This window comes from Narcine bancroftii, chromosome 4, assembly GCF_036971445.1.
Source record: "Narcine bancroftii isolate sNarBan1 chromosome 4, sNarBan1.hap1, whole genome shotgun sequence".
In the NCBI taxonomy this organism is placed as follows: Eukaryota; Metazoa; Chordata; class Chondrichthyes; order Torpediniformes; family Narcinidae; genus Narcine; species Narcine bancroftii.
In genome coordinates, this window is record NC_091472.1 from 4560329 (window position 1) to 4632417 (window position 72089).

Below are 72089 nucleotides of genomic sequence, written 5' to 3' on the forward strand. Positions count from 1 at the left end.
CGGAGCAGCGATTTGTCTCCACCTCACACTCTCCTGGGTCCACACCGACAACAGCCCTGCAGTTCCAGCAAATCAAGCAACACTGCCACTTTTTTCCCCAGAGTCTCGCTGCCCTCGAGCTGAAGAAACTTCAAGTCAAGTTTATTGTCATCTGATTGTACAAGTACAACCAGAGGAAACTGCTTTCTCCGGTCCTCAGTGCAAAACATGCAGACGCACAACCAGACATAACACATGTACAGACGAACAATACATATGCAAGATAAGTGTAGAGCTCATCGAAAGAACCAAAGACTTGTTGATCCAAACCAAGGCTTTTATTAGCAAAAGACAGGAGCTCTTCACAGGTGGCCGACCAGTCCGGAATGATCCGACCTGGCTAGGGACCCAACCCTTTAAGGCCCAGACAATAGGTGTGGCTTAGCTCTCAGCCAATCGCTGTAAGCACAGTCTAGATACTGTAACTATATACACTATGTACATTGGTGATAGATCTGTACGATCACAATAAGTATCTTGTCTATCCAAATAAATAAATATTGCTTTGTACATAGAAGAGTCTCAGATTGTTAAGTGCAAGCAGTTCCTCTGGTCGTTCAGCAACTTCACACATTTATGTTCCAAAGGGACATCCTTTTATTCTGAGGCTGCACCCTCTGGTCCCAGACTCTCCCACTAGTGGAAACATCCTCTTCACATCCACTTCATCCAACCCTTCACATCACAAAGATATGATGGCAGTTAATTGACTGTTGTAAGTTTTCCCTTGGGGAATCATTTGCATGGGGGAGAGAATGAAAGAGCACGTGAGAAAGACAAGAGGCGTGCAACAGCGAAATGTGGAGGAGGAAAGGAGTGGTGGGATTGTTGGCAAGCGAATGAATGAATCATCTCCCTCCAAATCATGGAAAGCGAATCTAAAGTTACCAAGAGCACAGGAAGATTGGAGCAGGGAATGGCAGATGGAATTTAATGCAGACAAGTGTGAGGTGTTGCATTTTGGAAGGACAAACCAAGAAAGGACATGCACGCTGAACGGTAGGAAACCAAGGAGTGCAGTAGAGCAGAGGGATCTGGGAATACAGATGCACCATTCCATGAAAGTGGCATCACAGGTGGACAGGGTTGTAAAGAGAGCTTTTGGTATATTGGCCTTCATCAATCAAAGTATTGAGTACAGGAGTTGGTATGTTATCGTAAAGTTATGCAAGACCTTGGTGAGGCTAAATTTGGAGAATTGTGTGCAGTTTTGGTCACCGAACTAAAGGAAAGATATCAATAAGATAGAAAAAGTGCAGAGAAGATTTACTAGGATGTTGCCCGGACTTCAGGAATTGAGTTACAGGGAAAGGTTAAACAGGTTCGGACTTTATTCCCTGGAGCGTAGAAGGATGAGGGGAGATTTGATGAAGGTATTTAAAATTATGAGGTGGACAGACAGAGTAAATGTAGGTCAGCTTTTTCCACTGAGGATGAGGGGTGCTCACATGGAGGTGTACAAAATCATGTGGAATAGATCCAGTGGACGCAATCTTTTTCTCAGAGTTGCAGAATTCATAACTAGAGGACATAGAAGGTGGGCAGTGGAGGATGATTTAATATTTTTACACAAAGGTTGGGGGGTATATGGAATGGGCTGCTGGAGGAGAAGGTTGAGGCCGGAACTATTGGAACATTTAAGAGAAAAATTTGGAAGGGTCACATGGATAGAATGGGCTTAGAGAGAGTTGCAGGCAGATGGGTGGAGTGGGGGGGAGTAGGACATTTTGGTCGACATGGGCAAGTTGGGGCTGTATTTGCACTAATTGAAACCATGAATCTCTCCCTTTATACTTATTATCTCTTTTTTTTCTCATGTGCCAACAGAAATTATACCGATTGGTTTTTTTTGTTCATTTTTGAGCATTTGCAACTAGCAAGAATTTCCATGCACAGGTATTTGTATATTGTACATGTGTATGACAGCAAGTTCCCATCTCTCTCTCACATAACGATCTTCATTGCTGCCTGCAAACATCATTATCGTGGCCCATCCCTTCGCGAGTGAAGATGAACACGGTGCCTTGTGGCTCTTCTGCCCTCACAGAACTTTTTGTAGTTGTTGGCACATGGTGATGTGCCACTGTGAATTGCGGAACTCCGTGCAGTGCGATTTTTTTGCGAGGCCCTCCCAGTCAGTATGGTTGACATGGAATGATGGAATGACTGAATATCGCGCTTGTTATGTCTTTGTAGCGAAGACGCACGCGCACACACACACACACACACACACACACACACACACGCACACGCACACACACGCGCGCGCGTGCGCGCACACACACACACACACACACACACACACACACACACACACACACTATATTATAATATACATATCTGCATAAAACAGGATAATCCTTCACAATATCTATGAATTAAATAATTGATTTCATTGATGAAAGAAGGTAAAGTTAAAGCTCCCATTATGTCACATAAAGCTACATTTTTAGAATGTACCATACATGAAATTCTTTAGCTTTGTCTAATATGAGGGGATAGTCTTCAAAATACGGAAAGAAAACCTTCAAATTATTTCCAATGAGCGAAAGATTGTTAAAAAAAGATATCTCCCGGAAGGGCTGAAGATTTTTTTTGCAATTTCTCGCAATACTGATCTTTGACCTGAAACGTTAACCCTATTCCTCTGTCACAGACGCAGCAAGATTTTCATTTTTACTTCAGGATTCAAGACTGTTTTATTGCCTTACCTTGACGTTTTGTGCATTATTTTTATTTATTTATTGTAAGGTCATTTTATCGAAATGTTTGCACTGCAAAAACAACAAATTTCATGACTTGTTCACTACAATAAATTCTGATTCCGATTCTGTTGTTATGTAATAGTACAGAACATGGAATATTGCACAAAATAGCATTCTACCCAGCATTAGTGTTGCCCGGCGTCCCTTACAGTACGAGAGGAAGAGAAGCAAAAGGGAGTCCTTTCAGGGACATGAGTGTCTGTGGATTCGCCTCCAGCTCTCCTGCAACCTCTGCCGCCCCACAGACTCCTGATCGATCCATTGGCCACCCAGCTCCAGATCCGAATCTGCATTTTGCAGTGTGACAAACATAATTTCTAAATTTTTGACAGTGATTTTATAGAAATGTTAATATGTGAACGGACAATACTAATTTGGAGAGGAAGTCAATAATTTATCTCTGAGTAAGCAGGCTGGAGTCATTTGTACCTTCCAGAAATTGACTCACAGGCTTCTCTTCCTGGGTGATTCAAATGCTTGTTGAAGGCACTTGCTAAGACTTGGTAGTGACATTGCTTCTCCCACTCTCTCCACCAGAGAAAACACATGTACAGACAAACAAAACCCATGCAGGATAAGTATTGTAACTATAAAAATAAATAAATAAAGCTTGCTTGGTATATATGAGAGTCTCGGAGGGTCAGTGTGAGCTGTTCCTTTGATTGTTCAGCCTTCTCACTGCCTGTAGGAAGAAGCTGCTCCTCTTCACAATGGAAGAGAGGAAGATCCCCCTCACATCCCTGTAAATCACTTTGCCCTTCCCCAGAAACAATTTCTGGTAGCTTCCCTTTTTTTGAGAAGGTGAAAAGTTACCTGATGAGTGCATGGACCAATCCTTTCGTGGACTTCAAGAGGACCAGGAAAGGCCATTCGCCACCATACATCAACAACTCTGCAGTAGACAAGAGTGGAGAGCACCAAGTTCCTTAGGGTTCACTTAACTGGTGACCTATCACAGACCCTCAACATCTCCTCACTTGTCAAGAAGGTGCAACAGCGACTGCACTTCCTGAGAAGACTGAGCGGGCAAGGCTACCACCCACCATTGTGTCAACCTTTTATAAGAGCTCTATTGAGAGCGTCTTGGCCGGCTGCATCACTGTGTGGTATGATTGCTCAGAGAAATGGATCAAAGGTCAATGCACAGGACCATAAAGGTGGCAGAGAGGATCACTGGAGACTCCCTCCCCCACCACCATCAACATAATCTACAAGGATCGTCGTCTTGTAGGGCACGCCAAATCACCCCATACACAACATCTTTCAGCTGCTCCAATCGGAGAAGAGCCAGCCCCACCAGGCTGGGGAACAGCTTCTTCTCATGGGCAGTGAAAATGCTGAATGACCAAAGGATCTCCTCACAATGACCATCTTATATGCACCAAGCAAAATTTAATTATTTATTTTTGTAGCTATAATACTTGCCTGTATATGTATTATTTGCCTGTATGTGTGTCATGTCTAGTTGTGTGTCTACATGTTTTGCACCGAGGACCGGAGAACGCTGTTTCATTGGGTTGGACTTATCCAATCAGATGACAATGAACGTGGCTTGACTTTACTCCAGAGTTTCTCCTGTTCCTCCTCAGAGCAAAACACTCCGTCCAATTCATCATCCTGCTGAGTCTCCTCCGCACCCTCTCCAGTGCAACCACATTCTACCTATAGTGTGGTGACCAGAACCACATGCAGGACACTAACTGAAGCCTAACCGAAGTTTTATAAATTTGGAGCATAACCTCCCAGCTCTTCGGATAGTCAGTGACCTGTCCCTGACCCAGTGGAGAGTTTGCCACCTCACCCTGATGCAGTGAAAAGAGTTAACTCACCCTGAGCCAAGGGAAAGAGTCACCCTGACCCGGGGAGTCCCCTCAATCTGAGCCCAGCAGAAAGAATCACCATTCCCGGAAGTAGGGGAGAAAATTAGTCAATATCCCTGTACCCAGGGGTGTAGTCACTCATCCTGTATCTGGGGTGTAGTTACCCTTCATGTATCTGGGGATGCAGTTACCCCTACCGTTCCCAGGGTGTGCAGTTATCCTTCCTGTTTCCAAGGGTGTAATTACCCCTCATGTACCCAGGGATGCAGTTACCCCTACTGTTTCCAAGGGTGTAGTTAGCCCTCCTGTACCCAGGGGGTGTAGTTACCCCTCCTGTAACCAGAGGGTGTAGTTACCCCTAATGTACCTGGGGATGCAGTTACCCCTCATGTACCTGGGGATGCAGTTACTCCTCCTGTATTCAGGATGTAGTTTCCCCTCCAGTAGCGATGGTGGTAGTTACCCTCCTGTATCTGGGGGTGTAGTTATCCCTCCTGTACCTAGGAGGTGTAGTTACCCCTCCTGTACAAGGGATGTAGTTGCCCCTCCTGTACCTGGGGGTGTAGTTACTCCTCCTGTACAAGGGATGTAGTTACCCCTCCTGTACCGGGGGGGGGGGTGTAGTTAGCCCTCCTGTATCCAGGGGTGTAGTTGCCCCTCCTGTACCTGGGGGGGTGTAGTTACCCCTGTATCTAGGGGTGTAGTTGCCCCTCCTGTACCTGGGGGGTGTAGTTACCCCTGTATCCAGGGGTGTAGTTGCCCCTCCTGTACCGGGGGGGGTGTAGTTACCCCTGTATCTAGGGGTGTAGTTGCCCCTCCTGTACCTGGGGGGTGTAGTTACCCCTGTATCCAGGGGTGTAGTTGCCCCTCCTGCACCTGGGGGTGTAGTTACTGCTCCTGTACAAGGGATGTAGTTACCCCTCCTGTACTGGGGGGGGGTGTAGTTAGCCCTCCTGTATCCAGGGGTGTAGTTGCCCCTCCTGTACCTGGGGGGTGTAGATACCCCTGTATCCAAGGTGTAGTTACTCCTCCTGTACCCAGGATGTAGTTACCTTTCCTCTACCTGGGGGTTAATTAACTTTCCTGTACCCAGGGTGGATGGGTGGTGGGGATAATCAGTCCATGGTTCCAGATCTCCTGGGAACCATTGTTCCCATGGAGTGTTTTCCGAGCTGGGTGACTGCCTGTTCCAATAAAAACCCCATTATCCGGCACCCTGGGGGGTTGCTGGATGCCAGATAAGTGAATTTTCAAGTTCCCTTGGTGTTGCGTGGCCAGGCGTGTCCATTTTAAAGTCTCATATGTTTTACCTATTTATTTTCTACAATTGATTTGCTGGCTGTTTAGTCCTGGATCACGGGAGATTTTACTGTAATCTCCTCCTACTCCTGCTTACGACTTCGTGAGTAGTTTTTGCTGTGTCTATTACACATTGGGTACAGAAATGGCATTTTATTCATGTCTGTCATTCTCACATTACATGATGTGATCCCTTATCAGTTGTTCTAAACACAGCAATAATATTATAGCAATGAGTATACATTCCAGTTTGTCATGTTATAGCACAAAACATGTCATATTTCAGGAAATTCCCTCCTGCCTGGTGCCCCTTACATTACGAGAGAAAGAGAAGCAAAAGAGAGTCCCCTCAAAGACACTGAGTGTCCGTGGATTCGCCTTCTGCGATCCCGCAGCCTCTGTAGCTCCACATACTCCTGTTAGATCCGTCCACCACCTGAGCTCCAGATCCTAAACCTCCCTTTGGGAGCCTTTCTTGCCCTCAGCACCCTCTCAAATCCTGGCTCCCACATCTGGTTTCCACGAGCCAATCTCCGGTTTCCTCGAGCCTCTGCGGCTCCCCACCCCCCCCCCAAACGTACGTTGCCCGTGGCCTGTGTGGATCCCCCGGCTGCTGAACCCCCTCGCCACCCTGCTCTCCGGCCTGTAGGATTGTCTCCTGTGCTTCTCCTTCTCATCAGGGGAGTATTCTCCCCCCCCCCCCCCACCACCTCCCGTGTCCTGGGGCCCTGCACTGGTCCGCTGCCACCCCCCCCCCCCCACCAAGTCCATATCCCCTTGTTGCACAGGCACTGGCACCTTTGGCACAGAGACTATGGTTGCAGAATTTTACACCATCAGCTCCTTTAACAGGATGTTTAAAGCCTGTCCGGACCCTCCTGTATTAGGAGCAGGTGGTGGAACCCCTCAGCAAGGTACATCTACTTCACTGCTTATTATCCCCCACACTACGCAAATATATTTCTTAAACTCTCTGTCTGTTGTATAAGGCCAAATTTGGAGAATTGTGGGCAGTTTTGGTCACCCAACTACAGGAAAGATATCAATAAGATAGAAAGAGGGCAGAGAAGATTTACTAGGATGTTGCCCAGACTTCAGGAACTGAGTTACAGGGAAAGGTTAAACAGGTTAGGACTTTATTCCCTGGAGTGTGGAAGAATGAGGGGTGATTTGATAGAGGTATTTAAAATTACAAGGGAGATAGACAGAGAAAATGCAAGTTGGCTTGCTCCACTGAGTTTAGGTGAGATAAGAACAACTGGACACGGGTTAAAGGGGAGAAGTTTAAGGGAACATTCAAGGGAACCTCTTCGAGTGCAGGGAGGGTAGAACGAGTTGCCAGGTGAGGTGGTGAATGCAAGCTCAATTTTAACATTTCAAGAAGAACGTGGACAGGTACATGGATGGGAGAAGTAGGGAGGGCTACGGGCTAGGTGCAGGGCAGTGGGACAAGGCAGAATAATAGTTCATCACAGACTAGAAGGACTGAAGGGCCTGGTTTCTGTGCTGCCATGTTCTATGGATCCATGATTCAAAATACAGGCCCAACAGCACACAAGAATAATGGGACGTAGCCTCAGGAGAGTAGATTCAAAAGTGAGATGAGGAGGATCTAATGGAGAAGATCTGTGGAATTTTCTGCCCAAGTTGAGGATCCCTCATTAAATATATTTAAGACATAGCTCAATAGATTTCTAGCAGGGGAATTAAGGACTGTGGGGAAATTAGTGGAGCTGTGTGCTCACCACATCATGACATGGCCCCACCGACACTCCATCCACTGTCGGTTGATCAATGGGGCAGCTGTAAATTATCTAATGTTATTGAAAAGGTGGCACAGTTATGGCAGCAGTGACCCAGGTTCGAATCCCTTGCTGTCTCAAGGAACTGCGTGGATTTCTTCCGTGTGCTCTGGTTCTCTCCCCCCACCCTCCAAACAAGTGTGGGGTTGGTAGGTTAATTGGGTGTAATTGGACGGCACGGGCTTCATGGGGGGAGAGGCCCTCCTCCTGTCCTGCATCTTTAAAATTAAATTAAAATCAAAACTGTATGAAGGACATTGATGTGATCACTTGGATGCGTTTATTGCTGAACTCTGTGTGATGCGTCCCTGTTCCTCACTGTGAGTTGGTAACAAATATGGTAGGTTGGCAGGGAGCTAGGTGACTATGTGAATGACTACCACGTTTGGCAGAGATTCCCCTCGGCCAATATCCCAACCAAACCCGTTGAAAATAATCAGCTGCCCTTCATCATCACTTGTTGATTGATTTGTCTGGACCAATGGCCGTTCATTTCGTACGGAGCAGTGCAGGGAGAGTGTCACATTCTTTGAGGCGCCACCTTTTACTGGAGCCACTAAAGCAAGTCTTCGCTCTGTTGACTCGGGTAAAAGAGCCCACTCCAGGAGTGGATGAAGTGTAGGGCAATTTTCGTAGAGCTTTGCCCAATACTCTTCCATCAATCAAAAGGAACTCTTTCATTTTCCTGTTCATGAAACACAAAGGTCTGCAGATACTGTGATTGTGGTAAAAACACACCAAAATTCTGGAGGAATTCGGCTGGTCTTTCACCGTCCATAGGAGACAAAGATACGTTGCCGATATTTCGGGCCTGAGCAGAATGATCCAGAAGCAGGAAATGTCAGAAAGTCCAAGAATTCAGATGGTCTGGCTGGGGGAGGAATCCAGACCAATTAAAGGTGTTCATTGGATATGATCAAGGACGAGGTGAGAATTGATCACATCCATGCGAAAGGAGACAGGGAAGGGAGAGAGAGAGCTGGGGGGAAGGAGATGAGGGAAGAAGTGAGGAGGGGTGGAAGATATTAATGAAAGCCAGAGAAGTCGATATTAATGTCATCCAGTTGGAGGGCACCCAGTCAGAAGATGAGGTGTTGTTCCTTCAGTTTACGGGTGGTCTCAGTGCACGAGACCATGGACAAACATGTCATCAAGGGAGTGGGATGGGGAATTGAAATGGGCAGCCACTGGGAGATCCATGCTGTTGTGGCGGACAGAGCTGAGGTCCTCAACAAAGCGATCTCCCAGTCTCTCCGATGTAGAGGAGACCACAGCGGGAGCACCAGATGCAGTAGATGACCCCTTCAGATTCACAAACGTTGCTTCACTTGGAAGGAGTGTTTAAGGCCAAATGGTAGTGAGGGAGGAGGTGTGGGCACCTCATCTTCCGACTGGCCATCCTACAACCCAATGTCATCAATATCGTATTCTTGGCTTTTGTTTAAACCCTCCCGCCCCTCACTTCTCCCCACGTCACCTTCCTCCAGCTCGGTCTCCCCCTTCTCCATCTCCCTGAGCGCAGACGTGATCAATTCTCACCTCCTTATCACATCCAATGAACACCCTGTGTGGGTCTGGATTCCTCTCCCAGCCGACACCATCTGTATTCTGAGATTTCCTGCTTCGGGCTCATTCTGCCTGAAGAAGGGCTCAGGCCCGAAATGTCGGCCACTTACCTTAATCTCCTATGGATTTTGAAAGGACTGGCTGAGTTCCTCCAGCATTTTGGTGAGTTTTTACTTCATCGTTTTACTGTTTGTGTTAACTGGTTGGGGCAACTTAGTTGCTTGTGTGTTCACAGTTTATAAAATGTACATTATCTGCTGTTGGGGACGTTGATGTTGAATGGTGCTGTCAAGATTCATCTTTCACTTTCTCCTTGATTCAAATGTCCGGCTCGATTCACAATTCATGCCTTGCACATTCTCACCGGAACGGTGAAGTTTCCAGCTCTCTTCCCACCACAGAGCAGTTGATGTGGTGCTAGAGGTAATCAGTTGGCAAGGTCTCATGCTAATGTCTCTTTGGTCGGCTCCACCACAAAGTCATAAGCCGGGGGTGGGGTCTGCGAGGAGTGACAGTCATAGTGGCGGCCCTCTGACCAGTGTTGTTCCTGGGGACTCACAGTGCAGCTGAGGGTGGAGGAGGTGTCGGTGCGCAGCAGGGCGGACGAGGGCCGAATCCCGGTGAGCTCGTCCGCCAGTGGCCCTTGAGCGAAGGGGTGGAAGGTGGAAGCTCTGAAGCTTTGCTTCCTCCCGTAGGTGTCGGCGTGGTCCTGGGACCACTGGCGCTGGAAGGTCAGGGTGCTGGCCAGCGGCAGGTTGCTGTCTCCGTGCCGTTCATAGCTGTTGGTGCGGTAGAAGCTGGTCCGGGTCAGCACTGCGTCGTGAGGTGTTGTCCGGGTGCGCCGGGTCACGGTCTGGGAGATGGTGGCACTTGCTTGCTTTTTGCGTGAGTAGCAGGTCAGAATGATCCACATGAATATGCCGATTGCAATCCCAATCCCGACAGACACACAAAAGGACAGGATAATTCCCTCTGAGTGAATAAAAGAGAAATAAAACCACATCAATCTTTGAAATCAACTAAAATTCAGAAATGCTGGAGGAGCTCTAAAGGTCTTGCAACGCCCAGAGGAGATAAAAATATATTACTGACTTTTCAAGGTTAAGCCCATATTCAAAGTCTGAGCAAAAATCAGACAGATGCCTCAATAAAAAGGCTGGGGGAGATGGGAGGCTGGGGCAGGGGGAAGAGCAGACGCCAACAGAGGCAGCATGGTTTGTGTAATGGTCAGCGCAATGCTGTTGGAGTCCCAGCAATCAGGACTGGGGTTAGAATCCCGTGCTGTCCGTAAGGAGTTTATACATTCTCCCCGTGTCTGTGTGGGCTTTCCCTGGGGGCTCCAGTTTCCTCCCACCATTTGAAATTTACCAGGCATTGTAGGTTAATTGGATGTGATTGAGTGGCAAGGGGTCGTGGGCCAAAATGGCCATTTACCGCACTGCATGTCTAAATTTAAATTTAAAAATATATTTAAATTTAACAGACAAAAGGCCATAATTGGGCATCAATAGGATGACAGGGGGAAGGTGGGTGGCTCTGTGAATGAAGATCTGAGGAAAGGAGACAAAAAGGAAGGGGGAGAGAGAGCAAGAGGAATGGAGAAGTCATGACAGGGGAAGGGGGGAGGTTAATGGAAAGTAGAGAAGTCAATGTCATCTGGTTGGAGGAATTTGAGGTGTTATTCCTCCAATTTGTAGGTGGTCTCAGTCAGTGATGTGTCTGGAGGAACAAATGCCTCCATGCCCGTCTGGAATGTGTGTATTGTGGGTGGTCACATGTCTTCCCCACCTGAAGTCACATCACCTGCCAATCAAAGTTGGACTCCAGCCACTCCTGAGTCCACACCTTGCCATTGGCTAATTTAAATCATCTCGGGTCATTATTGGCTGGAAGCACAGATTAGCACCGTGTCTAACACCAATGCACAGCACATTCTTTCCCTCTGCCTTGTGGTCCAAGCCCCAGGCACCATTTCACGCCAGGTCACTACTGTGGACATCGGTGTACTGTGGACTACACTGAAGCTGGGCTGTAGCATTTTGATAGATCAATACGTGCAGAGGGCTGCACACCCATTGATTAGGTATGTGTAAGAGTCCCTGTTTGTAGTGTGTGTTGAGTGTATGTTCACTATTGTTGAAATCTAACCTAGGTCCAAGATGAATGTCTATATCGTTGTTTAAGTAAAGTCGTAATTCTCCCCTATTTGTCTCCCGTGTGTTGATTAAAGTTATGTGTGATGGTTACACTTGTATCCAGACCCATCTCTCCGGCAGGCAGTGCAGCTGTGCAAGAAACCATGGTCAGACATGTAGGGATGGGAATGAGACAGGGAATTGGAATGGGTGGCCACTGGGTGGTCTCCGCTATTCCAGCTGACAGAAAGGCATTCTCATCCTTCTCTTTATCTCAGGCGGCCTCACCCTTCGCAGTCTCCCTTCCCTTTCTCGATGACTTGGTCGGTGACTAATTTCCTGAATGAGCCCGATGAAGAGCTCCCTGCTGCATCCCATCCCATCCCCTTCCAGCTTGCCACGTCACGCACCACGTTTTTCCAACTCTGTTGCATCTGTGCTGGAAATGGCATCGCCCACAGTGCTTGCCTGAACCAGGAATACCCCTCCCATGGTGAACAAGATCTTCTGGTCTGCTCTGACCCCTTCCCCAACTTCCTTAGAGTCATATAGCACAGAAACAGAAGTAATACATGAAAATCTGAGGACACCGTGGTTGAAGTAAAAACACAAAGCTGGAGAAACTCAGCAGGTCAAACAGCGTCCTTAATGTAGCAAAGGTAAAAACATTTTGGACTTCAGCCCTTCATCAAGGTATGGAGAAATGTTGGCAGGTGTTCGAACAAAAGGGTAAAGGGGGAGGGGTGGTCACAAAAGTGATAGGTGGAGGGAGGGAGGGGATGGCAGGGAGGGAGTGGACAGGTAGGTGAAGAGAAGGAAGGGGTGGAGAGCTGACAGGGGAAAGGGAAGGGATGGGGGAAAAGGAGAGCAGGTTAGCAGAATCCGGAAAGGTTAATGCCATCCAGCTGGTGAGTCCCCAGAAACAGGCCATTCATCCCACCATATCCATGCTGATATTAATTACCCAAATGCACTAAAGCCATTTACCACCAATCGGTCCAAAAACTCTCTCTGCCGTGGGAATCAGATGCTCAGCCAAATAAGTGTTGTCTCCAGCAACCCCTTGGGGCAGTGTGTTCCAAGTTCCAAACAATATCTGGGCATAAAAAATTTTCTCTCAGATCCCCTCTAAATCCCTCCCTCTTCTTATCATAAACCCATCACCTCTAGTTTTTGACATGACTGTTTTCAAGGGAAAATGTACCCTTTTCATGCACCTCATTGAAGGAAGGATGTGCTGACGTTGGAGAAGCTTCAGAGGTTATTCACAAGGATGATTTTGGGAATGGAAGGGTTATCATATGAGGAGCATTTGAAGGCTCTTGGCCTGGACCTGGGGGAATTGTGGAGAATGGGATCTCATTTAAATATTTCAAATGTTGAAAGGCGTGGACAGAGTAGACGTAGAAAGGTTGTTTCCCACGGTGGGAGAGTCACGGACAAGAGGGCACAACTTCAGGATTGAAGGGCGCCCACTTAGAACTGAGATGCGGAGGAATTTCTTCCACCAGAAACAAGTGAATCTGTGGAATTTGTTGCCACGGGTGGTGGTGGTGGAGGCCGGGTCATTAGGTGTATTCAAGGTAAAGATTGATGGGATCTTGGTTAGCCAGGGCATCAAAGGTTACGTGGAGAAGGCCAGGAAAGCAGCGCTGAATAGGGAAATGGCAGGGAAGACACAATGGGGTGAATAGCCTATTTCTGCTCTCTTGGCTTATGGTCTTTTTATCTATCAGAAAGCAAACAGTGGGAATAAAGGGACAGTTTTCTGCCTGACTGCCAGCGACTCCTGGTGATCTGTAGGGGTTAGTTTGGTGTTCAGTCAGCTAATTTTCATGTGAAAGGTCAATCATTTAGACCAGCCATTCTCAACGGAGGAGGGGGGGAGGGAGGAGTTGTACACCCACTCCCCTGCCCCGGCCACTGAGGGCCACAGCACATCTAAGAGGGGGCACAGACTGAATTCCTAAAATATTTTTAATTTTTTTTGTAATCGGTCGAAGTGTGGAACAAACCGAAACTTGACTGCTTCACAGGGAAGGGGATTCGTAAACTTTGAGCAGTCGGAAGACTGGCTGATTGAGACGATGGAATTGATGGTTTCTTTTTTTTTAAATTTTTTAAATTTTTTATTTTTCACACTATAAACCACATTGATCAAGATACATACATTTTCCTTTTCAAATATATAGTGTCATTTTCTCCCCCCCTTCCCTCTTCCCATCTCACCCTCCCTACCTCCCCTCCCATTCATTTAAAGTTCAGAATCTAAGATACATTAGCTCCTTCAGATTAATGGCTGATGTCAGAGTGAGCTGAGAATTCAGAGCTCAGACTCTTGATCCGACCTCTCTGGGACAGCATATTCTAGGGAGGAAGTTTTGGAGACCGAAATAACTCCCAATACGTCATTTCGCAGAAAGTGGAAAGGAGCCAGTCCTGAGCTGAGTGAGAGTGTCAGAAGTTGTGACTGGTGTTTATTCTTCCTTCAACTCCTTCCTCATTTTTTTTTTTTTTTAATTTTTTATTTTTCACACCATAAATCACATTAGTCATGATATACACTATTTCTTTTTCACACATATACAGTGAATTTTTCTCCCCCCCCTCCTCCCAAGCCACCTCCCCACCCCCCCTCTCATCCATTTTAGGTATACAATCTAGGTTGCATTAAGCCAGTCAGACAATGTTGTCATTCAACAAAAATACACCAGAAATTCTACTGAGTCCATTCTTTTCTTTCCTTCTCCTTCCATCAACTTAGGTAATGTTTGTCCCCGGTAGGTTTTCGCTATTGTATTTAATGTAAGGCTCCTATACTTGCTCGAATATTTCAATATTATTTCTTAACCTATATGTTATTTTTTCTAATGGAATACATTTATTCATTTAAGTTTAGTAGTTTCTTCCTTTTAATTTGGTTATGTATTCCATTAATATTTAAAGTCATATAGTTCAGCGTAGCCCTTTTATATTTTGTTTATCTTCTCTTTCCGTTTTTCCATCATTACCTTTCCTCCTTTTCCATTTCTGTTTTCTTATTTTCAACTCTTTATAAGACAACATTCCTACAACATCCAACATTTTCCTTATTCTCCTATTTCTATCTTATTTATCCCCAATCTCCCCTTCCCCTCCTGAGTTGTCCTTTATCCCTTGTCGGACAACCATTTGGATTTGCGAATCCACTCGCAAGCATGAACTGATTTTGCAGTGGCCGCTATTCCCCCCCACCCCGCCCCCCCCAGAAAAGATTTCACTTTTCATATGTCACAAAGGTCACTCTTTTAATTCTCTCCTTATTCTCTCTATTCCATTACCTTCCCTTATTAATTCTTGTCTATACTATCTATATTTTCCTCTAAGTACAGATACATTCACGTATGCACATTGTCTCTATTCACTCTTATACCTCTTTACCCGCATACATATCAATCGTGATCATTTTTACTCTCATTACCCGTCTTCCTCCCTCAGTCTATTTTTGTATTTGTTCTGCAAATTTTCGTGCTTCTTCTGGATCCGAGAATAGTCTGTTTTGTTGTCCTGGAATGAATATTTTCAATACTGCTGGATGCTTTAGTATAAATTTATATCCTTTCTTCCATAAAATCGCTTTTGCTGTATTGAACTCTTTTCTCTTCTTTAGGAGTTCAAAACTTATATCTGGATAAATGAAGATTTTTTGCCCTTTATACTCCAGTGGTTTGTTGCCCTCTCTTACTTTTTCCATTGTCTTCTCCAGTACCTTTTCTCTTGTAGTATATCTTAGGAATTTTACTACAATAGATCTTGGTTTTTGTTGTGGTTGTGGTTTAGAGGCCAATACTCTATGTGCCCTTTCTATTTCCATTTCATGCTGTAGTTCTGGACATCCTAGGGTCTTAGGGATCCACTCTTTTATAAACTCCCTCATATTCTTGCCTTCTTCATCTTCCTTAAGGCCCACTATCTTTATGTTATTTCTTCTGTTATGGTTTTCCATTGTATCTATTATTTGAGCTAGTAGTTCTTGTGTCTCTTTAGTTTTTTTATTAGATTTCTCCAATTTCTTTTTTAAGTCTTCTACCTCCATTTCTGCTGCTACTGCCCGCTCTTCCATCTTGTCCATTTTCTTTCCCATTTCTGTTAAGGTCATCTCTATTTTATTCATTTTCTCTTCTGTGTTGTTTATTCTTTTTCTTAAATCCTTAAATTCCTGTGTTTGCCATTCTTTAAATGACTCCATGTATCCTTTAATAAGAGCAAGTATATCCTTTATCTTGCCTTTCTTTTCTTCTTCTATTTCACTGTATTCTTCCTCTTCTTCTTCCTCTGGGTTGGCCATCTGTTGTTTCTTTGTTGCCCTTTCCTCCTCTTCTTTCTTGTTTCCATTGTCTTCTGTGGTGTCTTCTTGCTGCAGGTGTTCTGCAGCTGTCGTTGCCGGCTGTGGAGATCGACTCCCCAGCTGGTCCCCCCTCCCGTCGGTGTGTTTTTTTTCATTCGCAACGCGCATGCGCGGTTGCGCACTTTTACTCGGCTCTGCGAGCCATTTTTGTAGTCCATTATTTACCGACCTGAGGGAGCGGGTTTCTCTCTCCGCAGCGGGCCTCTTCGGACAGGTAAGGCCTTCACCTTCTTCCTCCGTTGTCTTCTCTTCCTCTCTTCTTACCGTTGCTTTTGATTTTTCTTTTTTTGTCACCATCTTCTTTCCACCTTTATACTCACTTTTCTGTAACTGTTATTTCTGTGCCTTTGTGTTTTCCTTTGTTTTTCCCGACTTTTCTGGAGAGGGCTGGAGTTCACCGTCCGGCCACTACTCCATCACGTGACTCCTCAACTGGAATTGATGGTTTCGATGCCAAGTTTGTGGAGACTGGCGGAGATGGCGGGTAGTGTTGAGGAAGCATGGAGTATGCGGAGGGACTTGCTCAGGTTGGAAGAATGGGCAAGGAACTGGCAGATAGAGGCACAGGAAGGGAAGGACTTGTCATGCACTCTGGTTGAAGGAATAAAGAACCAGTCTATTTGCGAAACAGGGAGGAAATTCAAGAAGCAGAGGTGCGAAGGGACAGAGATCCAAGATCAGCCTTCCCTAAAGGTTATTTAAAAAAAAAATTGGGATATACAACAGGGCCCACGAGTCCATGCTGCCCCAATTTACACCCCATTAACCTACATTCCCCCCATACGTTTTGAATGGGGAAAGGGAACCAAAACCCCCGCCCCTCGTGGAAAACCGAAGCAGACACAGGGAGCAAGTACAAACTCCTTACAGACTGTGTGGGATTCGCACCCCAGTCCCCATTGCTGGTACTGCAGTAAAGGCGTCGCGCTAACCGCTGGTTGTCACTCAACCTGTTATCTAACAGATGGGGTGGCAAGCATTTCAAGTGGACTAGTAGATAATATCAAAAATGCCATGGTGAGGCTCTACAAGGCATTGGTCAGACCACATTTTGAGGATTCTGAGCAGTTAATAGGCCCCATATGTGGGTAAAGATGTGCTGGTATTGGAGAGGGTCCAGAGGAGGTTTAGGAGAATGAGCCCGGTGATGAGAGGGTTAATGTTTGAGGAGTGTTTGATGGTTCTGGCCTTGTTCTCGCTGGAGTTTAGGAGGATAAAGGGTGATCTCATTGAAACCTAGTTAGCGCCTCGGTGTTACAGCGCCAGGGATCAGGACTGGGGTTCGAATCCCGCGTTGTCTGCTAGGAGTTGGTCCATTCTTCCTTTGTCTGTGTGGGTTTCCCTGGGGCTCCGGTTTCCTCCCACCTTTCTAAATGGACTGGGGGTTGTAGATCAATTGAGTGCCTTTGGGCGGCACGGTTGTGAGCTGAAAGGGCCTGTAACTACGCTGGATGCCCACATTTAAATGTAAATATGAAATACTGTTAGGGCTGGCTGGAGTGGTGGGGGAGAAGATGTTTCTTCTTGAGTCCAGGACCAGAGGGCACAGCCTCTGAATGAAAGGACTCCCCATTAGATGAGAGAGAAGAAGAAATGTCTTCAGCCACAGGGTAGTGATTCTGTGGAATTTATTGCCAAAGACGACTGTGGAGGTTATCAGTAGGTGTATTTAGGCTAGAGATGGATAGGTTCTTGATTAGTTAGAACATAGAACATAACAGACCTTTGCTTCATAATGCTGTGCTGACCTACATAAACCTACTCAACGCATTAAATCTTCCAGACTTCACACCCATTACCATCTATTTCTCTTGCATCTAATAGCCTTTTAAATGTCCCTGTAGTACCAGCCTCCATCACTCCTGACAATGGATTCCGGTGCTTCCTTTGTGGTCTTCATTACATTGGAGAGACTGGGCGCAGACTGGGAGATCGCTTCGCTCAGCACTCTCATTCCGTCCACACCAGTAACAGTGGCCAACCATTTCAGTTCTGCATTCCACTCCCATACCCACATGCCTGTCCATGGCCTCACGTACTATCCCACCAGGGTGTTGGAGGAGCAACACCTGATTTTCAATCTGGGCTCTTTCTAGAAGACTGCATTAACATCAACTTCTCCGGTTTCTGCTGACCTGCCCTCCATTCTCCAACCCTCTGTCTTCTTTCCCTCAGCTCTCCATCCCCTTTCCTATCCATTCCCCCCTCCCTCCCTTCTCCACCTATTACCTACTGCCTTTCGGACCGTGCTCCTCCTCCTGCCCCTTCCCCTTTACCTTTTAGTTCAGGCACTTGCCAACATGCTTCCACATCTTGATGAAGGGCTCAAGCCCAAAGCGTCAATTATGCATGTTTATCTTTATCCGTCTATAAGCAGTTGGCATAGCGGGCAGCGCATCACTGATAAAGCACCAGCGATCGGGACTGGGGTTTGAATCCTGCGCTGTCTGACAGGAGTTTCTACGTTCTCCCTGTGGGTTTCCTCCGGGGTCTCCAGTTTTCTCCCACCATTCAAAACATACCAGGGGATGAAGGTAGCTTTGATGTCATTGGGTGTATGGGTCATAGGCCAAAATGGCCTGTAACTGCGCTGTATGTCTAAATCTAAATTTACATTTAAATATTAAAAAATTTAAAGGACACAGTTTGACCTGTTGAGTTCCTCCAGTTACTTCAACCATGGTGTCTGCAGACTTTTATGTTTTACTAAAGCATTCCAGCCACCCACAAATCTCTCTGTAAAAAAAAAACCTCCTTGATCTCTACCTTAAATTTTCCTCCCCCCACCCTTGCACAGATGCCTTCTGGTGTTTGCTAGTCTCACCTCAGGAAGAAGATGCAGGCTGTCCACCCTATCTATGCCCCTTATAATCTTATAGACCTGTAAGGGCATCAAAGGTTATGGGGAAAAGGAAGGAGAATGGGATTGAGAAGAAAAAGACATCAGCCATGATTCAATGATGGAAAAGACTCGAAGGGCTGAATGGCCTTCTGTTTTATGGCCCTCATGCTCCACTTCTCTAAAGACAACAAAACCACGTGGACTTTTTGTTTATACTTCTGCCTGATTGCCGTTTAACCAACAGATGCAGTGTGTTCATATAATATGGGGAGTAGGATACAGTAGCAGAAGGAGTTAATTCGGCCTATTGAGTTTGTTCCCTTCATTCCATCATGAGCTGATCCATTCTCCCACTCAGCACCTCTCCCCTGCTTTCTCCTCATAACCCTTGATACCCTGACTATTCAGATACCTACCAATCTCTGCCTTAAATACACTCAACGACATGGCCTCCGCACTACCTGAGGTAGTAAATTCCAGAGGTTGACCAGTCTCTGGCTAAAGAAATTGCTCCCCTTTTTAAATAGGTGCCGATCAATCCTGAAGTTGTCCTCTCTTATCTGAGCCTCTCCTACCATGGAAGCAACTTTGCCACATCTACTCTGTCCAGGTCCTTCAACATTCAAAATACTTCAATGAGATCCCTTTTCATTCTTCTGAACTCCAAGGAGTCCAGCCCAAGAGTCATCAAATGTTCCTCATACGCTACCCCTTCATCCCAGGAATCATTCCTGTGAATCTTTTCTGAATCCTCTCCAATGCCAGCACATCTTTTCTTAAATAAGGAGCCAAAACTGGACCCTTACTGCGAGTGCCTTATAAATCACATCCCTGCTCTGATATCCTATCCCTCTAGATATGAATGCCAACATTGCATTTGCCTTCTTCACCGCCAACTCAACCTGGAGGTCAACCTTTAATTCATCCTGCATGAGGAGTCCCAATTTCCTCTGCACCTCCGAATGTTCTCACCATCCAAATAATAGTCGGCCCTTTTATTCCGTCTATGAAAGTGCACGACCGTACACTTTCCAATGTTATATTTCATTTGCCACTTTTTGCCCATTCTCCTCATCTATCCAAATCTCTCTGCAGCCTCTCCATTTCCTCCTCACTACCTGCCCCTCCACCTCTCTTTGTATTATTTTGGCCTCAAAGCCTACACCAATCCCATTTTGTTCTCCTCACATTCCTGTTGACTCCACCAGGTTCTTCACCTATGTGGGGTGTGTGTGTGGGGGGGGGGGGGGGTGGTTATTGAATTTAATTCTATTATTCAAGAACTGATGAGAAATGCTGTTGGCTGGAGGTAATCCTTTCGGGTATCCTGCATAAAGACTCCTATGTCTCTGCACCTGTGAATTTTGAATCTTCTCCCCATCCAAATAATAGTCTGCCCTTTTATTCCTTCAACCAAAGTGCACATCTGTACACTTTCCAACATTGCCACTTTATTGCCCATTCTCCTCATCTATCAAAGTCTCTCAGTAGCCTTTCCATTTCCTTGTCTCTACCTGCCCCTTCATGATCTATTTATTACATCCAGGTAATCTATATTAGAAAAATGTAATACCTCATCCACAAGGTGAGATCAACCATTGAGTTACAAGACCATAAGACATAGGAGCAGAAATAGGCTATTCAGGCCATCGAGTCTGGCCCAGCATTTAATCATGAACAGATCCATTTTTCCCACCCAGCCCCATGCCCTGGCCGTCTTCCCAAAACCTTTGGGAATCAAGAACCTATCTACATCTGCCATAAATACAATACACTCAATAGCCTCCACAACCTCTATTCTAAATGTACGCCCTTCAATCCTGAAGTTGTGCCCTCTTGTCCTAGAGTCTTCCACAGTGGGAAACAACCTTTCTACATCTACTCTGTCCGTATCTTTCAAAATTCGATATGTTTCAATGACATTCCCCCCCCCCTCCCCATTCTCCTAAATTCCAATGAGTACAGGCCAAGAGCTGTCAAATGCTCCTCATATGATAACTGTTTCATTCTATGAATCATCCTTGTGAACCTCCTCTGAACCCCCTCCAACGTTAGCGCATCCGTTCATAAATGAGGGGCCCAAAACTGCTCGCAATTCTCCATGTGAGGTCTCACCAGTGTCTTATATCCTTGCTCTTATATTCTATTCCTCTTGAAATGAATGCCATTGATTTATGACCCATCCTCGATGATGCCATTGGATTCCTGGTCAATTTCAAAGATGATTGGATGAAGCAAGAATCCAACATCAAAGCAGTGATCTATGGAATCAGCTGTGGCTCTAATCAAGTTGTTTCATTGCCCCACTACATCTGCCTGGAAATGTGGCAAATTGCCCTAGCTATGACACTGTCATCAAATTTCCCGATGACACCACATTTGTCGGCAGAATCACAAAATGCAATGAGGAAGTGTACAAGAGGGGCATAGATCAGTTCCTTGAGTGGTGTCACACCAACAACCTTGCGTTCAATGTTAGAAAAACCAAGGAGATAATTGTGGACTTCAGGAGGAAGTCAGAAGAACATGACCCAGTCTTCATCGAGGGCTCAGTAGTGGAGAGGGCCGAGGACTTCAAATTCCTGGGCATCAACATCTCCGAGGATCTGTCCTGGGGCCTCCATGTGGATGCAATCATAAAGAAGGCTCTCCACCGGCTATACTTTGTGGGGTGTTTTAGGAGATTTGGTATGTCACCGAAAACTTCTACAGATGTACCGTGGAGATCAGTCTGGCTGGTTGCATCACTGTCTGGTACAGGACAAGTATAAACTCCAGAGGATTGTTAACTCGGTCTGTGACATCACAGGCACCAGACTTCACTCCATCGAGGACATCTACAAGAGGTGGTGTCTTAAGAAAGCAGCCTCTATCCTCAAGGACTTCCACTGCCCAGGCCCTGCCCTCTTCACTCTGCTGCCATCGGGGAAAAGGTACAGAAGCATAAAGACGAGCCCTCAGCGACACAAGGACAGCGTCTTCCCCACTGCCATCAGATTCCTGAATGATCAATGAACCAAAGACACTGCCTCACTTTTCGTGCATTTATTGTTATAAGGAGGTTTCTATGAATGTTTGCCCTGTGACGCTGTCGCAAAACAACGATGTTCGTGACTTGTTCATGACAATAAATTTTGATTCTGAAGTACAAAGCCGCTGAAGCCCCTCAGACTGGTATCTACGGTCCACCTTCATTGGTGACCCTCCTTCCATTGTAAGGTCAGGGGTTAAAATTTTAAAAATTGCTGGAGTAACTCCTCTGGTCAAACAGTATATAAAGATACATAAGGGGTGGTACAGTTAGTGCAGCGGTTAGCGCAACGCTATTACAGCGCCAGCGAAGGAGATCGGGAATTGTCTGTAAGGAATTTGAACGTTCTACTTGTGTCTGTGTTGGTTTCCCCAGCGGCTCCAGATTCCTCTCATCATTTCATAAGTACCGGGTGTTGTAAGTTAACTGGGTGTAATTGGGCAGCAATTTAAAATGTAATAACCAATGTTTCGGGCTTGAGTCCTTCATCAAAGTTGTTTGTCACGCCTTAATGAAGGGCTCAATCTCCAAACATTTAGCTTTGCCACATAAAGTGCGTAGTTTGACCAGTCGAGTTTCTCCAGCATTGTTTTTAGTTCATCCCCAATGTCTGCAGACTTTCCTGTTTTACTTCCATATAGTCAGGGGTTTACTGGTGATGGGTTAACGTTCAATTTAATTCACCTCCCCCCCCCTCAGAGAATGGAACCCACCATGACAGCAAGCAACAAGATCTGCAGAGCATTAAGACAGAGACATTAAGGCAAGTAACAGTTGCACCACAGAAGTGTCAGGGTCTAACTTCAATGCTACTTGACCTGCTGAGTTCCTCTGTCAGATTGTTTTGTACCTCAGAACACAGCATCTGCAGTCTTGTGTGTTTACAAAGGTCTGGCAGCTAACTCTACACTTGGCCTGGTCCATCCAGGTCGATGTGATGGCCAAGGAGAGAGCTCCAGTGGTTCTACTTCCTCAGAAGCCTGAGGAAATGTGACACGTCACCCGCATCCCTCAGCAAAGTCTACAGGTGCTCCAGCATCCAGTCAGGGTGCGTCACTGGGTGGGATGGGAACTGTCCGCCCAAGTCCGCAAGAAACTGCAGAGCCCCATCTTCACGTACACCCTAATCCCCTCCATCATCATCTAGTGCTGCCGTCGGAGAGCAGCAGCAATCATCGAGGACCCAGCACACGCTCTGTTCTCACTGCTACCATCAGGAAAGAAGTGTTGGTGCCACAAGACTCACACCACCAGGTTCAGGAACAACAGCTACCCCTCTACCGTCAGACTCCGCAATGACAAACTCAATCAGGGACTCGTTTAAGGATTCTGACTTGTGCAATTTGATTTCTTTTCCTTTGTATTGCACAGTCAGTTTGTTTACATTTGTTATCTGATTACACTTCTTTTAATTGTTTACATGTTCATGCTGTGTGCTGTTAATTTTTGCCAATTAGTGGTAATTCTGCCGCGACTGCAGGAAAAGGAATCTCAGGGTTGTATGTCGAAAATAAATCATAAATCCCTCTTCATGAACAGATGACCTCTGGAATTGGCCTGGGAAAAATATGGAGAAAGCAAGTTGTTCGTTTGCTGTTCCTGCAACTCTGAAGTAGCTCAACAGTATCCTGGACTAATTCAGTTCTGGATGTCACAGGAAGGATGTGGAAGCTCTGGAAAGGTTACAGGAGAGCCTGACCAGGATGTTTCCTGGACGTGGGGGAATCAGCTGTGCGGAGAGGTTGATCAAACATGCGATGGCACTGGACTCATATTGTAAAATCAATACTTTTTAATGGTTCACTGTGGTTGGTTGTAATTGCACCTTAATGTAATATATTTTTTAACTGCCGGTCGATGCTGATTGCATTTTCTTGGCTGGATTACTGGCTCAATGACAATAAAGTGAATCAGCTTCATCACCACCTTAAGAGGCTGAGGGGAGGCCCGATAGAAGTTTATAAAGCCACGAGAGCCAAGAATGGGTAGGACAGTCGGAGATAAATATGTCAAACACCCGACGCCATTATGAAAGAAGCACATTTTACCCAGAGTTTGGTGGATACTGGAACTTGGAAGCATCCAGAGAGTTGATTCAATAGGAATGTTTAAAAGGCTTCTATATGCAGCATGGAAATTTATTTAAGATTCTTTTCTTGTCCCGCAGTAAAACAGATGTAATACTTCGTGAAATAGTATTTGGTCCACTGTGAGGCAGACAAAGATTCGCCATCAGCAGAAATTTCCCTTAAAGTCAGAGAAAGAGAAGCAAAAGAGGCCCTCCCCCCCACCAAGGCACCGAACGTCCATGGATTTGCCTCCAGAGCTCTCACAGCCTCTGCAGCCGCACAGGTGCTTGTTTGATTCGCCAGCCACCCAAGCCCCAGGTCCAAACATCCGGCAGGGTCAGGAAGCCTGCAGAGCCCGAGAATCCCTCGGGAGACCCTTCTGCCCTCCGCACCCCGCTTCAGATACCAGGCACCCCTTCAGTCCGCTGCCTGTTGCGAGTCCCTTGCCCACAGTCACCCACAGCCTGAGTGGGTTTCTCACCAATGGCCCGCCACCTGTATGTTCTTTAGCCTCAGAGCCCCTCACTGGTCTTCCACCATGGTCCCCATCCTGCAGGGTCATCTCCTCTGCTTCTCCTTTTCAAACTGGTGGGTGGGGGTGGTTCTCTGGGGCCCTGTGCCAGTCTTCTGCTTCCGCAGAATCTACAATCCCTCAAGACAGTTCTCATCACAGGCGGCGCCATCTTGGACGCAGACCCCACGGTTGCAAGATTTTAAAATAAGGTACTGTTGGCTCCTTTAACAGGCCACTTAAAGCCTGTACAGAGTTGTTGGTAGTTGGACTGGGCAGTGGAACCTTGTGTAGGAACGCGGCGTCTCCACTCTCCCCGAGTCCGCACTAGCGGCAGTTCCACCATTTTAATAAGAAAGTGATATGGATCACGTGGAAGGTAGCAGAGCTTTAGTATAAGTTGGACATCATGTTCAGCAGATATATCGTGGGCTGAGTGGCCTGTTCCTGTGCTGTACTTTTCCCTTTCTATGTTCAATGCAGTTGATTGGCATCAACATCCATTCACTTGACTGCTGGCCCACAACATCTGCTGTGGACGCCATATATAAAATGCAGTTACCACTTAGCCTCAAGCAGGAGAATCCACACTCTACAGCCATGGAGAAGGAACATCTGAGCTCCACCTCATAGTATCATACCTCAATACAGCACAGAGCAGGCCGTTCGGCCCTTCTAGTCAGTGCCCAACTATTATACCACCTAGTTCCGCTGAGTTGCACCCCAAGCATAGCGCTCCACACCTCTCCAATCCATGCACCTGCCCAAATCCTTCATAAAAATAAAACAGCCCACATTCACCTCTTCAGCTGGCAGCTCATTCCACACTCCCACCACTCCCTTTGTGAAGAAGTTCCCCCTAAACCATTCCCATTAACACATGTCCTCTGGTTTGTATCTTATCTACCATCTGTCTCTACCCCTCTAAATTTTAAATACTTCTACACTCTAGGGAATAAAGTCCTAACCTGTTTAACCTTTCCCTGTAACTCAGTTCCTGAAGTCCGGGCAACATCCTAGTAAATCCTCTCTGCCCTCCTTCCATCTTATTGATCTCTTTCCCTGTGGTGGAACCACTGTTATTACTGTTTATACGTGTACGGCTGGCCCGTCCCTTGCTGATTGTACCTGCGGCTCCTCCCCCTTGATTCGCCTAATAAAGACGGCAACACTACAACCCCCTCCCCCAGAACAGGCTCAGGTCTCAGGTCAGCAACATGAGATGAGCCTTATATCATATGGTAATATAAGCCAGTCAGTGAGGGAATTTCTAGTCGTTGGAGTTATTGATAGGGCATCAATTTTATTACAATAATTATTTTGGACAAGTTGCTGAGAGCAGAGAGGATGGAAATCGACCCGAGATCACCAGAAACATCCTATGAGTCCGAACACTGGCTACGCTACTTCAACGTGTTCCTGCAGGCCTCCACCATGATCGTCCAATCCGACGCAGACAAGCTGCACTTACTGTTCTCATGGGTCAAGGTGCCACGTTTACCCGAAGGTCAGAGAATGTGAGACATTTGCCGAAGCAATGGACATTCTGAAAGGCCAGTACCTGGCCCAGGTGAATGAAGCCTACGCCAGGCATGTCCTAGCCACACATAAGCAGCAACTAGGGGAGTCGAGCGAGGATGACGTTCGGGTCTTGCGAGACCTCAGACGGGCCTGCGGCTGTGAGGACACATCAGCAGAAGTATCCGCGGAGGAGTTGATCCGAGATGCCTGTGCAGCAGGCATCAGATTGAATTGCATTCGCCAGTAGTCACTGGCAAGAACAGGGTGAGCTTTAGCGGCAGAAAGCAGAAAGCCCTCCGCAACGTGGACTCTTTCTCATCCGATAACGCGGCTGCCATATGGGGAGCGCAGGCGTTGCCATCTTGGCATGCAGGATCACAGGCCGCCCCATCCCCTGACCTGACTATGCCCACTACTGCTGGTGAGCACCCAAGGCTCTACTTCTCTGGCCAGCAGAAGCATCCCAGGAAGCACTGCCCGATGAAGGACATGGTCTGTTCTGGCTGCAGGAAGAAGGGACACTACACAAAGGTATGCAAATCCGAGCAACCTTCTAATCCAATCAGCGCCTCATGCGGGTAGTGGGGGCCGCCACCATCTTGGATGATGCCACTTTTGACAAACTACAACACCACTGCGCACGCACCGTGGGGCCGCCATCTTGGATGATGTCACTTCCGATGAACAACAACAGCACCACATGCATGCCATGAGGGGCACCACCGTCTTCCCAGACCACCAGCCAGTACAGCAGATCAGACACCGGTGCTAGTCTGGCTTCAGTCACGCTTGACCAATCCAGCCCTCATCAGCTTGCCAGGTCAATGATGGATATAGAGGTAAATGGGCACAAGGCGGGCTGCCTGTTCGATAGCGGGAGCATGGAGAGCTTCATCCACCCAGACACGGTGCCACGTTACTTCCTCACAGTAAGATCAGTGAGTCTCCATGGCCTCTAAGTCCCACTTGGCAGAGATTCACAGCAGCTGCGTGGTGACGCTGACCGTGCTTGGCGCAGGGTACAAAAATGTTAAACTCCTTGTGATGCCACAACTCTGCGCACCTATACTACTGGGGCTGGACTTCCAGTGCCACCTTAAGAGCGTCATCATGGAATATGACGGGCTCCATTCACCCCCTAACCATCTGCCACCAACAGTTTTTAAACCTCTGAACATGTCCAACCAGTGACGTGTGATTCACCTACTTTGAGCGACCTGCGAGCTGTCCACGCTCCGTATACCCCTCCCACCTCTGTTCGCCAACCTCACCCCTGACTATAAGCCCATGGCTACCAAGAGCAGGTGGTACAGCACTGGGGACAGGGCTTTTATCAAGTTAGAGGTGAAACGGTTCCTGTCCGAGGAGTTCATCAAACCCATTACCAGCACCTGGGGAGTTAGGTAGTGGTGGTAAAGGGTGAGGAATAACACCAAATGGTTATTGACTACAGCCACACAATTGTGAAGGGCCCCCCCTTCCCCTGCATAGCTGACATGGTAAACTAAATCAACCAATATCGGGTAGTTTCCACCATTGACTTAAAAACGGCGTACCACCAGCTCTCTATCCACCCGGTGGACCACCAGTACACAGCTTTTGAAGCTGATGGCCGCCTCTACCTCTTTCTGAGGGTCCTCTTCGAGGCCACCAATGGAGTCTCCATCTTCTAGAGGGAGATGGACTAAATGATGGACGAGCACAGGCTGCTGGCCACAATATCATTATCTGTGGCCACAACCTGCAAGACCACAGCACCAGACAGCCAAGAGACTTAACCTCACCTACAACAAAGATAAATCTACCTTCCATACATCGTGACTGGCTATACTCAGCTGAGCCATGGGGAATGGAGTCATTGGCCCCGATCCCAACTGCATGCGCTTCCTGTTGGTGCTCCCATTCTCCCCCCCCCCCACCCCCGCACCCGTGACAGTCTCAAGGCCCTGAAAGATGCCTGGAGATTTTCTCCTATTATGCCTGCCCAGTGGGTCCCCAACTCTGCAGAAAAAGTCCACCCCCTTGTAAAAGCCACCTCCTTTCCCTTGCCGGCAGAGGCCCATGAGGCCTTCAGCCACATCAAAGATGATATTGCCAAGGCCACAATGCCTGCTGTGGATGAATCTATCCTGTTCCAGTTAGAGAGCGATGCATCTGACTTTGCCCTGGCTGTCACTTAATCAGATGGGCAGACCCATAGCATTTTTCTCCCCCACCCTCCAAGGCCCCGAGATCCGGCACTCCTCCATCGGGAAGGAGGCCCAGGCCAACGTTGGGGCGGTACAGCACTGGAGACACTATCTTGTCAGCAAATGATTTACCCTGTTGACTGGCCAAAGTGCAGTTGTTTCAAGTTCAATAACAAGCAGCGAGGTGAAATCAAGAACAACAAGATTCTGACATGGAAAATCAAACTCTCCATCTATAACTGGCCCGGAAAGCTCAACGAGCCTTCGGATACCCTGTCCCAAGGGACAGATAGACTGTTTACAAGCCCTCTATAATGACTTCTGCCACCTTGAGGTCACCAGGTTCTTACATTTTATCAAAGTTCGCAACCTCCCCTATTCGGTTGAGGACATCAGGACAATGACCAGAAACTGTCAGGTCTGTGAGGAGTGCAAACCATACCTCCCATACTTAATACTTTGATTTATGAAGGTCAATGTGCCAAAAGCTCTATTTACAACCCTATCCACCTATGAAGCCAATTTCAGGGAATTATCTATCTGTATTCCCAGAACCCTCTGTTCCACCGCACTGGTCAGGGCCCGACCATTTACCATGCATATCCTTTCTTGGTTTGTCCTTCCAACATGCAAAACCTCACATTTGTTCTGCATTAAAATCCACCTGCTATTTTTCAGCTTATTTGTTCAGCTGGTCCAGATCCCTCCGCAAATAGTGAAAGCCTTCCTCGCTGTCCGCAAGGCCACCAATCTTAGTGTCATCTGCACTTGAAGGTTTCCCTTCAAGCCAGACACCATCCTGACTGGAAACTCATAACCTGACACAGCAACAGTTCAGGAAAGCAAGCTCATTATTCCTGTCTCATCTGCACTGATCAATAAAACTGAAAGAGTCCAAAGGAGATTTACTAGGATGTTGTCAGGACCTGAGGATCTGAGTTACAGGGAAAGGTTAAACAGGTTAAGACTTTATTCCCTGGAGCGTAGAAGAATGAAGGGAGATTTGATTGAGGTATTTAAAATGATGAGGGGTCAGACAGAGTAAATATAGGTTAGTTTTTCCCACTGAGGGTGGGTGAGATACAAACCAGAGGACATGGTTAGGGGTGAAAGGAAACAGTTTAGGGGGAACATGAGAGGGAACTTCTTCACACAGAGAGTGGTGGGAGTGTGGAACGAGCTGCCAGCTAAAGTGGTAAATGTGGATTCACTTTTGACATTTAAAAAGAATTTGGACAGGTACATGGATGGGAATGGTAGGGAGGGCTATGGACTGGGTATAGGTCAGTGGGGCTGGGCAGAATAAAAATTCAGCACAGACTGGAGGGGCTGAAGGCTTCCTGTTTCTGTGCTGTGATGTCCAATGGTTTTATGGTTCCATTTCACAATTGATAATAAATGTTGGTCTTTAAATGTTTTAAAATTTAATTTATACATATACAGAACATTAACAGGCCCTTTCAGCCCAAGAGCCCATACCCGCCCAATTACATCCAATTAACCTACATCCCCGGTACGTTTTGAAGGGTGGAAAGAAACCAGAGCCCCCGGGGAAAACCCACGCAGACATGGGGAGAACGTACAAACTCCTCACAGACAGCGTCGGATTCAAACCCCGGTCCCGTTCTCCGGCGCTGTAACAGTGTTGCGCTAATTGCTTCGCTAAATGGCCTTGCCTGGAGCACCTAGATCCCAGCGTGAATTAAAATATGTCACGTTGGCTGAGTTGGACTTCGTCATCATTCATCCATGAGATACTTGCTGCCCATCACACCAACTGGCCTTGGGGTGAACCTTTGCTGCCTTCCTGGCACCTGTTTTGTTTCTTCAGCCAGTTATCCCTGGAGCAACTTAAAAAGCATTAAGTTGATTTAAAATGATTCTGGTCAGTCTAGGTTTGCTCCACCTTGGCAGGTTTGAGCTCTGGCAATGTTTCACGATGTCACCTTCAAGTCAAGACAAGTTTATTGTACAAGAACAACCCAACGAAACAGTGTTCTATGGTTCTCAGTGCAAAACATGCAGACACACAACCAGACACAACACATACACACAGACACACACAAACAATACACATGCAGGACAAGTATTTCAACTACACAAATAAATACATAAATATTGCTTTGTGAATATGAGAGTCTCGGGTGGTCAGGGTGAGCAGTTCCTTTGGTCGATCACCATTCTCACTGCCCGTGGGAAGAAGCTGTTCCTCAGCCTGGTGGTGCTGGCTCTGATCCTCCTGGATCTCTTCCTCTGACAGGAGCAAATGGAAGACACTGTGCAGCGTGGAAGGGGTCCTCAATGATTTTGCACGCCCTCTTCAAACAACGATCCTGGTAGATCAAGTTGATGGGGGAAAGGGGTAGAAGGGAGACTCCAGTGATCCTCTCTGCCAGACTTATGGTCCTGTGGATTGACCTCTGATCCATTTCTCTGTAGCAACTGTTCCACATTGAGAGGTAGCCGGCCAGGATGCTCTTGATAGGGGTCCAAGAGAAGGTTGGCATAATGGTGGCCGGTAGCTGAGGTCAGGACATTCCAGACACTGTGAAAGTCTTGTTGACAAATTAACAAACTGCCTTGGTCAATGCAAAGGAAGACGTTGAAGGGTCATCATTAAGTCGGGCATCTGGAGGCCGAGTGGTGTGTTTTCCTGAGGTGGTTGGACATTGAGAAGGATGGGCAGTCAGGGGAGATGAGCTAGTTGGTGGAGACAGTAAGGAAGGGTCCCGAACCATGCAGAGACTCATCGATCAGCTGGAAAGTTGGAAAGATAGTGCAGTGTCTGCATTCGGCAGTGGTCACAAGGGGTTGCAGACTTCAGGGAAGCAGAGGAGTGGTGCATGGCACCAGAAAACGGGGTGACTACTGTAGAGCTCATCGAAAGAATCAAAGACTTGTTGATCCAAACCAAGGCTTTTATTAGCAAAAGACAGGAGCTCTTCACAGGTGGCCGACCAGTCCGGAATGATCCGACCTGGCTAGGGACACAACCCTTTAAGGCCCAGACAGTAGGCGTGGCTTAGCTCTCAGCCAATCGCTGTAAGCACAGTCTAGATACAGTAACTATATACACTATGTACATTGGTGATAGATCTGTACTATCACAACTACCTGTTACCTGCTCCCATTTTTCAGTCCATTTTCATTTGGGTGGGACTGTCACTTTAAGAGAACAGGTTTAAGAAAACCCTGCAGGGTTTGGAGTGCCTGTGAAACTGACTGCAGGCTGAAGACAGCATGTCCCCACATTGGATAGATTTGAAGAGAAGCAAGGCAGGGTCCCTAAAACCCAGGTGCAGAGACCATGTCACCAACAGATTAAGACTGAGTACACAGTTTTGTTCAGGGGCTATTTTAAGGAGACAGCACAGGAGCAAACTGCTCTTGGAAGAAATGCTGTGCTGGATTGGCCTCATTTGTGGTTATAGGCAATTTGTCATTTCCTCTTGGCTGTTATAGAGGGATGAGAATACCACTCTTTAACCAAAAGAGTAAAGGTCACTTTTGTTCAGCTGACCCACGGAAAGGGATCTGAAGGCAGAAGGAATGCAGTGCTTGGAGAGTGACTGGAATGAGAGTCACCTGAGCCCGGCTGACCCACGGAAATGGTTCTGGAAGCTCTGTGGGCATCACTTACTTCGTGTCCCCCCTGCGCCAGAGAAGAGGAGAAGTTTAGTTGACTCTCGTCTAAAAAAGACATTTCGCTGGAAGCTGCTTGACCAGAATTTTGTGAGTTATTAAACTTTTTGTGATTCCCGGTCCCTTTCACCCACTTCATGAACTGCTAATTTCATCTAAAGCCTGCTTGGTGCATCCATCTAACACCTGCGTGTCACAAAGATTTCACCTACGTGTCAACACTGAATTTCTGAAACTAAACTTTGAACTGCTTTCCGAGAATTATGCCTTGAGCTGTCGTGGTTTGGGGGTATTCCATCCACACACGCCAGTATATTCGCGCATCGTTGAGGGTTAGTGTTAGATAAGTGTAGATGAGTTCAGATATAACCATATAACAATTACTGTATGGAAACAGACCATCTCGGCCCTTCTAGTCCACACTGATTTAAGTGAACTCCACTAGTCCCACCTCCCTGCTCCCTGCCCATAACCCTCCAACCCCCTCACATCCATTTACTCATCCAACCTCTTCTTAAATGACAAAAGTCACCCTGATGCAACCACCTCTTTCCACTCAGCCACCCCTCTCTGAGTGAAGAAGCTTCCTCTTACGTTACTTCAAAGGTTTTGCCCCCAACCCTAAACTTATAACCCCTTGTTCCAATCTCTCCTACCCTCAAGGGGAGGAGCCTATTCACATCTACTCTATCTATTTCCCAGATAATTTTATATACCACTATCAGATCCCTCCTCAACCGTCTACACTCCAATGAATGAAGACCCAGTCTACTTAATCTTTTTCCGTATTCTAGATACTGCATTCCAGGCTAAATTTTAGTAAATCTTCTCTCCACTCTCTCTACCTTATTGATATCCTTCCTATAATTTGGAGACCAGAACTGCACACAATATTCCAAACTTGGCCTCACCAATTCCTTGAACAGTCTCAACATCACTTCCCAGCTCCTATATTCTATGCAATGATTTGTAAAGGCCAGCTAAAGCCTTCTTCACCACCCTATCTACATGGGAATCCACCATCAAAGAACGATGAACTGTAATTCCAATATCTCTCTGCATTCCTCAATGCCTTCCCCTTGTCCTGTTTTGATTATTCTTCCCAAAATTAAGTACTTCACACTTATCTACATTAACCTCCATCTGCCACCTTTCAGCCCACTCTTCTAAGCCGTCCAAATCCTTCTGCAGTCCTCGAAACCATCCTCACTATCCACAACTCCTCCCATTTTTGTATCATCCGCATATTTACTCACCCAATTTACCCCTCCATCATCCAAATCATTAATGTAAATGATGAACTACAAGGGACCCAACACAGATCCCTGAGGCATACTGCTTGTCACTGCCCTCCATCCTGACAGACAGTTGTCCACGTTGACTCTCTGGTGCCTATCTTCTAGCCACCTTTGAACCCATCTGACTATCTCAACATTAATCCCTAGTGCCTGAACCTTCCTCACCAAACTTCCATGTGGAACCTAATTGAAAACCCTACTGAAATTCAAATAGACCACGTCTTCTGCTCTACCCTCATCAACCTTTCTAGTCACTTCCTCAAAAAATTCAACAAGAGTTGTCCAACATGACCTTCCCCTCACAAATTCATGTTGGGTGTCCCTAGAAACTTATACATATTATCTCTATGAATACTTTCCATTAGTTTACCCACCCACCGACGTCAAACTTGCTGGCCGATAATTGCCGGGCCTACACCTGTTTTTAAACAGAGGAACCACATTTGCAACATGCAAAATCCCGCGGCACCACCCCCTCCTCCATCACTGTCAGAACCTCCACTATTTTTTCCCTGACTTCCCTCAAGGTCCTTGGGAAAATCCTGTCAGGACTTGAAGACTTATCTATATACCTCAGAAGTTCTAGTACCCCTTCTTTCCTAATCACTATGTTTTCCATAATGACCCCTTTTTCCTTACTTATCCTACCCAATTCCATATCCTTCTCCCTAGTGAATACCGATGAGAAGAACTCATTCAATATCTTCCCCCATCTCATTTGTCTCCTCACACATTCATCTGCTCCAATTCTCTAAAGGACCAATTCTATCCTTTAATCTCCTTTTGCTATTCACATATTTGTAAAAACCCTTCGGATTTACTTTCATCCTATTCACTATAGCCACCTTGTACCTTCTTTTCGCATTTCTAATTTTTATCTTTCAAGCATCTCGTCCATACCTTGCTTCCTGTATTTAATGTAGGCCTTCCTCTTATCTCGAACCAACTTCCTAATCTCTCTTGAAAACCACGGCTCTCTTGAATATCTGGCCCTGCCTTTTATTCTAACAGGAACGTAAAAATTCTGCACCTCCAAAATTTTACCTTTAAGTGCCCTCCAATTCTCTTCTACCTCCTTCCCATAAAACAAATCAGCCCAAACCACTCCTTGCAAATCCCTTCTCATTTCTCCAAACCTGGCTTTCCCCAACTCAAAAAACTTCATCGTCGGACCAGACCTATCCCTTTCCGTAGATATGTTGAAACTAATGGTACCATGATCACTGGATCTGAAGTGCTCCCCAACACACACTTCCGTCACCTGCCCTATTTCATTCCCCTGCAGTAGGTGCAACACTACCCCTTCTCTAGTGGGCACCTCTACATATTTTTGCAAAAAACTATCCTGCACACATTTTACAAATTCTAAGCCATCCAGTCCTTTCACTGACTGCGTCTCCCAATCTATGTGAGGAAAATGAAAATCCCCAACTTACAAAACTCTGTGCTTATTGCACATCTCAGCTATTTCCTTGCACATTTGCTCCTCTAGTTCTCGCTCCCCACTAGGCGGTCTATAATACACCCCTCTAATTGTAACCTCACAATTTCTATTTTTTAGTTCCACCCATATCGCCTCCCTTGACAAGCCATCCAATTCTATTACACCTAAAGCAGTGAAATCCTGGAATATTTAACTGCCAGTCACAACCCTCCTTCGACCACGTCTCCTAATCGCCACCACATCATATTGCCAAGTGTCTATCCACACCTTCAGCTCATCCACCTTCTTTGCAGCACTCCTAACATTGAAGTAAATGCATTTCAGTGATTTCCCACATCTCACCTTCTGCCTATCCCCCTCTTTACTGTCCACATGATTATTTGTTTCCATCATCCCGTCTCCCACTGTAGGAAGCAAAGCAACCTCTCTACATCTACTCTGTCCACGCCTTTCAACGCTTGAAATGTTTCAATGAGATCCCCCTCATTCTAAATTACAAAGAGTACAGGCTAAGATGCTCCTTACATGACAACCCTTTCATTCCCGGAATCATCCTTGTGAACCTCCCCTGAACCCTCTCCAATGTCAGCACACCCTTTCTTAAAAGAGGAGCCCGAAACTGCTCACTATCTCCTTGCGAGGTCTCACCAGGGCATCAACATCACATCCATATAACCATATAACCACAGAACAGGCCAGTTCGGCCCTACTAGTCCATGCTGTAGCAAATCCCCACCCTCCTAGTCCCACTGACCAGCACCCGGTCCATACCCCTCTAGTCCCCTCCTAGCCATGTAACGATCCAGTCTTTCCTTAAATGTAACCAATGATCCCGCCTCGACCACGTCTGCCGGAAGCTCATTCCACATCCCCACCACCCTCTGCGTAAAGAAATTTCCCCTCATGTTCCCCTTATAATTTTCCCCCTTCAATCTTAAACCATGTCCTCTAGTTTGAATCTCCCCCACTCTTAATTGAAAAAGCCTATCCACATTTACTCTGTCTGTCCCTTTTAAAATCTTAAACACCTCTATCAAGTCCCCCCTCAATCTTCTACGCTCCAGAGAAAAAAGCCCCAGTCTGCACAACCTTTCCCTATAACTCAGACCCTGAAATCCTGTCAACATTCTCGTGAACCTTCTCTGCACTCTCTCTATTTTGTTTATATCTTTCCTATAATTTGGTGACAAAAACTGTCACCAAGCCATGAAAGACCCCAACAATGAAGACGCTGTTTACATCCGGTACCGCACGGATGGCAGTCTCTTCAATCTGAGGCGCCTGCAAGCTCACACCAAGACACAAGAGAAACTTGTCCGTGAACTACTCTTTGCAGAAGATGCCGCTTTAGTTGCCCATTCAGAGCCAGCTCTTCAGCGCTTGACGTCCTGCTTTGCGGAAACTGCCAAAATGTTTGGCCTGGAAGTCAGCCTGAAGAAAACTGAGGTCCTCCATCAGCCAGCTCCCCACCATGACTACCAGCCCCCCCAAATCTCCATCGGGCACACAAAACTCAAAACGGTCAACCAGTTTACCTATCTCGGCTGCACCATTTCATCAGATGCAAGGATCGACAAAGAGATAGACAACAGACTCGCCAAGGCAAATAGCGCCTTTGGAAGACTACACAAAAGAGTCTGGAAAAACAACCAACTGAAAAACCTCACAAAGATAAGCGTATACAGAGCCGTTGTCATACCCACACTCCTGTTCGGCTCCGAATCATGGGTCCTCTACCGGCACCACCTACGGCTCCTAGAACGCTTCCACCAGCGTTGTCTCCGCTCCATCCTCAACATCCATTGGAGCGCTTACACCCCTAACGTCGAAGTACTCGAGATGGCAGAGGTCGACAGCATCGAGTCCACGCTGCTGAAGATCCAGCTGCGCTGGATGGGTCACGTCTCCAGAATGGAGGACCATCGCCTTCCCAAGATCGTGTTATATGGCGAGCTCTCCACTGGCCACCGTGACGGAGGTGCACCAAAGAAAAGGTACAAGGACTGCCTAAAGAAATCTCTTGGTGCCTGCCACATTGACCACCGCCAGTGGGCTGATAACGCCTCAAACCGTGCATCTTGGCGCCTCACAGTTTGGCGGGCAGCAACCTCCTTTGAAGAAGACCGCAGAGCCCACCTCACTGACAAAAGGCAAAGGAGGAAAAACCCAACACCCAACCCCAACCAACCAATTTTCCCTTGCAACCGCTGCAATCGTGTCTGCCTGTCCCGCATCGGACTGGTCAGCCACAAACGAGCCTGCAGCTGACGTGGACTTTTTACCCCCTCCATAAATCTTCGTCCGCGAAGCCAAGCCAAAGATAATTTGGTGACCAAAACTGTACACAGTACTCCAAATTTGGCCTCACCAATGCCTTGTACAATTTCATCATAACCTCCCTACTCTTGAATTCAATACTCCAATTTATGAAGGCCAACATTCCAAATGCCTTCTTCACCACACCATCTACCTGAGTATCCCTGCTCTTATACTCTATTCCTCTTGAAATGAATGCCAATTTTGCATTTGCATTATTCACTCAACCTGCAAGTTTACCTTCAGGCACTCCTGCATGAGGATCCCCAGCCCCCTTTGCAGGTGGGTATGTTGGAACCAGGATTTTGGAAACTTATAATATGTATAAGTTTCTAGAGGGGCAGATTGATCAGGGACACCCAACATGGATTTGTGAGGGGAAGGTCATGTTGGACAAATCTTGTTGAATTTTCTGCTCATTTAAAAAAGGGTTTGCCTGTTTTTAATGTCTGTTGTGCACCAGTGGTTACGGACTTTCAAGGCAGAGGGGAACAACCCTCTAAATCTTCTCATTGTATCCATTCAACATCAATTTAGGATCCAGTTTGCTTGTTTCCATGGGGGAGGGTATTAAGTATGACTTGGAACATCATGTTGTAACTATACAAGATGTTGGTTAGGCCACACATGGAGTCTCGTGTGCAGTTCGGGTCAAGGATAGCTAAGATTCAAGATTCAGCTTATTACCATGTGCTCAAAGCAGTGTTACATTAGATGAAATTGCCCTTTGCCTGCTGTAAGGCAGACAGAAATTGCCTGAAGTGCCTCTTACCGTCAGAGATAGAGAAGTCAAAGAGAGATCCCCCCCCACCCCAAGCCACTGAATGTCCGTAGATTGGCCTCCAGCCCTGCCACAGTCTCCGCAGCCACACAAGAGTCGAGTCCAAACCATCATCAGCCCGAGCTCCAGATCTGAACCCCCAATGCGATCACGGGCCCTGCAGTGCCCTCGGCACCCTCTCGCATCCTGGTTCCAACACTGCCCCTTCATCCGGTCTTGAGCCTGCAGACCCCAGCCTAATGTGAGCCCCTTGGCTGCAGTCTCCAGCAGTCCACACCCTCCATGGGCTCCTCTCCTCTGGAAAGATTGCATAAGGGATCCATCAGGAGCCACTCTAGTGGAATGTTCCAATTATAAGGATAGATTGGACATGCCCAGAACGTTCCCACTGGACCACAGGAGGTTGAGAAATGAGCTTTTAGAGGTTTATAAAATTATGAAGGGCGTAGTTAGAATCCTTTTCCCAGAGTAGGAAGCCTAAAACTCGAAGGCATGGATTTATGGTGAGAGAGGAAAAATATAGGACCAGCCATGACTGTGAGGACAGTAGGAGGGAGCTCACGACAAGATGTTGATGCTGTAACCCACACCTACATCTCATGGTCTTTAGTTAATCTTGGCACAGTTAGTGTAGTGGTCAGCTCAATGCTGCTACAGCGCCAGCCATCAAGTCCAGGCTTCAAATCCCGCACTGTCTGTAAGGAGGTTGTACGTTCTCCCCGTGTCTGGGTGGGTTTTCCCCGGGGGTGCCGATTTCTTCCCACCCTTCAAAACATACCGGGGGTGTAAATTGGGTGGCATGGGCTCGTGGGCCGAAAGATCCTGTTACCAGGCAAAGGAATGATGGAACTTTCAGGTTGGTGGGCCTTGCACCTGAGGTCGATGCCTTGCACCTGAGGTCAATGCCTTGCACCTGAGGTCGATGCCTTGCCCTTCGAGTATGATCAGTGTGGTAAACCCCTATATCTAGGTGTAGTACTGGTTATAGTTCATCTGGACATGCCCCTTGCTGACTGGGCCTCAGGCTCCTCCCACTGACCCCTGAATAAAGGCGACTCTGCCACAGCCCCTCCTCAGTCCAGGGCCGTCAACCAGTATGGACGAGCCTCCATTCTGTTGTTAATAAAAGCTTGTCAGTTTCTCTATAACTTCTAGTCTTTTGAAGTAATTGACGGTGCATCAACAAGCTACTTTTGGAAAGTTGTCACTGAACGAACTGGTCAAGTCAGGAATGAAGGGTTGAGGCCCCACCATGAGTGGGAAAGTGAGGCCCTCAAGAGATCGCTCAATGCTCCGTCAATGGCACAGCTGTAAGGAGGACTTCCAGGCTTACCTGCAGCTCCTGACCAACAAGCTGAAAGCGGATTTCACGTGTTGGCCTGTTACAGGTGGAGGAAGAATAAAACGTTCAGGGCCTGCCTACATTTTGTTATTTGTTTATGAAATGCTCAAGCCCCAAAGCGTTGGTTTTGTATCTTTATATGGATGACCCTAGTTGTCCCGTTGAGTTTATCCAGTATTGTGGGTTTTACTTTAGTCATTGCATCTACAGACTGTCCTGTTTCACTCTTCTAAAAAAAACTTTTTTATCTGATTTAGCACAGGATGATCTGAAAATAGATTCAGACAAGTGATCTTCTATCGAAATTGGCCTTGTTTTAGTTACTACCACAGTGAATCTTCTCTTCTATTAACAATTGATTTTACAGGTAATTATACAAATACTCACACACACACTCACACACACACAAACACATAGATACACACACAGACACACTCACAGACACACTCACACACACACTTACACACACACTCACACACACACACAAACAGACATACAGAGAAACACACACACACACAGACACACTCACAGACACACACTCACAGACACACACACACACACACACTCACACATACACTCACACAAACAGACACACACACAGACACACACACACATACACACTCACAGACACACACACAGACACACACACACATACACACTCACAGACACACATACACAAACGGACACACAGAGAAACACTCACACACACACACACAGACACACTCACAGACACAGACACACTCACAGACACACACACACAAACGGACACACAGAGAAACACTCACACACACACACACACACACTCACACACACACTCACACAAACAGACATACAGAGAAACACACACACACACAGACACACTCACAGACACACACTCACAGACATACACACAGACATACTCACACACACACATACTCACAGACACACACATACACACAAACAGACACACAGAGAAACACTCACGCACACACACACACACACAGACACACTCACACACAGACACCCATGCACAAATCACACACATTAACACACACATACATACACGTGCACTCATACATTACATTCTCCCTCACACACAGTCTAACACATACAGACACACAGATGGACAGACGCATGTACATGTGCACACACACACGTACACACATTCGCACACTGACACACCTTTTCAATTGAACAAAGTAAACAAGACACATCTATTCACTATTTTCACTGCAAAGGCAAAGACAGACATGTCTCCACAGCCAGCCTTAAATGTGAATGACAGATGCAAAGTTGATCAGAATGATTAAAGCTGGAGCACGTTAATGTTTGGTGACAGCCCTGTCAGTACCGAGCTACGGCAGTTAAATGATATCAAATTAAAGTAAAGATGCTGTGAAGTTAAATCAAGACAGAGCAAGACTTAGGGAGGATGTTGAACAGAAAGTACCAGTAATTAGTTCCCTGAGAATGGGAAGGTAGGCTGACACAGTGGAGACTGACTGTTTGACTCTAGCTCCACCTTCCACACCAGAGTCCCAAACAAACTCATCGCTCACCTCTAGTACCTTGGTGTCACCCACCGTCTATCTTTGCAGCTGGACCCTCGACTTCGGATTGGGCAGACAGCAAGCAGTGAGTCTGCTCCACGATCACCCTCAGCACCAGTCTCACAGCCATGACTGTGCCACGCCAGATCCATCAGCAAAAGATATCAAGCCTCAAGAAGATGGAATACAGAGGATCTCGTCACTTGAAAACAACTTCTCCCTCAGCAAGTCCGGGGAGCAGGTCACATAATTCATAATGAGAAGTGACGCTCGCTCCTTAGTTCGCATCAGGGGACTGAGGTGAAGATAGTAGACAGCTTTAGGTTTCAGATTTATTGTTGGAGTAGATACAGGACATCACTATAACCTTGGCATTCTTTCTCCTGTGGGCCAGATAGAATTGCCATTTACCCATAGAGCAAAAATGACTGTACACAGCGTGAACATGTAAACAATCAAAAGATCTGTTAACAGTAAACAGATGTAAACAAACTGACTGTGCAACACAAGGAGAGCAAAGAAAATCAATAAAGTGCACAAGTAAGAGTCCTTAAACGAGTTTGTCGTTGAGAGTCTGATGGTGGAGGGGGAGCAACTGTTCCTGAACCTGGTGGGGCAAGTCTTGTGGCCCCTACACCTCTTTCCTGATGGCAGCAGCGAGAACAGAGCGTGTGTTGGGTGGTGTGGATCCTTGATGATGGCTGCTGCTTTCTGATAGCAGTTTCCCCCGTAGATGTTCTTGATGGTGGGGAGGGTTTTGTCTGTGATGTCCTGGGATGTGGTCATTACCTTTTGAAGGGCTTTAATCCTGTCGGAGTGTGTCATTGCATGGAACAGCTCCATCCAAGACCGCAAGAAACTGCAGAGGTCTGTGAAAGTGGCTTAGACCTTTACACGTTCTCTCCCCTCCATAACAACCCCATTTCATAAACTCTGCAACACCCCCTCTCCATAAATTTCTTTACACTCCTTCTCCCCTTCATTACACACCCTCCTATTCATAAAACCCCCTTTCCCTCCATCACATTCCCTCCCCTCCATCACACACCCCCTCCCCTTCATCATCCACCCCTCCACTCCATCACACATAAAACTCCCCTTCATCGATTCTCATACAACCCCTCCCCTACATCATACACCCCCTCCCTCTATAACACATACCCCTCCCGTGCATCACACACCCCTTCCTCCCACCGACTCTCATACAATCCCTCCCCTTTTGCACACCCTCCCCTCCATCACACCTCTCCCCTTCATATCCCTTCACTCCTCTCCATCACACATCCCCTCCATTGAGTCCATCATCCACAAACCCTCCCCATCCATTGACTTCAAAAGACAACCTCTCCCCTCCATCAACCCATCAACTCCATGACGCACCTCTCCATCCATCACACACCCCTCCCCTCCATCTCACACACACACACACACACACACACACACACACACTCTCTCTCTCTCTCTCTCTCTCTCTCTCTCTCTCTCTCTCTCTCTCTCTCTCTCTCTCTCTCTCTCTCTCTCTCCCTCCCCTCCATCACACACCATCCTCTCCTCCATTGAGTTTCACATCACCCTTCCTCCCATTGGCTCCATCCACACCTCCTCATGTCAGAGAAGCGCCCAACTTAAAAGACCCATCCCACCCCGGCCATGGTCTCTTCACCCCAGTCCCATCAGGAAGAAGATTCACGAGTGTGAGATCACACATTACCAATTTCAATGACAGTTTCTTCTCTGCTGTCATCAGACTCCTGAATGAACCCCATGCCAGTAAAATTATGTCACTTTTGCTCCATTCCAATTCATCTCTCTCTATGACTCTACTCTCTGTACTGTTTTATTCGCTGGCCTCATCTATGGGCTGGATAGCACAGAAAACCTTCACACCCCCCACCTCCTGCCTCAAACCTCTGTGGAAACCAGATGTGTGGGATCCAGTGATCATTGGGGGGATCAGAGGTGGAGAGGGTGAGCAAATTTAAGTTCTTGGGAGTCACTATCTTGAAGGATCTTTCCTGGACCCAACACACCAATGGCTTTGTGAAGAAAGCACGTCAGCACCTCTACTTCCTCAGGAGTTTGCGGAGGTTCGGTATGACATCAGAAACCCCGGCAAATTTCTACAGATGCATGGTGGAACGTGTGCTAATTGACTGCAAAACGGTCTGGTATGGGGACACTGATACCCCTGAGCTTAAAGCCTTGCAAAAGTAGTGGACGCAGGCCAGGACATCACAGGCAAAACCTTCCCCACCATCGAGAACATCTGCAGGGAACGTTGCCGTCGGAGGGAAGCAGCGATCATCAAGGATCCACACCACCCAGCACACACTCTGTTCTCGCTGCTGCCATCAGGAAAGAGGTGTCGGTGCCACGAGACTCACACCACCAGGTTCAGGAACAGCTGCTCCTCCTCCACCATCAGACTCCTCAACGACAAACTCAATCAGGGGCTCGTGCATTTTTAAAATTATTTTTTATTCTCTCTGTATTGCACAGTTTGTTTACTTTTGTTATCTGTTTACAGTTCTTTGGTTACATGTGAATATTGTGTACAGTTTTTTTTGCACCACCAATTAGTGGTAAATCTGCTGCGCCTGCTGGAGATGGGAATCTCAGGGTTGTATGAGATGTCATGTATGTACTCGGACAATACATCTGAATTCTGATCTGAAAACCACTTTTTTCACTATTTCTCACTAAATTCAACAATAAACATAAAAAAATTTGAGAAAAGGGTATGGCATACATGCCTTCATTGGCTGTGTGATGGAGAATACAATTTGGGATGATGTGTTACAGCCGTATAAAACATGGCTGGGTTGTACTTGGGGATAGCGTGTAAAATTCTGTCACCATGTTACAAGAAGGATGCGGAAAAATCAGACAGCATGCATAAGGGACTGTCAGGAATGTTGCCGGGACTGGGGGGATTTGAGACGGGTTAAGCTGGGTCTGGCTTTCCTGGAACGAAGAAGGTTGACAGGTGACCTGAGTACTCTGGTGGACTGCGTGCAGTTCTGGTCTCCTTACTTGAGGAAGGATGCACTGGCTTTGGAGGTGGTACAGAGGAGATTCACCAGGTTGATCCCAGAGATGAGGGGGTTGGCCTATGAGGAGAGATTGGGTCATCTGAGACTGTACTCGCTGGAATTTAGAAGAGTGAGAGGGGATCGTATCCTTCCTTCCTTTCCTTTGGCTTGGCTTCGTGGACGAAGATTTATGGAGGGGTAATGTCCACGTCAGCTGCAGGCTGACAAGTCCGATGCGGGACAGGCAGACACGGTTGCAGCAGTTGCAAGGGAAAATTGGTGGGTTGGGGTTGGGTGTTGGATTTTTCCTCCTTTGTCTTTTGTCAGTGAGGTGGGCTCTGCGGTCTTCTTCAAAGGAGGTTGCTGCCCGCCGAACTGTGAGGCGCCAAGATGCACGGTTTGAGGCGAGATCAGCCCACTACCGATGGTCAATGTGGCAGGCACCAAGAGATCTCTTTAGGCAGTCCTTGTACCTCTTCTTGGGTGCACCTCTGTCTCGGTGGTATAGAAACATAAAATTATGAAAGGCATTGATAAGATAGCTCAGTGGTTAGAGCACTGGCCTTGTAAACCAGGGGGCGCAAGTTCATCCCTTGCTGGGGCCTCATTTCTGTGAGGGACGCTGGACCAAGTGGTGACTTTCTAACGGGAGACAAAGTTAAAGAATTTCATGTATGTTACATTCTAAAAGAAGTATTATGTGACAATAATGGAACCTTTACCTTTAAGATTGAGGGAGGTAAGTTGTTTCCACTGGTAGGGGAGACCAGAACTAGGGGACATAACCTCAAGATTCAGTGTAGTAGATTTAGGACAGAGATGAGGGTGGTGAATCTGTGGAACTCACTGCCCATTGAAGCAATGGAGGTGACCTCAGTAAATATATTGAAGATAAAGTTGTAAAGATTTCTACATAGTAGAGGAATTATCGGCTTTGGGGAAAAGGCAGGTAGATGATCACATTGAATGACAGAGCTGGCTCAATGACTTTTCAGGTGTTCGTGAGTACTCAGGTATGTTTACTTCAGTGGTCCTCGACCTTTTCCTTCCCACTTACATACCACTTTAAGTAATCTCTAGGCCATCGGTGCTCTGTGATCAGTAAGGGATTGCTTAAGGTGGGATGTGGGTGGAAGGAAAAAGTTTGAACACCCCTGTTTTGATCGTCCCTCATGGACTCGTTATGTGCACGGTTTCAGAACTCCAAAGGAAATGGGCCAATGACCATTTTTCTCAAGCAAAATATTTCAGTAACAATTGGGTCTAGAGCCGTGATTCTCAACCTTCCCTTCCCATCCACATCCCACCTTAAGCAATCCCTTACTGATCACAGAGCACCGATGGCCTAGGGATTACTTAAAGTGGGACGTGAGTGGGAAGAAAAAGGTTGAGGACCACTGGTTTAATTGCTTCAATGGTGCAGGTATAAGAAGGCTAGGTTTGCTTCTAACTTTAGTTCACCTTTGGATTGTGTAGTTGCCATTTTTCACACGAGGACCAGGGTTGTGCCAATCCAACAGCCAGTCAGTGCAGAATTTGCCATCCCTGCAACAGAAGCACCCACCGATATGATTTTTGCTTGTCTTCTAAAAGACATTGTGAGTGCCTGGAAGGGCATTCCAGTTCACAAATTCCTCTCCATTCAACAGCAAATGTACCTGGCAGCAAAACAAACACAGAATATGTTTCTGAAATGACACACCCGAGTTGATTTGGTGCTGCAGGCTGGGGTGCTGCTTTTGAACATGAGTTTGCACAAAATTTACATTTTTGTGGCTTTAAAGACAGATAAATAAATCATCAAGACTGGAAAAGTCACTCAAACTTTAAAGATCAATGTGTTCTGACTTTTGAGGTTAAGTATTTTTCATTTTCTCTCGCGACTAACTTTTTACTCAATGGATTTATTTCGGCACGCTCTGGCTTTGACCCTGTAGGAGATGAGACGTCTTCAGAAGCCTCCGCTTGTTTCTGCACTTCAAGGTCATTGTACCCACGGTACAAGTTGGGAGGAGTACCGTGTAAAAGTACATTTTTCATACAAGCGATGTCACTGTTGAGGCATGAGGGAGGGAGTAATGCACCACTCAATAACTATCGCCCGGTAACAATCACAGCTACAGTCGTGAAAGGATACCTGAGTAAGGATTCACCTGCCGCTACGATAACTCCACAGCAGACGCCATTTCACTGGCTCTCCGCTCAGCCCTGGATCCAAAATCAAAGCCAAAGCCAAGGTACTGATTGTTGACTTCTGGAAGGGAAAACCAGAGACGCAAGATCCAGTGATCATTGGGGGATCAGGGGTGGAGAGGGTGAGCAAATTTAAGTTACTATCTCAGAGGACATTTCCTGGACCCAACACACTAATGGCATTGTGAAGAAGGCACGCCAGCTTTTCGACTTCCTCAGGAGTTTGCGGAGGTTTGGTATAACATCAGAAACACTGGCAAATTTCTACAGGGGTGTGGTGGAAAGTGTGCTGGCTGGCTACATACCACTTGGTATGGGGATACCAATACCCCTGAGGGTAAAGCCCTCCAAAAGGTAGTGGACACAACCCGGGAAATCAGAGGCAAAACCCTCCCCATCATCGAGAACATCTACAAGGAACGCTGACGTCGGAGAGCAGCAGCAATCCTCAAGGACTCACATCACCCAGCACATGCTCTGTTCTCATTGCTACCATTAGGGAAGAGGTAGAGGTGCCTCAAGACTCGCACCACCAGGTTCAGGAATAGCTGCTCCCCCCTCCACCCCTCCACCATCAGACTCCTCAACGACAAACTCAATCAAGGACTCATTTAAGGACTCTTACGTGTGCAATTTATTGAGTTTTTTTCTCTGTATGGTAATCTACCTGGCCCGCAGGACGAAGAATCTCAGGGTAATATGGGATGTCATGTATGTACTCTCACAATAAATCTGAATGTGCATCAGAATCTGATCAGCAAGATGACTGCAGCAGGCACATCAGGTTACTTTTCATCGACTACTACTCAGCTTTCAACACCATCATTCCCTCAGCACTGGTCTGCAAGCCCCAAAACCTGAGCCCCTGCAACTGGATCCTTGACTTCCTCATCGGAAGACCACAGTTGGTATGAATTGGAAGTAACTTCTCCTTCTGTCGATCACCACAGGCGACCCTCAAGGATGTGGGCTTAGCCCACTGCTCTACTCTCTCTACACCCATGAATGTGAGCCAGGCACAATTCCAATGTCATACAAATTTGCTGATGGCACCATGTTTATCGGCAAAGGAGTAAGATAGAAGATTTAGTTGAGTGGAGTCACAACAACAACCTTACACTCCACGTTAGCATCACTAAGGAACTCAGAATCAGAATCAGGATTTATTGTCACAAACAAGTCATGAAATTCAGTGTTTTGCGGCATTGTAGAGCAATCATTCAGATTATAACCATCTCACAACATTGTTATAAAAAAGTATAACATTTTAATAGTGGACGAAAAGTAAGGCCGTGTCTTTGGTTCATTGATCATTCAGGAATCTGATGGCGGCAGGGAAGAAGCCGTCCTTGTGCCACTGGGTAATCGTCTTTCGGCTCCTGATGGTAGCAGAGTGTAGAGGGCATGGCCTGGGTGGTGGTGGGTCTTTGAAAGAAAAAGGACATAGGAACATAGGAAGTAGGGACAGGAATAGGCCAAAAATGGCCCATCGAGCCTGCTCCGCCATTCAATACCATCATGGCTGATCTAATTTATGACCTAACTCCACCTACCTGCCTTCTCCCCATATCCCCTAATTCCTCTATCATGTAAAAATTGATCTAACCGAATTTTAAATATGTTTAATGAGGCAGCCTCAACCACTTCCCTGGTTAGAGAATTCCAAACATTCACTACTCTCTGGGAAAAACGATTTTTCCTCATCTTTGACCTAAATCTACTCCCCCGAATCTTGAGACTGTGTCCTCTCGTTTTAGTTTCCCCGGCCAGCTCAAAAAACCTTCCTACATCTATCCTATCCATACCCTTCATAATCTTATATGTTTCTATAAGATCTCCTCTCATTCTTCTGAACTCGACCAAACACAATCCTAGAAACCACCTCATGTAGACGTCCTCGACGGAATGGAGTCTGGTGCCTGTCACGGCTCAGGCCGAGTTAACAGCCCTCTGGAGTGTATTCTTGTCCTGAGAATTGGCTCCTCCATACCAGGCAGTGATGCAACCCACCAGAATGTTCTCCACGATCCACCTGCAGAAGTTGATAAGAGTCTTCGGTGATGTACCGAATCTCCTCAGACACCTCACAAAGTATAGCCGCTGGTCAGTTGCTGTGATGGCATCCACATGGAGGCTCAAGGACCGATCCTCAGAAATGTTAACACCCAGGAAGATGACCCTCTCCACTATTGAGCCCTCGATGAGGACTGGGTCGTGTTCCCCTGACTCCCTCCTGAAGTCCACAATCATCTCCTTGATTTTTCTGACATTGAGCCCAAGGTTGTTGGCGTGACATGGCTCAGAGAACTGGTCTATCTCCCTCCTGGACGCTTCCTCATTGCCATTTGTGATTCTGCCAACAACTGTGGTGTCATGGGCAAACTTGCAGAGGGCATTTACATTGTGCCTGGCCACACAGTCATGGGTGCATCATGAGTAGAGCAGTGGGCTCAGCACGTCTCCTTGGACTGCTGATTATGAATTTTAGGAGGGGGGAAAATTAGGACAACACAAGCAGTCCTTATCGAGGGTCACCAGTGGAAAGGGTTAAGAACTTCAAATTCTTGCGTGTCAACATCCCTGGAGACCTATCCTAGGCCGGCATGTCAATGAAGTCACGAAGGAGGCTCATCAGCGGCTCTACTTTGGGAGGAGTTTGAGATTTGGCACGCCATCTGCAGGTGGACCGTGTCAAGCATTCTGACTGGTTGCATCACTGTCTGGTATGGAGGCGCCAATGTACAGGACTGGAGAAGGTTATAGAAGGTTGTAAACTCCGCCAGCACCATCACAGGCATCAGCCATCATTCCATTAAGGACACCTACATGGGGCGGAGACTCAAGAAAAGCAGCCTCTATCATCAAGGACCCCATGCCCTCTTCAGGACAGAGGTACAGGAGTCTGAAGACTAACATCCAATGGTATCAAAACAGCTTTTCCTCTCTGACATCAGATTTTTGAATGAATAAGGGTAGGTGTGGGAGTGGGAGTTCATACCTTGAAGAATGTGGCTCACGCTCAATATGTCAGTAATATATCGTTACCTCCTATGGAAGTTATGAGATAAGCTGAGATCCTCCAGCATTTCTGTGTTTTTACACAGCGTCTGCAGATTTTCACGTTCCCTCGCCAATTGGGATGTAGGTGGAAAGAAAAAGTTTGAAAGTCATCATTTTAATTCTACTTGATTGACTCGTTCTGTGCACGGTTTCACAACTCCAAAGGAAATGGGTCAATGACAATTTTTCTCCAGCAAAATATTTCAGTAACAATTGGGTCTAGAGCAGTGATTCTCAACCTTCCCTTCCTACTCACAACCCACCTTAAGTAATCTCTTACTGATCACAGAGCACCGATGGCATAGGGATTACTTAAAGTGGGATGTGAGTGGGAAGAAAAAGGTTGAGAACCATTGCTCTAAACATCACAGAATATTATAAGACCTAAACCATCAGAGCAGAAATAGGCCATTCAGCCCATCAAGTCTTCCCCACCATTTCATCATGAGCTGATCCATTTCTCCACTCAGCCCCACTTCCCAGCCTACACCTTTAATGCCCTGGCTAAACAAGAACCTATCGATCTCTGCCTTAAATACACTCAATGACCCGACCTCCACAACTGCCTGTGGCAACAAATTCCACAGATTCACTGCCTTCTGGTTAAAGAAATTCTTCCACATCTCTGTTCTGAGAAGACACCGTTCCATCCTGAAGTTGTGCCCTCTTGTCCTAGACCCTCCCACCCATGGGAAACAACCTTTCTACATCTACCCTGCCTTTCAAAATTCAAAATACTTCCATGAAATCCCTCCTCCATCTCCTAAATTCCAACAAGTACAGGCCAAGAGCTGTCAAACGCTCCTGATATGATAACCCTTTCATTCCCAGAATCATCCCAGTGAACTTCCTCTGAACCCTCTCCAACATAGGCACATCCTTTCTTAAATGAGGAGCCCAAAACTGCTCACAATTCTCCAATCAACCTGTTAGTTCCTCACATGACAGCCCTGGAAACTACTGCATCTATTGCAATTATTCCTTTTAAATTAAGGGGACTGTAGAGAAGATGAATATATAGGAGTGAACGCGATACTTTGGGTGATGTTCTATCAAGAACCTGTGCAATTATAGTAAAATATCTTTACTGCCCTGCCGTTCAATCACGAGCTGATCCATTTCTCCACTCGGCCCCACTGCCCGGGCTTTCTCCCCATAACCTTTGATGCCCTGTCTAATCAAGAACCTATCAATCTCTGCCTTAAATACACCCAATGACTTGGGCTCCTCAACCGCCTGCGGCAACAAATTCCACAGATTCACCACCTGAAGAAATTCCTCTCCATCTCTAAATATAAATGTCGACATACCTTAAAATGAAAATAGAAAATGTTCTATCTGTGGGAAAGATACAATTAGTGTTTCAGGTTAAAGGCCCATTATCAGAATTGATCATTCTTAATGCTTCTCACTTTGGAAGTCTAGACTTCGATGTGTGCATCGGAGCTTCCAGTCCCTTTGAACAATTCCCAATTTTCACTATTCTAAAAGCAGTCAGAATTTTTCTTTTTCTTCTACAATGTCTCTAATTTTTCAGAAGATTAAGGAAGTTTGACATGTCCCCCATGTCCCTCAACAACTTCTATAGATCACCATCCATAGCAGTCTTGCGTGGGACATGCATACTACCGATTCACTGGTGGTATGTTATACTGAGGGCTGGCTCCACCTCCTGGCTCTGTCCCCATATATAACCCTGGTTTCCCGCCTAAACCCTGAACCCTGCTAAAGACCCCACCCTCAACTATAAACCAATAAAAGCCTGTGTTCTCCCTCTAGTCTTGAGAGCTTTTATTCGCACTACAGATGGGCGCTGATTTGCTCTAGATCAGAAGAAGTTGCAGAAGGTGATGGGCAGAGTTCAGAACATCGTGCAAACTTCCCTCCCCTTCGTGGACTCCCGTCTGCATCTCCTGCTGCCTCCAAAAGGCTGGCAACATATTGAAGGACCCAAACACCGCAGACACACACCCACCTCTTCACACAGCAGAGAAGGGTCAAGAATGTGTAAAGTAAGGGGGGTGGGGGGGAGAAGTCAGGCGATGTAGAGGAGGAAGGAAGTAGCCTCTTGAGGCTCCTGGGTAATTAGAAAATAAAGGAAAAATAAAATATTTGCAGTAACAAACGGGAAGAAAAGAAAGAATTTACCTTTATGGTAAAGATGTCGAAGAAGAATCGACAATTGTCAACGACCTTGAGCTCCCAGCGAGAAATGAAGGTTTTCAACAAGAAAGGGCCAACCTACAGGTAGAAGGCTGAGGAGGATTTGATAAAAACTTTGAGGGAGATAGATAAAGTAGATGTGGATAGACTTTTTCCACTGAGGTTGGGGAGATTCAAACTAGAGGACATGAGCTGAGAGTTATGGGGCAAAAATTGAGGCATAACACAAGGGGAAGCTTCTTTACCGTGAGAGCAGTGTCTGTGTGGAACAAGCTTCTGGTGGAAGAAGGTACAATATTATCTTTTAAGAAAATTTGCATAGATATATGGATGGAAAGGGTATAGAGGGTTATGGGCAGAGTGCAGGTCAGTGGGACTAGGAGAGTGTAAGTGTTTCGGCACAGACTGGGAGGGCCATGATGGCCTGTTTCCATGCTGTAACTGTTATATGGTTATAAGCCGGGGATAGTGGTATGTCCTGCCATGCCACTGCCCCACCCCCCCACCCCGTCATGCAGACAGCCCAACACTTGGGAGGAATGGTGGAGAATCCTTGGGCTTTGGAGCCAAGAGACACTCTCGAAGAGGAAAAGAGGAGACTGCTGTGTGCATGCTCAAGGAGAAGGAGCATGGAAAGAAACAGGAAGCAGAAGGAGCTCTCTCTCAAAATGGTGGCTCGGAGAACAAGGAAGAGGATGGAGTGGTAAATGTTAAACCAATTAGTGAAGTTAAGAAAGTTATCGTACAAGCTAAAGAAAATGAAGATATAATGAAAGTACTCCAACTGAAAGATCAGAACAGAAATAAAAAAGTGGATTAAATTTTAAAAGTCGTGAACAGGTTAGAGGCAGAAGTTGGGACCTTAAATGAAAGGGTGACAGAAGTGGAAGAAAAGATGGATGGATGATTAATGTGGAAAATGAATTACATGAATGGGCAACAGGAAAAGCAAAACATATGGGAAAAAATGGATTCTTTAGAAAATTTTAGCAGACATAACCATATTAAAATAGTGGGACTCAAAGAGGGGGAGTGGGGGGGGTGGGGAAATCCCACTTGTTTCTTTCAAGAACGGCTCCCAAAAGTCCTGGGAGTGCAAAATGTTGGAGCAGATTTAGAAACTGAGAAGACTTATAGATTCCCCCTTTTCATGTCCAGGAATGTATCATAAAAAACACACTCTGTGGCAGCCCGCCACCGTGGAGATCGAGCCGGCACATCGTGCGGTGTGTGCATGGTTGTAAACAGCAACATAACACACTGTAACACGTCCCTTAACACAGCGAACCGGCGCGGTTGAAAGCTGGAGCAGTACCTGACCAGCAGCCCTAAAATGGCGCTGGCCAAGCTGCCCAGCTAAAAGATCAATAACAGGCTGGGGAAGAAGGGCATTCACATGGCTCGTTTTCTGAGTGGCAGGCGGTGACCGTGGGGTACCACAGGGATCTGTACTGGGACCCCAGCTGTTCACAATTTACATTAATGATCTGGATGAGGGGATTGGATGTAAAATCTCCAAATTTGCAGATGACACTAAGCTAGGAGGGGTTGTGTGCACGGAAGAGGGGGTCAGGAAGCTCCAGTGTGATTTGGATAAATTGAGGGACTGGGCAGATCCATGGCAAATGCACTACAATGTGGATCAATGTGAGGTTATCCACTTTGGTCATACAAACCGGAGGGCAGATTACTATTTGAATGGCAATAGATTAAGAGATGGGGAAGTGCAGAGAGACCTAGGGGTACTTGTACACCAGTCTCTGAAGGCGAGCATGCAGGTACAGCAGGCGGTTAAAAAGGCAAATGGTATGTTGGCCTTCATATCAAGAGGGTTTGAGTCTAGGAACAAGGATACCTTACTGCAGCTGTACAGGGCCTTGATGAGACCCCACCTGGAGTATTGTGTGCAGTTTTGGTCGCCTTATCTAAGGAAGGATGTTCTTGCAATGGAGGGAGTGCAGAGGCGATTCACCAGGCTGATACCTGGAATGGCAGGAATGACTTAGGAGGAAAGATTGCGCAAATTGGGATTGTACTTGCTGGAGTTTAGAAGATTGAGAGGGGATCTCATAGAGACCTATAAAATTCTGGCAGGACTGGACAGAATGGATGCAGATGGGATGTTTCCAAGGATGGGAAAATCCAGAACCTGGGGCCATGGTTTGAGGATAATAGGCAAACCATTTATGACCGAGATGAGGAGGAATTTCTTGACCCAGAGGGTGGTGAATCTGTGGAATTCATTGCCACAGAGGGCAGTAGAGGCAGGTTCATTAAATCTATTTAAGAGGGAATTAGATCTATTTCTTCAGTATAAGGGTATTAAAGGTTACAGAGAGAAGGCGGGGACGGGGTACTGAACTTTAAGATCAGCCATGATCTCGTTGAATGGCGGAGCAGGCTCGAAGGGTCGAATGACCTACTCCTGCTCCTATCTTCTATGTTTCGATGTTTCTATGTTACCGCCCGCCATTGTTAGTCATGCGGCTGACGTCAGCCAATCAAACAAACGGCGGGAACTCCAACTGTATCAAAGGAGCCTTTCCAGCCTGAATAAATCTCAGAGCTTCACCTCCCACGCTGCGACTGTGTGTGTTTCTTTGTAACAGCCGGCTACAATCTATATTAATTAGATGCATGAAATTCAAGGATCGGGAAAGTATATTGAGAGCTGCAGCGAGAAAAGTCAAGGAGAGAGAAGCAAAACCACTGGAAAATGAAGATGAAAAAATACTTTTTAAAAATCCGGATGTAAGTGCTGCTGTGTTGCAGTGTGAAATGAAGAATGAGAAAATGATCAGGTCATGTTGAAGTTCAGTAAAAGTCGGGTGCAGCTTTTTAAAACCCACCCCCCTGCGTTCCAAATCGTGGAGCACAGTTCTGATTTTGTTATTGAAGGGCCAGTTGATGAAGTCGACAAAGACGATGGGGTCAAACAATAATCATGGCTTTTATGAGCAGAAACTCATGGTACAATAATGAAAGACAATAGGTGCATCTACAGTTATATCCAAGGGGAGTGTCCTTAACAGTAGAGAGTATGCACGGCCAATGTTAGTACAGCAAGGCTCGCCAGAGGGGAGACAGGCAGCTTGGCAGACATTCACCACACAAGTCAAGTTTATAGTCATCTGATCGTACAAGAACAACCCAATGAAAGAGTGTTCTCCAGCCCTTGGTGCAAAACATGCAGACAGACATCCAGACATTGACAAACAATACATATGTTGGACAAGTAGTCATGTGTACAAATAAATAGATATTGTTATGTTAGTATGAGAGTCTCACATGGTTAGTGCAAGGAGTTCCTTTGGTTGTTCAGTAAAAGTCGGGTGTAGAAGAGGTACAAGGACTGCCTAAAGAAAGCTCTTGGTGCCTGCCACATTGACCATCGCCAGTGGGATGATCTCGCCTCAAACCGTGCATCTTGGCGCCTCACAGTTCGGCGGGCAGCAACCTCCTTTGAAGAAGACCGCAGAGCCCACCTCACTGACAAAAGACAAAGGAGGAAAAACCCAACACCCAACCCCAACCAACCAATTTTCCCTTGCAACCGCTGCAACCGTGCCTGCCTGTCCCGCATCGGACTTGTCAGCCACAAACGAGCCTGCAGCTGACGTGGACATTACCCCTCCATAAATCTTCGTCTGCGAAGCCAAGCCAAAGAAAGAAATACTGTACAATGAATTTTGAATTTGAATGCATGTATGACTTGAAAAATTCGAAATGAAATATTTAAAAAAATATGTAAAGTGCACGCCGACAGGCTTAAGAATGTTTCTTCCCCACTGCCATCCTGAATGAAACTCCCAACAGTCCTGTCCTTGCTTGCTTCTAACCAATCTTCCTTTTCACTGAAGTTCTGTACTCTGTAAATAGGAAACCCTGGCAAATGTTCACAGAGGTGTGGTGGAAAGTGTGCTCCCTGTCTGCATCGTGGTCTGGTATGGGGAACACCAATACCCCCGACCGTAAAGCCCTGCAAAAGGCGGTGGGACACAGCCCAGGACATCACAGCCAAAACCTTCCCCACCATCAAGATCATCTACAGGGAACGCTGCCGTCGGAGAGCAGCAGCAATCGTCAAAGGGGAAGACCAGAGGGCACACGCTCTGTTCTCATTGCCATCAGGAAAGAGGTGTAGGTGCCACAAGACTCGCACCATCAGGATCAGGAGCAGCTGCTACCCCTCCGCCATCAGACTCCTCAACAACAATCTCTATCAATTTAAGGATGTTTACTTTTCCACTTTATTGATTGTCTCTCTCTGTATTGCACAACCAGTTGTTTACATGTATACAGTTTTTTTGTTGCACTACCAATAAGTGGTCATTCTGCCTGGCAAAACCAAGGATATGATGATGGACATCAGGAGGAAGGTCAGCAGAACATGACCCAGTCCTCATCGCGGGCTCAATTGTGGAGAGGGTCAAGAACGTTAAACTCCTGGGTGTCATCATCTCCGAGGATCTGACCTGAAGTCTCCACGTCGATGCAATCACAAAGAAGGCTCACCAGCGGCTAGACTTTGTGAGGTGCCCGAGGAGATTTGAAGACTTTCATAAATTTTGATAGGTGGACCGTGGAGAGCATTCTGGCTGGTTGCATCACTGCCTGGTACGGAGACGTCAGCTCTCAGGACAAGAATAACTGCGGAGGGTTGTTAACTCAACCTGCAACATTACAGTCATCAGACTTCTCTCCATCGAGGAGGTATCTTAAAAAAGCAGCCTCTATCCTCAAAGGCCCCCAGCACCCAGGCCATGCCCTCTTCACTCTGCTATCATAGGGGAAAAGATGAGCACTCAGTGGCACAAGGACAGCGTCTTCCCCGCTGCCATCAGATTCCTGAATGATCAGTGAACCAAACACACTGCCTCCCTGTTTTATTTTTTGATAGTCATGCGTAAGATGGTTATAATATGAATGTTTGCCCTGTGACGCTGCCATAAAACACCAAATTTCATGACTTGTTCATGAGAATAAATTCTGATTCTGATGTATTTTTAATTCTGGTGTATGTACTCTGAAATCTGAATCTGTTCTTTACATGGCCATTTGGTTGTGCTATTCTGTGTGCAGAAGAACCCCTCTTACTGCATCCAGTCATTTGTGAACGGGCTGGACAGAATGGGCGAGGGGAAGACCAGAGGGCACAGCCTCAGAATAGGTAGTTTATTTGATCAGTAAATGTGCCAAAGGTTATGGGCAAAAGGCAGGAGAATGGGGTCGGGAGGAAAAATATACCAAAAAGCAGAGAAAATTCAATGGGCTGAATGTCCATTCTGCCCATTGAGTTTTCTCCGCCATTATGAGCTGATCCATTCTCCCACTCAACACAACTCCCGTAACTTTTGATACCTTGACTATTCTTTGTCTTTGGCTTGGCTTCGCAGACGAAGATCTATGGAGGGGGTAAATGTCCACGTCAGCTGCAGGCTCGTTTGTGGCTGACAAGTCCGATGCGGGACAGGCAGACACGGTTGCAGCGGTTGCAAGGGAAAATTGGTGGGTTGGGGTTGGGTGTTGGGTTTTTCCTCCTTTGTCTTTTGACAGTGAGGTGGGCTCTGCGGTCTTCTTCAAAGGAGGTTGCTGCCCGCCGAACTGTGAGGCGCCAAGATGCACGGTTTGAGGCGAGATCAGCCCACTGGCGATGGTCAATGTGGCAGGCACCAAGAGCTTTCTTTAGGCAGTCCTTGTACCTCTTCTTTGGTGCACCTCTGTCTCGGTGGCCAGTGGAGAGCTCGCCATATAACATGATCTTGGGAAGGCGATGGTCCTCCATTCTGGAGACGTGACCTACCCAGCGCAGTTGGATCTTCAGCAGCGTGGATTCGATGCTGTCGGCCTCTGCCATCTAATCACAGAGCACTGAAGGCATAGGGATGACTTAAAGTGGTGTGTGAGTGGAGAGAAAAAGGTTGAGAACCACTAGAACTCTAAGAATTTAGGGGGAGTACCCAGGGAGCACAGAAAAATACTAGGCTACTCAGCAAAGTTGATCCTCATTTTGCACCCCCATTATTGCTCTCTGAATTGAGAAATCAAAAGTTTCCATAAAGAGCAGGGTGTCTGAGAGAGAGAAGGGGAGAGAGGAGAAAGTGAGAGGGGGAGAAAGGAAGAGGGAGGAGAGTGAGTGAGAGAAGAGAAAGAAAGATTTAGAAAGAGGGAAGGGGAAAGAGAGAGGATAGAAAGTGAGAAAGGAAGAAAGCAAGGAGGGAGAGGGAGGAAGAGAGGGGGAGATAGAAAGAGAAGGAAGAAGGAGAGAGAGGATAAAAAATATGGGAAATTAACTATTCAGAGCTGGGAAAGAAACAAAGTTCAACATTAAAAATGAGAGGAACAAATCAGAAACAGTCCATAGAGACACAAGAGAAGCCGGAACCTGGAGCAAAAACTATCTGCGGCAGGACCTCCACAGCTCAGGCAGCATCCATGGAAGGCAATAGATTGTCGGCCACCACCTCTCATCAGGGATTCTGAGAAGCAGCCAGCATGTGGAGCTTAGGCTACAGGTCGACATTTCCGGCCAGAACCCTCCATCAAATCCGTGTCAGAGGATTCAATGACAAGCATGAGGAGGAGTGCGGTGGATGGACGGAGAGGGAGTAAGGGGTACGATTGAAGGGATATGGTTGGACCAGAGTGTACGAGAGACTGAGAGTGCAGGAGAATGAATGGAAGAATATAAAATCAGGTGAAAACTAAGCAGGTAACAAAAGTGCCAGAGAATGAAAAGCCAAATTAGAAAAAGGAACTCTGAAATTCGTGAATCCAAACCACAGGAAACAAAGCTCCTCAAATCCCGTTCAAAAAGAGGCCATGAGTCCAGCTTACCCATGATGTTCTCTTGCAGCTGGTAGGTTGGTGAGTACGTGGTGGTGTTCTTGTAATCCATGATCAGCTCGAACAGCACGAGAGCTCAGTGCGAGGTCTGGAAGCGAGTCACAGTGAGGAGGTCACCTCCCTCTCTCGCTCGAAGGGTGGTCCTGCTGGAAACGGAGATGCCTCGCGTCATGAAGTGGAAACAGTTGTGTGTCAGGTTTCCTGCTTTTGTGCTTAAAATTAGTAACTAGCCCCTTATCAGTACATAGCACTAATATCAGTGAATGGAACCGTTTCCTCACCATCTCTTCCTTGAATAGAAATTGAGAGAGGCTAAACAGAGAGGCAAGATTCTGTGGTGAAGTGGATTTTTCCACTCACTGTTCCATAAACAAACCACAGGGTGCTCAATTGCATCAGCTGGCAACCATAAATGGCCGTGAGCCTTCCACTGATGCTTGTGAGGGAGCAATAAGCCGATGGAGGGGCTCGGCAAGATAGGAGAATTGGTCAATCCACATTTCAGGCTGCTACACTTTCTTGTGACCACGAGGAAGGAAAGTCTGAAGTATACCAAGGGGGAAGGGGGAAGAACCTGGGGTGGGGCTAAGAGGTGAAACGGTATTATTCCCACAACGTGGGAACCAGGTTCGAGAACAGATGCTGCCCCTCCACCAACAGACTCCTTTCTTCTTAAAATATATCTGTTGAGTTTAACATATAAATCCTATACACTAACAGGTCCATGTCATATACACGTCACAAATTATTATAAATATCAATCGAAAAACCTATCTATATTGTTTATTTTACAATATTTCTTAAAAATAATTCTGGATTGAAACCATTAGACAATCCCTTGGTCTAAACAAAGGATAAATTCAGTCTAATTTAATGATATAATCTATTAAACCCATATTAACAAGTTAATTTAAAAAAAGAATTAAAAAAAAATAAAAGAGATAAAATAGAAGCAGCAAAATAACCCCTAAAACTGAATCTAATCGACCCCCTCCCCTCTCTCTAATCAAGATTCCCTTGCAGAAAAGTAGGTAAAAATATCGATCAAATGGTGACCTTTGGACACTAGACAGAGAATCATTTGAGCATCCGAATTTCTTGAATCTTGCAATCGTGATACTATTCTATGAAGGGGCCCCACATCCTTACAAATTGAAACTTTCTACCTTTAATGTTGTATCTAATTTTCTCCACGCTTAAATAAAGCCCCTTTCACACTTGCATCTCACTAAATCGCCGTTCAGTGTCCTGGGATGGGAATGGGGGTTTGGCCTTTCACACTAGACCACTCCTAACGGGGACACTGAACACTTTTACACTTGCAAGGGCCTATCCCTGGCGTTTGGTCTGTTCTACCTTTAATCGGAAGTGCCTGCATTACACAGCATGCAAAATAATAAATAACGTGCAAATTAGGAGTCCTTATTAGGACCCTAATACATTCTCCAAATTAGGAGATCACACTTGCCTGATCTCAATGCCCGCGTCTGCAGATGTGGGGGGATTGTATTAGGGTTTGAGGCTATCGATCCACGGCGTGAGATGATGTCACCTGACGCCGGCATTGAGCAAGTTTTGCTTTCACGCTTGCCACTTTGAAAGCTGATTGACATTTGATTTCTGGGATCACTGGCAAGTGTGAAAGGGGCTTTAGGCATCACGTCCACTGTGAATGGGTCAGTGAAGAGTCACCTTCCCATTTCAATAAAATTGCTTGTTGGGGGATCAGCGTGATAAAAGCTAAAACTTTCTCGTGGGATCCGGACAGAAGTGTATCCGGTTCACAAGAAGAACCAAACACGGCAATTTTCCACTTTGATGTTAAAAATTGTTGATAAAGTTTGGAAAATGTTTTCCCAAAATCTTCCCCTATCGGGGCACTCCCAAAACATCTGGATCAGTGACACTTCGAACATTTCACACTTTTCACATAGTTGGTCAGCATCTGCATAAAAATGCGATAATTTGAGTTTGGACAAATGTGCTCCGTGTAATAAACCTTGTAATAAAGAATGCCTTGCACAAGATTAGGAACCATTAATCAAACTAAGAGAGGAGTATCAATCTTCACCTGAAAATGTTATATTCGGATCACATTCCCAATCATTCTTAATCCCAGCCATTGAGGCTGATCTTAAATCCAATAAATCGTTATAAGTAGATGATATTAATCCACCACGAATGAACTGTAAGTTAAAGAATAAATCAAGAATATTAGAATTTGCAATTCGAGGAAGATCAGAAAGCTTGGACTGAAAAAATGCCTAATTTGTAAATGTCTAAAATAATGTCTTTTACAAAGATTAAATCTTGATGACAATTGTTTAAATGAGGCAAAGTTACCTCAAACAAAAAAGATCTTTTTATAACTTTTGAAAGCACCATCAAAATCCTAAACAACAAACTTGATCAGAGACTTACTTAAGGACTCCTAATTTGCACGTTGTTTATTATTGAATATTTATTTTCTGTATTGCACAGATTGCTTGCATTTCCTTCTTGGTTACATTTCTCTCTTTCGTACATGTATCTTTCCTTTAGTACAGTTTTTTTTTTGCATGACCGATAAGTAGAAATTCTGCCTGGCCTGCAGGACAGAGAATCTTAGGGTTGTGCATGATGTCATGTTATGAAATAAACATGAACTTTGAAATTTGGGAGAGATGGAGAAATAGATAGAAGGGGAGAACTTGAGATCACTCCTTCCTACTCGTTCAATAAAATGTCCCACCCTGGAATATTGACTTACGATTTCTCTCCTTGGATGCTGCCTGACCCTTTGAGTCTCTCCAGGCTCTATTTGTTTCCTCATGATTCCAGCACTTGCTAGTTTTAAAAAAAAGTTTTCGTTTGTCACACTATACCAAGTGCAGGGAGAAGAGTTCTCCTGTGAGCGGTACAACAGGTTAGCTCTAAGCTTCATACAGCGGTGTAAAGAGCGACAATTCACAGAGTGTAGGATTGCAATGAAAGGGAAGGTCAATGAGCACCAGGCAAGGGCAGTGTGAGCATGCTGGAATGGGGTTCATTCAGGAGCTTGATAGCTGCAAGGAAGAAACTGTCGTTAAGCCTGTTGGTGCATTCTTCCACGCTCTTCAGCCTTCTCCCTGATGGATGGAGGGAGAAGATAGTGTATCTGAAGTGTGCTGGGTCCTTCAGTGTATTGGCTGCCTTGCCTGGGCAGTGGGAGATGTAGACAGAGTCCATTGAAGGGAGGAAGATTTGCATGATCTTCTGAGCTGCATTCACTACTGCCTGCAGCTTCTTCCGATCTCGAACAGAGCAGCTCCCCCGCCCCCATGCTGTGATGCACCCAGCAAGTACATTTCTGATGGTGCACCTATAGAGGTTAATGAGGGATGGTAGCAATATGCCCAATGACCTTAATCTTCCGAGAAAATAGAGGCAATGGTGCACTTTCTTGGATCAATGTGTTTGTCCCCGGTTAGGTCATTTATTCTTAGGAACTTGAGATGATCTACTCTTCATAATTGAAGTGGACAGGGGCATGGACCAGGTAGCAGACCAGTACTTCACAGGCACAACTCTGCCTACCCTCGAGAACATATACTGTACTTGTTGCCGTCGGAGAGCAGCAGCAATCATCAAACACCACCCAGCACATGCTCTCTTCTCGCTGCTGCCATCAGGAAAGAGGTGTGGCTGCCACAAGATTCTCACCACTACCAGGTTCAGGGACAGCTGCTACCCTCCACCATAAGACTCCTTGACAACATATTCATGGAAGGACTATTTATTATTTATTTTCTGTATTTGCACAGTTTACTTACATTTCTTTCATCTTGTGTACAGTTTACAGTTACAGACAAGAAGATATTCTGTTGTGCCCATAGGAAAAATAATCTTGGGGTTATATGCAATGTTATGTATGTCCTCTGACAACAAATCTGAACTTTGAACTTTGACCCTGCTCCCTCATCTGAAGCCAATGATCATTTTCCTTCGTCTTCTTCACGCATTTCTCTATATTTTTGTCTTCAAGCATTTCTCTATATTTTTGTCTTCACGCATTTCTCTGTATTTTTGTCTTCACGCATTTCTCTGTATTTTTGTCTTCACGCATTTCTCTGTATTTTTGTCTTCAAGTATTTCTCTATATTTTTGTCTTCACGCATTTCTCTATATTTTTGTCTTCACGCATTTCTCTGTATTTTTGTCTTCACGCATTTCTCTATATTTTTGTCTTCACGCATTTCTCTGTATTTTTGTCTTCAAGCATTTCTCTATATTTTTGTCTTCACGCATTTCTCTATATTTTTGTCTTCAAGCATTTCTCTATATTTTTGTCTTCACGCATTTCTCTATATTTTTGTCTTCAAGTATTTCTCTATATTTTTGTCTTCACGCATTTCTCTATATTTTTGTCTTCACGCATTTCTCTATATTTTTGTCTTCACGCATTTCTCTATATTTTTGTCTTCACGCATTTCTCTATATTTTTGTCTTCACGCATTTCTCTATATTTTTGTATGAGAGCATTTATATTTTTAATTATTTAAGTTAAAAAAAATTATTTGAAGCTGATCCCAATCATTTAAACCCATGAGGTCAAATTACATCCAAATTAACCTACAGTTTGTAGGGTAGGAAGGAACTGGTGTAGCCGGAGGAAGCACACACAGTGATGGGGAAAACATACTCCTTACAGACGGCAGTCACTTCAAACCAGGGACACTGGTGCTTTAATAGCATTGTACCACCCAAGATTCCATAAATCTTCGTCCGCGAAGCCAAGCCAAAGAAAGAAGAAGACCACCCAAGATAGGACCAACTGATATCAAGATGGCAGCTTGTCTGAGGTACTGGAAAATGAGCACCATCCATAACCATTATGGAGTCAGAGGCTCCCAGTTACTTGCCTTCATAATTCCCACACAGATATGCTGTCCTCGGTCTCACCAGCTGCTAATCAAGGTTTAGTTTTGTCCCATCTATTAGTCCACACCTTAGTGTACTAATGTACATTAGTAGGACTAGACTCTTCATTCTGCCTGTTCGTGGCTTTGGGCCAAGTGGATTAACCCTCCTGGCACTGAGCCATTGTAACCCTGTAAATGACCTGTGCTGAACTATAAAGGTGCCATGTGTTCTTTGTTCTCTCTCTTTGCCAGCTTGGGACCACCCTGCTTCTCTTCAGGCCCAAGATGTGCACTGTTAAAAGGGTTGGCAGCATTAAATTAGGTGTCCCTTGTAGCATAGAGCCGTGCCTGCACCGAATCATCTTACTGATTTTTCCTTGTTCTTCCCCGACTAATCTTTTGAAGAAGAGAGAAAAGTTTATTTGGATATCCAGGTGTATTTGACAAACTAAAAGACATGTTATATCACAAACCTGTACTTATATCGTCTAATTTTGGCAACCCATTTCTTTTATCAGCCAGTTCCAGTGGGGATGTAGCAGGTGCTGTATTATTGACTGCAATATTGTATATTAGAAATTCAATCAACACCAAAAGAATTATTCCGTATCAAAAAAGAATTACTGTCTTTTGTACTAGTTCTGCATCTTTTTGAAGTATATGTTTTCACTGCTCATGGGATCAACCATTGTTTACACTGACCATATTCAGTTGGAACTTTTGAAAAATAAGATTAGGAGATTATTTAACTGAAGTTTAATTTTGCAAGAATATGACTTGGTTATATGAATATGACAATGTGCTTGCTGATTGCCTATCCAGATGTTGAATTTACACGTTGTTTCTGCAATATTTGTTTATGTTAATATTGTAAAAGAATGTAAAGTTGAACAGATAAATGGTAGATTGCAGTTTAAAATTTTGACCTTTTAGAAGTTCAAAATTTTCTCTGTGGGAAGGAAGTGTAATGGATTTGTGTTAATCTTTAAAGTTAAAAACTTTAGTTATAATATATATATATTTCTTAGTAAAGTGAGTTAAAGAGATAAGTATATTTCTAGTGAGGGAATTGTGAGCTGGATACAGAATCACACAAAGGGCACAGCACATTTTCAGAAACACCATTGCAATAAAAGAAAGAGTTCAGTTGGAGTCATAGCATCTGGATAATAGAGCCATAAAGTTGAAGATGTGCTCGTAATTGAAACTCAAGTTCCATGTGTGGTTCTTAAAGCATTTTTTTTGTACAATCATCCTGATGCTAGCAGTTGTTTCAAAACTCAAGAGCCATTCGAGTGACACATGCTAGACTTTGCAACATCGTAAACCACTTAAGCTTCTTGGAACTGAGATGAGATCAGAGGTTATTATAGATATGGAGTGGTTTTTCAGAAATGACACTTTGGAAGATCCTGTTTCAAAACTGCAATTTATTTTTCTAATTTATCTATTTCTCTCATATAATCCTTTTTAATTTTAGATGTGAAACTTATAATTCGACCTCATAGACATGTCTTTAAAGCATCCCATATAATAAATTTATCATTTCCTGAGTTCAAATTTGTATCGCAAAATGTCCGAATGTGGGTTCAAACAAAGTCACAAAAATCTTTCCTTTTCAACAATAAAGAATTTGATCTTCATCTATATATTGAATTCCCCTTATCAGGCTTTTTCTTGGTTATTAACAAAGGCGAACGATCAGATAAAATCCTTGGTTTATAATCGTCTTCAAAAATCCTAGTTTGTATTTGAACTGAAACCAAAAATAAATCAATTCTAGAACAAGAATCAAACCTACTCAAATAAAATGAGTAGTCCTCTCTATGGTGGATTCATCTCTATACATCAATTCAATTTAAATCTCTCCTCAGACCAATGTAGTTTGAGCAGCTTTTATTCTTGCTGTTACTCGAGTGGACCTATCCGACAATGGGTCTAAGCAAAAATTGAAATACCCTCCTATTAAAATATTTTCATGTGCCTCCACTAAATTTAAAACAAGTATCTTGAATGAATTTCTCATTGTCAATATTCAGAGCATACAAATTCAAAACTGTCTGCATTTCTGAAAATATTTGACGATGACCTGTGGGGTCTGCAAAATATTTTGAACTTTGGTTGGCAGATTCTTTTTTTTAATCCAAATTTCCACCCCTCTTGCTTTAGAATTAAATGAAGATGACATTACATATCCCACCCAATCCCTTTTTAATTTCAAATGTTCTTTTTCAGTTAGATGTGATTCTTGAAGAAAAGTACAGCAACTTCCAATGTCTTAATATATGTAAACACACCTTTCTCTTTATTGTACTGTTTAAACCATTAACATTAAAATTTACAAACTTAATCACCTTACTCATCTAAGCCAAATATTATCACTCCCTCTTCCTCACCTCCTCCTGAAAGTGCCCTCAAAACCCAATAAAAATCTATGCATCTGGAAGCACCTTCTCTAGAAATAACAAAAAGCAAAGAAAAGGTCAAAAATACAAAAGATATGTTTACAAATTCATAAGAAAAATCCCCCCAATGTGTTGTCTAATAAAACACTAATTCCCTCCATTTTATGGGTTGTGATCGAGGTCACAAATACACACATAATCCCTCAGTAGTCAACACCTCCCACTCCTCCCGACTCCCTTGATACATCCAATGTATGAGCTTTAATCACTTTGTTGATAGAAATTAATCAATGATTTAGTTTGTGCCCATTGGAGTCACAGTGAACATGATGAAATAACAACGCAAGGCGATTTTTTGGGCGAATCAAACAGATTTACTCTTTAGAACCCATGCAACCGTTTAAAAGCCCGAATCACGTACTCAACACGCACTGGCATCATCGCACAGTGAGATCACGTGGCTGGTTCAATGCCTTCTGGGAGATGCAGTGCTGCCATAGCGTCGCGACAAGTTAACCATAATTAAAATAGCAACGTGGAAATCAAAGGAGAAAAAGGACATCAAAGAAAGAATATTTCTTCACTTTCTTCCATCCTGATTATGAAATTGGAATAAAACAAAAGGGAATAGTTCTTTGCAACAAGTCCGTAGTAGTCGCTAAAGGGCTGAGCTTCAGGAAGACTCCAAGTGTCCCTCTTCTGCTTCAGTAAAATTAATTAAAAAATCCATTCTGTTGTCCCGGAACAAAGATCTTCAAAGTTGCGGGGTATCGAAGGACAAATTTATAACCTTTATCATAAAGGATTTTCTTAGCTGAATTCTATCCTTCTCAACTGATCTTCACTCAGATTGGGATAGAATAAGTTTCTACCCCTTCCCATAGCAGAGGACCTTGCCGTTCCTTTTCTCCTTTCACAGCGAGACTTAGAACTTTCTCTCCGTTTTGATAGCACAGAAATTTTATTAATATAGAATGTGGTTTTTCAAGTCAAGTCACGTTTTTCTGTCATTCATACCATAACCATTGCAGGGTACAGTGAAAAATGAGATAGCTCTTCTCTGGACCGTAGAGCATGGCTAAATTACCTCAGAAACCTTTTTATAAATAACATGTCATTTATAAATATCATGTTACATAGGCTAGCCCTGTGTCCCCGGAGTTCAGAAGCCTCACAGCTTGGAAAAGAAAGCAATCCGGTCCTGAACGCTACGGTTCCTCTTCCCGGATGGCAGGAGGGAGAACAGATTGCGGATGGGGTGTGTGGAGTCCTTCACGATGTTTATGGTTTTCCGCAAACAGCGGCCATTATGAATGGCAGAGAAAGAGGCCCCAATAATCCCCTCAGCAGACTTTACTATTCACTGCAGGGAACTGTGTCCTGGGTTGGTGCAATTCCCGAAACAGTTACATAGTTGCATCCCCTGTAGAATGTAGTGAGGGAGGAAGGTGGAAGCTGGACTTCCCTCAAACTCTGCAGGAAGTTAAGGCATTTGATTATGAAGAGATATTAATCTCAGAGCCCTATGGGCTCTTTGAATTTCAATCATATTCAATCTTGAAAGAAGCGAATCGTCTCTGGGCCTTCTTTCCCTTCTGGAAGGCCTACTTTTTTTTGTTATTTCTTCTACTAAAATTCTCCAAAATATCCACTTTATCAGAAAGCTTTTCATTTACTGTAATTAAACCATTTGTTGTATTTTCCACATGAAGCATCTTGTCTTCAACAAGTTGTACATCATCCTGTTGATGTACTAATTGTCATCCTCTCTATTTCCTTCTTCATGTTATTTACAACATCCAACACTTTATTAGTTTCTTCTTTCATTTCTTTGATTTCACCCTTTAATTCTTCTCTTTTTTCACCTTTCATTGCTTTAATCTGCTGTATTATCATTATGGATAACTCTTCTGTTTTAGTCTGTGGATTAAATTTAATTTCTTCCATTACCTCCTCCTCTTGTATTCCTTCTTCCTCATGTTCAGCTGATGAAAATTGTTTGTCGAATTGGAGGCCGGTTTCGAGCGGAGGGCCTCAGGGATCGGTACTGGGTCCACTGTTGTTTGTCATATATAGCAACGGTCTAGATGGTAGGGTGGCAAATTGGATCAGTAAATTTGCAGATGATACAAAGGTTGGAAGTGTTGTGGGCAATGAGGAAGATTATCAAAGCTTACAGGACTTTAAGGGAGGTCAGGGAACAAGGGAGGCGGGGGCACTGACAGTGATTTTTCACTGGGGAAGGGGGTGGTACCACGGGATTAGAGGTTTGTGAATGTAGTTCCTCGGGATTAGAGGGTTGCGAATGTAGTTCCGTTGTTCAAAAAAGGCAGTAGATGTAGGCCAAGTAATTATCGGCCAGTAAGTTTGACTTTGGTGGTGGGGAAGGTTATGGAGGGTATTCTTTGAGGTAGTATATACGCATATCTGGATAGGCAGGGGTTGATTAGGGGCACTCAGCATGGGTTTGTGAAGGGAAAGTCAAGTTTGACAAACCTTGTTGAGTTTTTTGAGGAAGTGACAGAAAAGGTGGATGAAGGAAGAGCGGTGGATGTGATCTATTTGGATTTTTAGTAAGGCTTTTGATAAGGTTCCACGTGGAAGGTTAATAAGGAAGGTTCAGTCACTGGGAATTAGTAGAGAGATTGTGACATGGGTTCAGAGGTGGATGGGAGATAGACAGCAGAGAGTCATGGTGGACAACTGTCTGTCAGGTTGGAACCCTGAGACAAGCGGGATGCCTCAGGGATCGGTGCTGGGTCCCTTGTTGTTTATCATTTATATTAGTGATTTAGTGGAAGGTGTGGTTAACTGGGAGAGAAAATATGCAGATGATACAAAAATAGGGGGAGTGGTGGACCGTGAGGTAGATTTTCTTGGATTACAGAAGGATTTGGTTTGTTTGGAAGAGTGGGCTGAAGGATGGCAGATGGAATTCAATGTAGACAAGTGCGAGGTGTTGTAAAAATAACCAGAATAGGGCATATACAGTTAAGGGGAGGGCATTGAGGCACGTAGAGGAGCAAAGGGACCTGGGGGTTATGGTACAGAATTCACTGAAGGTGGATTCCCATGTAGACAGGGTGGTTATGAAAGCATATGGTAATGCTGGCCTTCATAAATCATAGTCTAGAGTATAGGAGCTGGGAGGTGATGCTGCGGCTGTTTAAGGCATTGGTGAGGCCAGGTTTGGAGTACTGTGCTCAGTTCTGGTCTCCAAATTATAGAAGGGATATGGATAAGGTGGAGAGGGTGCAGAGAAGGTTTACTAGGACGTTGCCTGGCCTACAGGGAGAGATTAAGGAGACTGCAGCTTTATTCATTGGAACGTAGATGACTGAGAGGGGACTTTACAGAGGTATTTAAAATTATGAAACTATAGATAGACTAGACATAAACAGACTCTTTCCCCTGAGGGCAGGGGAGGTTGGAACAAGAGGCCATGAGTTAAGGGTAAGGGGGTAACACTTTAGGAGAAATATTAGAGGTGGCTTTTTCCTTCAGTGAGTGATTCACTCAGTGAGTGGTGGCAGAATGGAATGATCTTCCAGAGGAGATAGTTGCGTCAGGGTCCCTTCCGTCATTTAAGAGAAGGTTGGATGTGTACATGGATATGAGGGGGTTGGAGGGTTATTGGCAGTGAGCGGGAGGTTTGAGCTAATGGAGTTGTTCTAGTGAACCGGTGCGGACTCGAAAGGCCGACGTGGCCTGTTTCCCCTCCATAAATGGTTATATGGTGATATAGGACAGTTAGAAGAGTGGGCTGAAAGATGTCAGATGGAGTTTAATACTGATAAATGTGAGGTGCTACATTTTGGAGGGACTAATCACAATAGAACATGTATGTTAAATGGTTGACAATTGAGGAGAGCAGTGGAGCAAAGGGATTTAGGAGTCCTGGTACATAATTCCCTGAAAGTTGAATCACATGTGGATAGGGTGGTGAAGAAGGCATTTAGTATGTTGGCTTTCATAAATCAGAGTAGAGAACACAGGAGTTGGGATGTTATGATGAAGTTGTACAAGGCATTGGCATTAGTGAGGCCAAATTTGGAATATTGTGTGCAGTTTTGGTGGCCGAATTACAGGAAGGATATAAACAGAATAGAGAGAGTGCAGAGGAGGTTTACGAGAATGTTACCGGGGTTTCAGGGTTTGAGTTACAGGGAATGGTTGAGCAGTCCGGGACTTTATTACCTTGAGTTGAGGAGGTTGAGGGGTGATTTGATAGAGGTATTTAAAATTATAAGGGGGACAGACAGTGTCAATGTGGGCGGCTTTTTCCACTGAGAGTGAGGGAGGTTAAAAAAAAGGGGCATGAATTGAGAGTAAAAGGGGAAATGTTTAGGGGGAAACATGAGGGGGAATTTCTTCACACAGAGGGTAGTGCGGATATAGAATGAACTTCCAGCAGTGGTGGTAGGAGCAAGATTGATGTTAATATTTAAGGAAATGTTGGATAGGTATTTGTATGGGAGAGGAGTGGAGGATTATGGGCCTAATGCAGGTCAGTGGGACAAGGTGGGAGAAATTGTTTGGCATGCACTAGAAGGGCCGACTGGCATCTTTCTGTGCTGGTTATGTGGTTAACCTCCTCTGGAATCCGATTATTCCTTCGCTGGCACCAAAGTCAAGGATTCCAACTTTTCTGTGAAGGGTTGCTGCACTCCCAGTAGTGCCTTGGGCTTTCTTGGACTGTGCATGCGCAGTTCACTTGCCGTTCCCCACTGACGCCGTCTCTCCGTAGTAGTGGCTTGGACACAGCGGTAGAGGCCCCTCCAAGGACTCAGTAGATCTGGAAGCAGGCCGAACTTCAGCTCCATGCTTGGTCATTGAGGTAGGCCCCAAATCTTATTTTCTTCTTTACTTCCTGTTGTGAGAAACAGAATTACCTTCACAGATTTCGCTCGAGACAAAAATTGAGAACAAAGAACATTTATTGTACAACAGTGCAAAGTTGGATGTTTCCCCTTACCCTGGGAATACACACATACACTGGGGCTCACCCAACTTTTATACAGTTCATTTCAGTGTAGAGGTACCCTCCCTCCCCCCCCCTCCTTAACATTCTTCTGCCTCCTGGATTGGTTTGGCATTTGGTAAATCTGTCTGCCTACTTACAGTTTCTGTAAACTTGGAAGGCCAAAATGTTTGGCCTGGAAGTCAGCCTGAAGAAAACTGAGGTCCTCCATCAGCCAGCTCCCCACCATGACTACCAGCCCCCCCACATCTCCATCGGGCACACAAAACTCAAAACGGTTAACCAGTTTACCTATCTCGGCTGCACCATTTCATCAGATGCAAGGATCGACAATGAGATAGACAACAGACTCGCCAAGGCAAATAGCGCCTTTGGAAGACTACACAAAAGAGTCTGGAAAAACAACCAACTGAAAAACCTCACAAAGATAAGCGTATACAGAGCCGTTGTCATACCCACACTCCTGTTCGGCTCCGAATCATGGGTCCTCTACCGGCACCACCTACGGCTCCTAGAACGCTTCCACCAGCGTTGTCTCCGCTCCATCCTCAACATCCATTGGAGCGCTCACACCCCTAACGTCGAGGTACTCGAGATGGCAGAGGTCGACAGCATCGAGTCCACGCTGCTGAAGATCCAGCTGCGCTGGATGGGTCACGTCTCCAGAATGGAGGACCATCGCCTTCCCAAGATCGTATTATATGGCGAGCTCTCCACTGGCCACCGTGACAGAGGTGCACCAAAGAAAAGGTACAAGGACTGCCTAAAGAAATCTCTTGGTGCCTGCCACATTGACCACCGCCAGTGGGCTGATAACGCCTCAAACCGTGCATCTTGGCGCCTCACAGTTTGGCGGGCAGCAGCCTCCTTTGAAGAAGACCGCAGAGCCCACCTCACTGACAAAAGGCAAAGGAGGAAAAACCCAACACCCAACCCCAACCAACCAATTTTCCCTTGCAACCGCTGCAATCGTGTCTGCCTGTCCCGCATCGGACTGGTCAGCCACAAACGAGCCTGCAGCTGACGTGGACATTTACCCCTCCATAAATCTTCGTCCGCGAAGCCAAGCCAAAGAAAAAGAAAGAAACTTGGAAGACCATGGGGTATCCTGTCTGGGTCCCATCGTGTCATTGTCCTCATTCAAGAATCTGCCTTTGTCCTTATTCACACATCTCATCCCCCAGGACTTTCTAATTCTATACCAGAATTTGCTAATTCTTTCTGTCACTGTAAGACCTTTATTCTATTATACTTGCGTAACCCTTCCTCACACTCTTATCGGAATTCATCCTTATCGGAATTCATCCCTATTAACTACCTCTAGTCTAGTCTACTCTAGTCTAGTCTAGTCTTCCTTATTTCATTCACTAGTTTTACTTCCTATATTCTAGTATCTCTCACAATCCGCACTTTTTCTTTAGCTACGCTTAGTAAATTCTCAACTGGAAGCTTGGTCTTTTTCCCAGCGAGTCAGCAAACGAACTGTAATCTCAGCATCAGATGGAGTTTGGAAAACATACATCCTTTGGGTTGTAGGGATCTGACGAAGGGTCCGTTGAATTAAACACTGCACACAAGTCATTAGGCAGGGAAGTTTCATGACGGCTAAAGTAATGAGTCCAACTGCTATAAGGGCTGTGTGTATCCACCTCCAGTCACCAGTAAAAAGTTCAACCACCTGACCATTGTGACCATTGTCATCAATCAATCTTCCACAAACGCTGCCCTCGGCAGCTAACAAGCAATCGAGAGCCAGGCAGTTTTGATAAGCTGTAGCTCGTATCTGTCGTTGTTCTTCAGCCAATAAATCCAAGGCCATCGCTGTCTGTTTGGTGATAATCTCCAAAACTGCCTGGAGTCTGGTTAAACGGTTTAAATGCCAAACAGCTGTGGTATTCTGGAGCAGCTTGAGCCGTTTACAACTCGAATCGCCCTTATAGTGATTGCCTTTAGCCTTGCCTTTAGCCTTCCGAATGTATTCGTGACCTAAAGGATGATTTACGAGATGCCAAGTTGGGGGGGGGGGGGGAGTGTTTATTGTTACCTAACCTGTGAGTAGCAGCTTGTCTGCGAGCATTAGCATATATACCCCCTTCATCCCTACTCCAGGTAAAGCCCTGAGTACTCATCTCTTTAATATCTGTAGAGGCCAGGACGCCAACCCAATCCACTCCCCTAGGGCAGGTCTGTTTCCCTGGTCC

At 45.6% G+C, this 72089-nt stretch overlaps 1 protein-coding gene across 1 annotated transcript; it reads right to left on the reverse strand.

The window, feature by feature from the left end:
• Positions 1-6684: 6684 nt before the first annotated feature.
• LOC138759771 (myc target protein 1 homolog) lies at positions 6685-57726 on the reverse strand. The gene is made up of 2 exons (XM_069930364.1): positions 57614-57726; positions 6685-10263 (listed from the first exon to the last, which is right to left on the reverse strand). The coding sequence occupies exons 1-2, from the start codon at positions 57672-57674 to the stop codon at positions 9734-9736; spliced, it is 591 nt and encodes a 196-aa protein (XP_069786465.1). The 5' UTR covers positions 57675-57726; the 3' UTR covers positions 6685-9733.
• Between the last annotated feature and the right edge of the window lie 14363 nt (positions 57727-72089).

Bases quoted from the DNA above. Each gene is read 5' to 3' on its own strand.
- LOC138759771 (XM_069930364.1), bottom strand. From the start codon at position 57,674: ATGGATTACAAGAACACCACCACGTACTCACCAACCTACCAGCTGCAA. The intron at 10,264-57,613 runs GTAAGCTGGACT...TTATTCACTCAG, and splicing joins GCTGCAAGAGAACATCATGG to AGGGAATTATCCTGTCCTTT.